Genomic DNA, 62,832 nt, shown 5'->3' with positions numbered 1-62,832 from the left:
GTCAGTGTGATAAGCCATAAAAAGAAAAAGAGAAAAAAGCCATTGCTGTCAAGTCAATTCCAACTCGTAGCAACCCTATGGAACAGGGTACAACTGTCCAACAGAGTTTCCAAGGAGCACCTGGTGGATTTGAACTGTCACTCTTTTGGTTAGCAGTCGTAACACTTAACCACTGTGCCACCACGGTTTCCAAATAGGTAGTGAAAAACCAGGGACATACGGTACTTGTACTAAAAGGACCTAAACTGAGAGATTGGACAGCATGAAAAGGAAAATTATTGGAGTGAAGATTAAAAAAAATTAGTTTTATTTGCTTACATGCATGATTGTGTAGGGCTTATAGCATGTTTTACGGGTGGGGGTGGAAAGAGTATTTCAGCTGGGAAAAATGAGTGTTGAAATTCCTGAGGCAACAGAGAACCCAGTATCCATTCGTTGATGAAAGTCGGAGATGATTGAAGCAGAGAAAACAAGGTGGTTGGACATGGGAGTAAACGAAGTGACAGCAGGCTGTTTTGAAGCCAGCTGACTACTTTGGGCTCTTTGTAGGCAAAGGCGCAGCCACTGACTGGCACTCAGCAGTTCCTGTGCTACAAGTAGGATTTGAAGTGACAACCATGATTGAGTGACTCAGGAGGAGCTTGTTATGAACAAGTTAGGGAAGACAGAGGAGGCCTAGACATGAAGATGGGTTGTGGATCAGGAAGATGATAAAAAAAAAAAACCATTGCTGTCAAGTCCATTTCGACTCCTAGTGACCCTGTAAGACAGGTTATAACTGCCCACAGGGTTTCCAAGGTATGCCTGGTGGGTTCAAACTGCCCACCTTCTGGTTAGCAGTGATAGCTCTTAACTACTGTGACACCAGGGTTTCCATCAGGAAGATAGTGTGGTGATGTAATGTAGATGTAGATGGTTCACAGGGTGTCCGATGTTGGACTGCTCATCCTTGACTTACAGGCTATAGATCAGTTAGTGACTTGAATGTCTATGTGTGTTATGGATTGAATTGTGGCCCCCAGAAATCAACTTGTCTAAGCTCTGATTCCCAGTATTGTGTGTTTGGCCACCATTTTGTCATCTGAAGTGGTTTTCCTATGTGTTGTAAGTCTTACCTTTTTTATGTTAATAAAGGAGAATTAGAGGCAATTAGGAAACCCTGGTGGCTTAGTGGTTAACTGCTACGGCTGCTAATCAAAGGGTTGGCAGTTCGAATCCGCCAGGCACTCCTTGGAAACTCTACGGGGCAGTTCTACTCTGCCCTATATGGTTGGAATCGACTTGAGGGCACTGGGTTTGTTTTTTTGTTCAGAGGCAGTTATGTTAACTAGGCAGAACTCAATCTACAAGGTTAGGTTATATCTTGAGTCAGTCTCTCTAGGGATGTAAAAGAAGCCAGCAGAGAGACAGAGAGACCTCATACCACCAAGAAAGAAGCATCAGGAGCACAGCATGTCCTTTGGATCTGGGGTCCCCGCACTGAGAAGCTCGTAGAGTAGGGGAAGATGGATGATAAGAACGTTCCCCGTACTGATAGAGAGAAAGCCTTCCCCTGAAGGTGGTGCTGTGAATTTGGTCTCCTAGCCTTCTAGACTGTGAGAAAATCAATTTGTTTGTTACAGGCATCTGCTTGTAGTGTTTCTGTTATAGGAGCACTAGATAATTAAAACAGTGTGGGTAACTCTGGGGATGTTGCTAAAAAGTGGATTTTGATTCAGCAGTTCTGGTGTGGGATGCAAGAGTCTACAAACTCAACAATCTTATAGTCTGTGCTGGGTATAAGGCTATGAATAAGGATGTGAATTAAAATTAGTGCTGTTAGAGGAAATAATAAAAGTAAGGATCATGCTTAAAGGGGAGACACTGGCATAAAGATCATGTGAGAGAGAGAACGTTGACTCTGAGACCAAGAAACGAAAGAATAGCAGTCAGCTGGGCGGGGAGCAAGGTGGAAAGCAATGGGAACAGAGACAGGGGAGGGCTCCATAGAGAAAACTCAGTGATTTTCTGATTTGCTGATTGATTTAGTATAAGGTTGAAAGACAAATATTTAGCAACCTTCCCTGATTTCTCAGATGTTTAGGGACTGGTGGTGTCATGGTTTGACAATGAAGGAGAGGGGGAAAAAACTCAAGGGGAAGAAAGAAATGTTCATTGCAAAGCAACGGGAAAACTACCTATTACATGTTAGAGTGCTGTAAACGAAAAAAAGATTTCAAAGCATAATAAAAGAGTGTTAACTGCACATAATTAATAATGAATGAACTTAGATAAGTTCATTGACCACAGCTGAAAACTTCATCCTGAGAGTTCACCCACATTGGTACGAAATGACGGTGCCTGTGTTGATCTGTAAGGGACAGAGGTACATAGGTGACCTCACAACTTCAACATTGGAGCCCTAACTCCCTGGAGGAAATCAGGTTCAAGTTTTGCAGCCTGGCCAGGCCTGGTTGCTCCTCATGCTCCGGGAGAGGTAAATTCCTCCATGTGTGATCTTGTTGCAGAAAGGAGAGGCCCATGGAGCTGCCTGAAGAATGCAGGTGTGTGTTTGGGGGGCTGGAGCCTGTTCTGCCTTCAGTGTAAAGGCCCTCAGGGTGGAGCATTGCCCTGAGCCTGGGAGGAGGCCAAAGGCCTGTCACTCCCTGCTTCCTCCACACTGTTTCCTCCCTATCCTTCCATTTCAGGCCTCAGGTGTGGTGCAGGGAGAACTAGTCCAGTCCAGGCAGCTGGGGACCTCAGGTGACTATCTTGCACATTCCTCAATCACAGGGAAGGATTTCAAGTGCTCAGACTGGTGTGTGGGCCAAGCATTATTCATCTGCCTCCAAATTGCCCAGGCCTCTGCTTCCCGTCCTGTCCCTCTTCCTGGAAGTGGCTTCTTGGGCTCAGAGACGACATTCCCTTAGACTTGCAGAAACTGGAGAAGGAAATGGTGAGTTCTGTGGAGAACTGGGTTATCCTTAGCATAAGTGGGTGAGGCTGGATCTGAATTGTTGGGGGAGCAGCTGTGTGCTGCGGGGCTGTGGTTCCTCAATGAAGAAAAAAGGTAGCAGAGGAGGCTGAGGGACTGAGGCCCAGGAGGCACCCTGAGGCCCTGCTTCTCTGTCACTGGGCCCTTCCCCTATACACATGTGGCTTTTCAGGATTTAGATGCCTGCAGTCACCTTCCTTATGTGACTCTCAGAGCTGCCACCCTGGAGTGTTAACATCTCCACCCCGGGACTTTGTGCTCTGTGTTGAATGACAAAGTCTCCTGACCAGAGCCTGAAGACGGAGCATCTCTGGCTGTGGAGGCTGGGCCCCGCCATCCAGAGCCATCCTTGTCCCGTCTCTCTGACCAATGTTCTTGACTCCCCCCAGGCACTGGAACATTTTCAGTGCCGTTCTGAAACTACACCTGCAGCTGTGACACTGTTTTATGGGTTAGAAAAGGAGAGGAGAGTTCGTAGGGAAGGCCCTGACTGTTTATGGGGTCCTGGGTGTTGGTGGTGCTCTCCTGATGTCACAAAAAGGCATGAAGCTGGGGACAATGAGTCCAGCTGGATCCTGTCTGCGTTCTCCAAGCCCATTTTTACCTCCACTGGGGAAGGCTTTTGCCTTGAGGCTTTCAGGTATGTGGAAAGCATGACTCCGCAGTCTTGGTCCTCGTCCTCCCACCTGTGACTAGAGCTGTGTGTAATCCCTATGATTGTTGATGTTCTCCCTAGTCTTAAATTAGAATCTAAAATAAAGTATTCTCTAAGCAGAAGAGATGTGTGTGTTTAAATTCTTGGATTTACAGTTTCCAGTGGATGAAAATTTCTAGACCACTAGTTGTGTTTCTACTGAGAATTTTTCAATTTAATGGATGTAAACTTCTCAAGCACAGAGGAATGCTTATTTTCAACTTACGTAAACGTTTCTCTAAAGCTTACTTAAATCTTGAGAAAGTTCTCATTTCTTGCCTATAGATTGTTATCATCTATTTTTATAAGTTTATGACCATTGCTGATATTATTCCCAGTATCATAGCTTCACCACCCAGGTCTGAATCCGTAAACTCTGTGTTGTTTAGTTTTGCCTCTTTTGAGCTTTCTGTTATTACTGTGTCTGGGTTCTTCAGTGACTTGTAATCTGTTCTGAAGGTTATAGTCTGATCTTCATCAGAAAATGCTTCAACTTCTCTTCTCAGTTTCAGTAAGCAAGATTGTGTTATCTGCATTGCCCAGGTGGTTTTTCAGTCTTCCTCTAATCCTGATGCTGTGTTCTGTTTCATATCGTCCAGATTCTCTGGTTATTTGCTCAGCATACAGTTGGGTAAGTATGGTGAAAAGATAGAACCCTGACACACACCTTTCCTGACTTTAAAACATGCGGTATTCCCTTGTTCTGTCTGAACGACTGCCTCTTGGTCTGTGTGCGGTTTCTACGGGAGCACAGTTAAGTGTTCTGGAATTCCCATTCTTCGTAATGTTATCCATCATTTTTATGATCCATATAGTCGAATGCTTTTGCATAGTCAGTGAAACACAGGTAAACATCTTTCTGGTATTCTCCGCTTTCAGACACCAGCTGTGATATCTCTTGTTCCATGTCCTCTTCTGAATCTGGCTTACATTTCTGGCAGTTCCTTGTTGAAGTACTGCTGCAACTGCTTTTGAATGATCTTCAGGAAAATTTTCTTGCATGTGGTATGAAGGATGTTGTTCGATAATTTCCACATTCTGTTTTATCACCTGTCTTTGGAATAGGCCTGAATAGGGATCTCTTCCAGTTGCTTGGTCAGGTAACGGTCTTCCAAACTTCTTGGCATAGACGAGTGAGCGCTTCCGGCACTGCATCTGTTGGTTGAAACATCTCAATGGGTATTCCATCAATTTCTGGATGGCTGTATTTCGCCAGTTCTTTCGGTGCAGCTTGGACTTCTTCCTTCGGTACCATTGGTTCTTGATCCTATGCTACCTCCTGAAATGATTGAATGTTGACCAGTTCTTTTTGGTAGACTTACCGTGTTTTCCTTTCATCTTCTTTTGATGCTTCCTGCATGATTCGATATTTTCCCTGTAGGGTCCTTCAGTATTGCAGCTCGAGGCTTGAATTTTTTCTTCAGTTCTTTCAGCTTGAGAACTGTCAAGCATGCCCTTCCCTTTTCGTTTTCTAACTCCAGGTCTTTGGACATTCGTTGTAATACTTTGTGTTCTGGAGCTGCCCACTGAAATCTTCTGTTGCGCTCTTTTCTTTCATCATTTCTTCCATTTGCTTTAACTATTGTTTGTTCAAGAGTAAGTTTCAGAGTCTCTTCTGACATCCGTTTTGGTCTTTTCTATCTTTTCAATGATCTCTTGCTTTCTTTGTGTATGATGTTCTTGATGTCATTCACAGCTCGTCTGGTCTGTGGTCATTAATGCTCAGTGTATTGAGTATATTCTTGAGATGGTCTCTAAATTCAGGTGGAATTTACTCAAGGTCATACTTTGGCTCTCATGGAGTCGTCCTAATATTTTTCAGCTACATCTTGGCTTGCATATGAGCAGTTGTTGAAGTGTCCCATAGTCGGCTCCTGGCCTTGTTCTGACTGATGGTGTTGAGCTTTACCATATAGGTATAGGGTTAGGCTGTGCGATGCATATATTTTTCTTGGGGGTCAGGGAGGGACACAGTTCAGTCCATGACACCATCCTTCTGGTTTTCAAAGGAAAAAATCTTGGACTCATCTTTGTCCTCTATTTCTCTTACACTTTAATGTTCAGTGCGTCAGGAAATTCTCTTACGTCTACGTTGGAAGTCTAGGGCCATCCCTTGCACTTGCCATTTTTCCAGCCACAGCTGCAGTCTCAGGCATCATCATTTCTTATCTGTTCATGCCCGTAACATTATAGCATATCTTTTTATTATATTAGTCCCCTACACACCAGTTCTTTATAAGCCATTCTATTGGTTTCCTCTTCCACTCAGGATTGTTAAATCACTCTGCATTTCCATCAGATTAAAAAGCCCTAGTCTTTTCAGTTGCCAACAGGTTCCCTAGAATGTGATAGGTCCCTTGACCTCAGTCCGTTGTCCCGTTTCCTCTAACATTACTCTCATTCTGCTCCAAACTTGGTGGCGTTTCGGTCTTAAAACATACAGATACCTTCCCACCTTCTGGCCTGTGCTCTGGCTGTTCTTTCTTTCTGGAACAATGTCTTCTCAGATTTCTTGGATCGTTGCTTCCTATCCCTTGAGTCTTAGCTCAGGTGTTTCTTTTCAGTGAAGCCCAGTCTGAACCGCCTCCTTAGTGCCGCTGCTTGCATTGTCAGGGCTGCCGGTACTCTGGATCCTGCTCTACCTTTCATTTTTCCACTGGACTCATCACCTTTACATGTTCGTGTGATGTAACGTCCTATTGTTGATGGCTGAGTCTCTAACCTTTAGAATAGGGAGGTCTTGAGTTTTTCAGTTATATATCCCAATTACAGAGAAGACCGTCTGACAAATTTTAGCTTATCTAATTTTCTGTTATTCATTTTTGTTTTCTAATGAATAGATTTTCTTTTTTAGAGCCGATTTAGATTAACAGAAGAAACAAGTGGAAAATACAAAGTTCCCATGTACCTCTACTTCCTCCTGTCCCTCCACTTCAGTTTTCCATATTACAGCGTCTAGTATTAGTATGCGAAATTTGTTACAATTGCTGAAGCAACATGGGTACCGTATAATCAGCAAAAAAACATAGTTTACATTAGGGTACCCTCTTTGTATTGTACGCTATATGGGATTTGACAAATGCGTAATATCAATGGATCCACCATTCTGATATCACGTGGAATATTTTCTCTTCCTTAAAAGTCCCTTATGCTCCACTTTTACGCATCTCTTCCCCTCTACCCTTTAACCTGGCAGCCGCTTGTCTTTTTACTGTCTGTATCCTTTTCCCTTTTCTAAAATCTTACAGAGTTGGAATGTTACAGTATGTAGTTTTTTCAGAGTAGTCTCTTTTACCGAGCAATATTCGTTTAAGGTTCTGCTCTGTCTTTACAGGATTTTTTTTTCTTGTGATTTAGGTGAAAGTTTACAGAGCAAATTAGTTTCTTATTCAAAAATGTATACACAGATTTTTTCATGGTGTTGGCTGCAATCCCACATTGTGTCAGCATTCTCTCCCTTTCCCTTTCCACACCAGGGCCACCGTGTCCATTCGTCCAGCTTTCCTGTCCCCTCCCACCTTCTTGTCTTTGTTTCTTGGCAGGTGTTGCCTATTTGATCTCGTATGTTTGATGGATTTAAGAAGCATTTTCCTCATGTGTGTTATTGTTCATGTTATAAGCCTGCCTGATCTTTGGCTGAAGGTAAACTTTGGGAATGGCTTCAAGTGTGAGTTAAAAGGGTGTTTGGGGGCCATAGTCTCAGGTTCCTCCAGTCTCTGTCGGTCCGGTAAGTCAGGTCTTTTTTGTGAATTTGACCAGTTGTTCTACATTTTTCTCCCACTCTGTTGTAATCCCAGTCAGAACTGTCCGTAGGGGTAGCCCGGCACCATCTAGCTCTCTGGTCTCCGAGGCATGTGGTCTGTGGTTCATGAGGTCCATTAGCCCTTTGGACTAATTGTTCCCTTGGGTCTTTTGTTTTTTCCCCTCTCCTTTGCTGCTGACTGGAAGAGACCGATAGTTGTCTTTTTTAGATTGCCACCGAAAAGCCTTTAAGATGCCAAACGCTACTCACCAAATCTTTACATGAGTTTTGATAGCTCACTTCATTTTCTTGCTGAGTAATATTCTGGGGTGTAGTTGCACCACACTTTGCTTATCTATTTATTCACCCACTGAAGGGCCTCTTGATTGCCTCCAGCTTTTGACAAGGATGAATGAAACTGTTAGAAATATTCGTTGCAGATTTTTCTCTGGACAAAGGTTTTCAGCTCATTTGGATAAGTATGAAGGAGTGAAATTGCTGGATCATGTGGTAAGGGGATATTCAATTTTGTAAGAAACTGCCAAACGGGGTGTACCGTTTTGCATTCGAACCAGCAGTGACTTAGAGTTCCTGTTGCCCCGCATCCTGGTGTTGTCACTGGTGGGGAGTTTAGCCATTCTAATCAATATGTAGTGGTATTTTTTTGTTGTAGGTTGCAGTTTGTTACTGATACATAATGCTGAACATCTTTTCATACACCTGTTTGGCAGCTATTTGTTCAGATCTTTTGCTCATTTTCTAATTTGTTTTCTTTTTGGGGGTGGTTCTTGTTAAGTTTTAAGAGTTCTTTATATATTTTGAATTAAAGAAAAAAAAGGAAAACCAAACCCTTTGCCATTGAATCAATTCCAAGTAATGTCCACTCTGTGGATTACAGGGCAGGACTTTCTTGCCTGTAATTTTTAGAGAAGTAGATCACCATGACTTTATATCATGGTTCCGGTGGGTAGGTTTGAACTGTAAACCTTTGCGCTAGCAACTGAGCATGAACTGTTTGCCCTACTCAGGATCCTTTTTTGAATATCAATCCTTTATCATATATGTGTTTGGGAAAGATTATCTCCTAGGTTTTGGCGTGTCTTCATTCTCTTAACACTGTGTTTTGCAGAGCAGAAGTTTTTCCTTTTTTTAAAAACCATTTTGTTGTAAATACGTAGGTAATAAAACATTTTTTAATTTTAACCAAGTCCAATTTATGTGTTTCCATCATGGCTAGTACTTTATGTTGTGTCTAAAAAATCGTCCCGAAACCCGGAGATCACCTAGGTTTTCTTTTATGTTGTCTTCTTGGAGTTTTATAGTTTTACATTGGCGTTTAGGTTTTTGATCCATTTTGAGTTGATGTTTGTAAAAGGTGTAAGATCTCCATCTGGATTCCCTTTTTTTTACTAGAGGATGTACAAGTGTTGTAGCACATTTATTGAAAAGGCTAGTCTTCCTCCTTTCAATTGCTTTTGGTACTTATTCAAAGATCAGAAGACTCTATTTGTGTCTATTTCTGAGCTCTGTCTTCTGTTCCATTTATCTATTTGCCTTTTCTTTTGCCAATGCCACACTGTCTTGCAAAATTTAATCATGCCACCTCCGGCATTGTTTCTGTCACCAAGGCCATATTTTCCAACTACCGATTCTTCTTTGTTTCCAACTTTCTCATTCTAATCAACCAGTAATTATCAATGCATCCTGACTGCACGTTTGATCAAGTTGAGAATACAGAAATCGATAAAAATCTTCAATTTCTTCACCTTCGTGGTTGGTGCATAAATTTGAATTATAGAATCAGTCTCTGAAGAAGGACATCCTGCTTGGTGAAGTAGAGGGTCAGCAAAAAAGAGGAAGACCCTCAACGAGATGGATTGACAGAGCTGCTATAACAATGGGATCAAGCATAACGATGACTGTGGGGGTGACACAGGACCAGGCAGTGTTTTGTCCTTTTGTACGTAGGGTTGCTAGGAGTTGGAAATGACTCAGTGGCCCCTGGCAACACCTTATAACATTAGACTCTATTTATGTTGGAATGTATGAATTTGTTGAGGGGAGCAGGCACTAATAATTGATGTACAGTTACATCAGGTCTCAACATTTGAGAATTGTGTGGCGATCTGGATTCTTCTGTTTCCTGTCTCATTTGATCTCTTTTATTACCTTTTCCTGTTTCTAAAAAGGACAGGTGACAGACAGAACACCTGAGTTTTTGAAAACTAGGTGACTGACTTGTAAAAATTCATAATTCTCCAAAATCATTCTTTTTTCTGTAGGTGAACCTGTGACCTTCTGATCTCCTAGAGTTCAAGAACATATGAGCAGCTCAGGGTGTTGGTTTGCCAGTTTGTTTGTTCAGGCCTTAGTGGTCCCATGGCTGTGAAGGGCAAAATGAAAAACCGCCATTCTGCACTGTTTCCCACTTGTTAATACTTCAACCCTGCCTTCACCCTTTGCTTTATGTTTTGTTGAATGTTCTGGTGGGTCTTATGGGAGGAAGTGTAATTGTTTTATCACAAGGAAGTGATGGTCTGCATTAGAGTATTTCTCTAAATTCTGCTATGTTTTCTGTTTTAGACCATAAAGAGGAATGAGACTGCAGTGGGCTGCAGTCAAACTGTGGAGAGATTATTTCTGTTTCTTGAATGTATGTGAAACAGGATGTAATCAGTGAGGAAGTGAATGTAGTTAGTGAAGGGAAGAGACTGATGACGACCCAAAGATAAACCTTGGTAAAATGCAGAGCTTTGTGTCAAATCTCTTTGAATTCTTAGTTCCCCTGGGCTGTGAGCCCTACCCTTCATTCTTGTACACAGTGAAGTCCATGGAACCTTGGTGATTCATAATGTATGGAATGTTTTAGGACTCAGTGGTCCTTGAGGACGTGGCTGTGGCCTTTAGCCAGGAAGAGTGGGCATTGCTGGATGTTGCTGAGAGGAAACTCTACAGAGATGTGATGATGGAAACCTTCAGAAACCTGACCTCAGTAGGTAAGAAGGGCATCTTTTCTTCTTTTATTTCTTTCTTTAGCAAATAAAAATATTTGACTCATTGACTTTACTCCAGAATTTGGGCTGAGGAATGGGAATAAATTGTTAACTAAATCACATGTGGTCCCTTGGTCTATGGACCCAACATAATCCTGAATTTCCTGTAAAGCTCTTTATGTACTAAGGTGAGTTTTCATTTCTCCTGTGATTAAAAGCCCTGAGGCTTTCTAAGTGTTGTAAGTGTAAGCATTGGCTTCAGGGTCACTATGGGACATTGAGATGTAGGTGGTTTGGGACCTTGTAGAGAGTTTTACAGTATTTATTACAAGTTCAACATGATTATTTTGCTGTATATAAAGTCACGCCCATCTTTCGTCAGAGATCCTGAAGAGGAAAGTATCGTCTCAGTGTCGAGGAAATGTTCATTGCTCTTCACTGTCTTCCCTTATGATGTGCATTTCTCCATTAGCACCATGTGAGCTATACCCATTTGATTTCTCAGAGAAAAAAAGGACAGATCTGAGTACAGTGAGGATAGGCCCGATCCAGGGCCCCTGTGTCAGGAAGCACCAGGAAAGCAAGAATTTTTGGAAAGACCAGCCCTGTATGAATGGAATTACATTTCAATTAGTCAGCCAGAAAAATTCTCTTTTGGTTTGTGGACACTACTTCACAGATACCCGAACTTACTTCTCTGACTTTAGCAGTCCTGTCAGAACTATGGTCACGGAGAGACTTTTCTTCTTTAATGTTACATTGCGCATTGTGTCCAATATTTTTGTTTTCAGCTCTCGTAACTGCACCTATTTATGTCACCATCACTCTCAATCCTCATGGAATTATTCCCTAGTAAATTGTTCTTTAACCATTGCGAACATGCTCAAACAGTGAAATGTGGCTAAGTCTTTCTTTGCTCATGGCAGCCTTTTTCCCCACTGACTCCTTTCTTTTTTCTTTCATATTGTGAACCTCAACTTGAACATTTGGGTTAGTCTCCCAAAACCTTATCGGTGGAGAAAAGTTATCCATATCCAGTGAATGTACAATGATGCGGTACATTAAGAATAATCCCCGGATGTCCACGTTAGGAGAAATCTGCACGTGGCATGGCAATATAGGTCACTCTGACAACCAGGGGAGACATTTGAGGTGAGTGTTATTCAAACAAGAGAAAACAGTGCCTCAGGAGAAAGACCAAAAGTGTCCTGACATTAACGTATAGACATACATGTTTATGCAGGTGCATTAGCACTTTCAGCCGGTTTGTGAATGTTCAGTACTCGCCAGCGTAAATGAGGGGCAGCGTATGCGTTGCATAGAAACCAGATCTATTCCCTGTCAGATTTTGACTGGAGTAGGAAACAGTGAGCGGTGCCCTGCTTAAGGATGGAGGCTATTTGCGCTACTTTGAATATGTGTCACTCTCCACAGTCTTGCCAATAATCCAATTTCCTGCATCAGGCCCCTGAGACTTTTGGGATCCATGTGGGAGAGTGGATTATTGGCGGGACATTGGAAAGTGATACACATTCAAAGTGACACACTTGGCTGCCATCTCGAAGTTGGGTACTGCTGTTTTTCTCCTACTCATGTGAAAATTGAACAGGCAACTGATTTTGTTTCTGTGCAAAGTATATGGTGCCTTTGTTTATGTAGGCAATTCCTAAACTGTTACGAACCATTTTGAAATCTTGAAATGTACTAATATGTACACATTCTCCTCAGTTTTGACTGTCTCTTTACCCAGCATTTTGCATATTTGACAACGGTAGAAAAGTCTACTATCCGACTGTTTTGAGCTTTGAAGATGGACATTTGGCAGTAATGAATGCTGAGATGCAAGGCATAAGTATTGCTGGCTGTGATGGTTAAGATTATGTGTCAGAGTGACTGGACCACGATTCTCACTGGTCTGTTAGCTATGTAATGATGTAATTTGGCAATTACATAATGATGTTGTCATCCTTTACTTTCTCATCTAACGTCATCTGCCATTTTCACGTAATGCCAAAATTGCATAACAACCTGGTCTTTTGAACCTAGTCATGTTGATAAATGAGAAGAAATTGTACACATAGAGGTGTCTATGTATATGAACATAGATGGAAAAGTATGCATTTTGGGAGTTTTCATAATACAGCATATTCAAATAGATGAGTGAGATACAGGGTATTTGAAACATATTTCACTTGGACACAATTATCAGAAAGCCTCTTTTTTTTCATATTTTAGAAATTCAGTGACAGTAATGGTCGTGTCTCTGCTAGATGATTTAACCTAGGAAACCTGAGATAAGTCAGGCAAAAACCAAGCACCTTCACTATGTTTGGTAACGGTGAAATGGGAACACATTATTTCCAACACCGTGCACCCTATTTTTAACAGCAGTCGTACAGTAGAGAACCTCCATGAAAGTAATGAGGGCACTCAGTCTTGGAAAATCTTCAGCTGGATTCTAGATCTTACTGTGCTCCAAAGAAACCCTCCAGAAGTAAACGCTTTTGAATACTCTGAGTGTGGAAAGATCTTCATGGATCACTCACCATATAACCATCATATCAGATCTTCCACCAGATGCAGTGCCTCTCAGTGTAAGGAATGTGGAGAATCCTGCAGCTGTTCCTCTCACCTAACTACTCCTTTGAGAGTTCCTCATGGAAATAAACCCGATAAATGTAAGGTATGTGGGAAGGACTTAATTTGTATGCCAACCCTTAAGAGTCCTGTGACAACACTCACTGGTGAGAAATGTTATGAATGTAACAAATGTGGGAAAGGTTTCTGTGGTTTGTCATCACTTTGGACATGTGTGAGTGGTCATAAACATGCATGTAAAGAATATTGTGAAATCTATAATCCTTCATCCCTCATTTTACCTAAAAAATGTCCTGACAGAGATAAGCTTTATGAATGTGAGGAATGTGGGAAAGCCTGTAGCTCCTCAGAACTCAGTATAAAAAAAATACATATTAGAAATCACACCGTAGAGAGGCTTTATGAATGTGAAGAATGTGGGAAAGCCTTTATTCATTGCTCCCATCTCACTTCACATAGAAGAGCTCACAGTGGAGAGAGGCCTCATGAATGTAAGGAATGTGGGAAAGCCTTTATTCGTTCCTCCGACCTCACTTCACATAAAAGAACTCACAGTGGAGAGAAACCTTATAAATGTAAGGAATGTGGGAAAGCCTTTACTAGTTCCTCCAACCTCACTAAACATAAAAGAACGCACAGTGGAGAGAAACCTTATGAATGTACGGAATGTGGGAAAGCCTTTACTTGTCGGTCATCCCTTCGTAAACATAAAAGAGCTCACAGTGGAGGGAAACCTTACGAATGTAAGGAATGTGGGAAAGCCTTTCTTCGTTCCTTCAGCCTTACTTCACATAAAATAACTCACAGTGGAGAGAAACCTTATGAATGTACGGAATGTGGGAAAGCGTTTACTCGCCGCTCATCCCTTAATAAACATAAAAGAACTCACAGTGGAGAGAAACCTTATGAATGTAAGGAATGTGGGAAAGCCTTTATTTTTTCCTCCCAGCTCGCTTCACATAAAAGAACTCACAGTGGAGAGAAACCTTATGAATGTACGCAATGTGGGAAAGCATTTAATTGTTCCTCAGCCCTCACTAGGCATAAAAATGCTCACAATGGAGTGCGGCGTTATGAATGTACGGAATGTGGGAAAGCCTTTCGTTATTCCTCAGTCCTCAATGTACATAAAAGAACTCACAGTGGAGAGAGGCGTTACAAATGTAAGGACTGTGGGAAAGCCTTTGTTCATTGCTCCAATCTCACTTCACATAAGAGAACTCACAGTGGAGAGAAACCTTACGAATGTGCGCATTGTGGGAGAGCCTTTGTTCATTCCTCCCACCTCACTTCTCATAAGAGAACTCACAGTGGAGAGAAACCTTACGAATGTGCTCATTGTGGGAAAGCCTTTAGTTGTTATGCAACCCTCTATAAGCATAAAAGAACTCACAACGGAGTGAGGCCTTATGAATGTACAGAATGTGGGAAAGCCTTTATTCATTCCTCCAGCCTGACTTCACATAAAAGGACTCACAGTGGAGAGAAACCTTATGAATGTACTGAATGCGGGAAAGCCTTTACTATTCGTTCATCCCTTGGTAGACATAAAAGAATTCACAGTGGAGAGAAACCTTAGGAATGTATGGAATGTGGGAAAGCCTTTACTTGTCACTCATCCCTTAGTAAACATAAAAGAACTCACAGTGGAGAAAAACATTATGAATGTAAGGAATGTGGGAAAGACTTTATTCGTTCCTCCCAGCTCGCTTCACATAAAAGAACTCACAGTGGAGAGAAACCTTATGAATGTACGGAATGTGGGTAAGCCTTTATGCATTCCTCCAGCCTCACTTCGCCTATAAGAACTCACAGTGGAGCGAGGCCTTATGAGTGTAAGGAGTGTGGGAAAACCTTTTTTCAGAACTGGAACCTCACTAAGCATGTCAGAATTCACCATGGAGAAAGGCCCTATAAACATAAGCAATGTGGAAAGCCTTTAGTTGTTCCTCAGACCCCACTTTACATATAAGAACTCACAGAGAGTTGATTATTCTAATGTAAAAAGTGGGATGTTTTGTCCTTACTGTTATGATTTTGATAAATTTCTGAAAGTCAGCAATTAAAGACGAAAGTTTCTTGGTAAGTAAGAAATCAATACTAACTTAAAAGAACGGATCATTAAGAGTAATTTATGCCTTTGGGAGAAATGATAGTTTCATTGTAATTGTGGGACTGTCCTCATTGGTGTTTGTTACTTTCTTAGTCCAAGCTAAACTTCACCTTTCTGAAAGTCGTTGCTATTACAAATGAGGCTGCAGGGAATAATTGGCTTCATATTATTTAACGTTATTGTCGATGTTATTTTGCAAGCAATTAAATATGCTCATCTTGTATTTGGTTCAGACTGTTTTGTCATATTTGAAACGTTCTTTCCATTTTTTCCTATTGTAAAGTAAGCTATTTTATCTATTATAATTAATAACTCATAGTGGTACTTTGAGTCTGTGTAGATATTCTGTTTTTCGTTGTATTTTGGCCTACTAATTTTAGTATTCAAAGATAATTACATATCATTATTACTGTGGTGTTTACCAGATGATGTTTTTTGTCCCAATGTCCAAAAATACTATATCTATTAATTGGAATTCTGAAGGAAACAGCTTTTCCTTCTCCCCTATTTTATCATGTTTTTAAATGTTCGTAGTAGGATACGCAGTCCACAGATTATGAAGGAGTTCCTTCCCTAACTATGTGTTTAAGTTGAATTTTCATGTTGGAACAGTTAGGTATAATTGTAAATATGTAACATCGTTTAGTCGACTGTTTTCCTTAGAATATACTATATGACGTACCTTTCTGTGCTTAAAAAGGTTTTAAAGAAACACTTCTGGTTACAATAAAACATTGTTAACATAATAGTACAGTAACAACAGTAATGACGTTCTGATGCACATTACAACGTTGTAACCCTATGTTATTACGAAACTCTGCCACTTCATTGGGTTCTCTTTTGATACGCTTCTCTCACCTCTGACTTGGGGAGGCAAGGAGGCTGCCCTCCTAGGCACTGCACATGTGACTCCCCTCCATAGGGTAGTGGGGGAGGGAAGTACAGAGCACGGACCCCACCCCTGCACGATTCCTTATCTGACCTTACAGGGGACTTCGGCCTGTGCCCAGTTCCAAACAGTAAGAACAAGCAACACGGTGACACCGCATCACCACTGGGCAAGGGATGCAGGACTTGAGTTCCTGCAGGAGAGGATCTTCATTTCTAATAGGATGAGCCAGATTGGAAAGTCATGAGTCAGTCCAGTAAATGACTGGGAGGTGGGCATACAACAGGTAAAGATGGAGAGAAGCTGGTATAGATAAAAGACAGTAAAAGAAACAAGGGATTTTACATGGGAGTCGAAGAAGATCAACCCCGAAACAGTACTAAGGATTGAGACTAATGCTGACTTCACTGCTGGAATCAGAGGTACAAAGGGTGAGAGATAAAATTGAAAGCATTGAATTGATTTTTTAAAATCCAGAAGGAACTTGGAGAAGATACTTTTTCACAAAAAAATAGTGTCCACAAACAAGATCACTGGGAATTATAGGGAAAAAGGTTTACCCTCTTTAACCCATCTCTGTTTTCCTTACCCTGAGTTCTTTATCCTCTTTTTCTTTCCATTCCATCAGTCTTTTCCAACTTTTATAGCTCTGCTTTATTCTGTTTATTTTTGTATGTATCTTTAAGTTCATGTTATTTGGTTCCACAATCAACACCCATGGAAGGAGCAGTCAAGAAATCAAAAGACACATTGCATTGGGTAAATCTCCTGCAAGAGACCTCTTGAAAGTGTTAAAAAGCAAAGATGTCACCCTGAGAACTAAGGGACACATGACCCAAGCCAGGGTGTTTTGAATTGCCTAATTTGCATTTGAAAGCTGGGCAGTGAATAAAAAAGACAGAAGAATTGAGGCCTTTGAATTGTGGTGTTGGGAAAGAGTATGGAACATACCATGGACTGCCAAAAGAACGAACAAATCTGTCTTGGAAGAAGCACAACGAGAATGCTCCCTGGAAGGAAGAATGGAGAGACTGTGTCTCACATACTTTGGACGTGTCGTCTGGAGGGATCAGTCCCTGGAGAAGGGCATCACGCTTGGTAAAGCAGAGGGTCAGTGAAAAAGAGGAAGAGCCTCAATGAAATGGATTTACAGAGGCTGCAGTAGTCGGTTCAAGCTTAGCAGATATTGTGAGGATGGTGCAGCACCTGACAGTGTTTTGTTCTGTTGTACATGAGGTCACAATGAGTCGGAATCGACTCAGTGGCATGTAACAACAACTGTCTTTAAGTTCATGAAACCTATCTCCTGGTGTGTATCGAATGATATGAAACCTATCTACCCCCTTTAATTTTGCAATTATATGTTTAAATACAGAATTTGTGACTAGGTTTGGTGTTTTATATCTGTTTGTATGTTTCTGTTGTCTATGCTCGTTCATTCCCAGTGTGTCTGATAATTTGTTGTTCTTTGATAGACTTTATATTCTTTAGCTTTTCTTTTTATTTTGAACCATGTTTAAAATATAGGAAATAAAAGGAAGACTTGTTTATATATTTGTTGTAAAGTCTCATCAGCTGTCAATATGTTAGATGTTTCAATTAAAGAGACAATTGAAGATATAATTTTTCTTCCAAAGGAATTTTTTTTTTTTTTTTTTTAGTGGCTGGAGTTACTATTACGAATCTCAGAAATCTTAGAACGTTCAGAGCTCAGTATTTCCTTTTGGATGACTCTCGGCCAGGCCATGTAGTCCCTGTGATACATGGATATGGCTCCCACTTTTGGGAAGCCTGAACTCCAACTTCTGCCCGTACATCTGAACCTCATTTCCATAGTTTTCTAACTGAGCCACCCTCCTGTTGGTTAAGTTCATGTGAAATGCTTGACTGCTCTCTCTCGTTCCATATTCGCCTAAATTGTGCCCAGCAACTTCTCAAGATTTTATTTTTTTATAATTTTAGAAAGATGTATTTTATTTCATCCAGTGTGTTTTTTTATTGTGCTTTAAGTGAAAGTTCACTAATCAAGTCAGTCTCTCACATAAAAACTTATATACACCTTGCTACACACTCCCAATTACTCTCCCCCTAATGAGACAGCCCACTCTCTCCCTCCACTGTCTCTTTTTGTGTCCATTTCGCCAGCTTCTAACCCCCTCTACCCTCTCATCTCCGCTCCAGGGAGGAGATGCCAGCATAGTCTCAAGTGTCCACCTGATCCAACAAGCTCACTCCTCACCAGCATGCCTCTCTAACCCATTTTCCAGTCCAAGCCATGTCTGAAGATTTGGCTTCAGGAATGGTTCCTGTCCTGGGCTAACAAAAGCTCTGGGGGCCATGACTACCGAGGTCCTTCCAGTCTCAGTCAGACCATTAAGTCTGGTGTTTTTATGAGAATTTGGGGTCTGCATCCCAGTGCTCTCCTGCTCCCTCAGGGGTTCTCTGTTGTGTTCCCTGTCAGAGCAGTCATCGGTTGTAGCTGGGCACCATCTAGTTCTTGTGGTCTCAGGAGGATGTAGTCTCTGGTTCATGTGGCCCTTTCTGTCTCTTTGGCTCGTAATTACCTTGGGACCTTGGTGTTCTTCATTCTCCTTTGCTTCAGGTGGGTTGAGACCAATTCATGCATCTTAGATGGCTGTTTAATAGCATTTAAGACCCCAGACGCCACTCTTCAAAGTGGGATGCAGAATGTTTCCTTAATAGATTTTATTAATGCCAATTGACTTCTATGTCGCCTGAAATCATGGTCCCCAAACCTCTTCCCTTGCTGCACTGTCCTTCGAAGCATTCAGTTTATTCAGGAAACTGCTTCTTCTCAGTTTAAACTATTTCTCAAGTTCTTATAATAGTCGTCTTATACAATATTTGTCCTTTTGCAACTGACTAATTTCACTCAGCATAATGCCTTCCAGGTTCCTCCATGGTATGAAATGTTTCACAGATTCCTCACTGTTCTTTATCGATGCCTAGCATTCCATTGTGTGTGAATATACCATAATTTATCCATTCATCTGTTGATGGACACCTCGGTTGTTTCCATGTTTTTGCTATTGTACACAGTGCTGCAGTAAACATGGGTGTGCATATATCTGTTCTTGTAAAGGCTCTTATTTCTCTAGGATATATTCCGAGGAGTGGGATTGGTGGATCGTATGGTAGTTCTATTTCTAGCTTTTAAAAAAGAAAAATTAAGGAAGCACCAAAACGATTTCCAAAGTGGTTTTACCATTTGACATTCCCACCAGCAGTGTATAAGTGTTCCAATCTCTCCACGGCCTCTCCAACATTTATTATTTTGTGTTTTTTGTATTAAGGCCAACCTTGAGGGAGTGAGATGAAATCTCATCGTAGTTTTGATCTGCATTTCTCTAATGGCTAATGATGGTGAACGTTTCCTCATGTATCTGTTAGCTACCTGAATGTCTTTAGTGAAGTGTCTATTCATATGTCTTACCCATTTTTTAATAGGGTTGTTTGTCTCTTTGCAGTTGAGTTTTTGCAGTATCATGTAGATTTTAGAGATCAGACACTGATCAGAAATGTCATAGCTAAAACCTTTTTCTCAGTCTGTAGGTGGTCTTTTTATTCTTTTGGTGAAGTCTTTGGATGAGCATAGGTGTTTGATTTTTAGGAGCTCCCAGTTATCTAGTTTTTCTTCTGAATTCTTAATAATGTTTTGTATACTGTATATGCCTTGTATTAGGGCTCCTAACATTGTCCCTATTTTTTCGTCCATGATCTTTATCATTTTAGGTTTGATATTTAGGTCTTTGATCCATTTTGAGTTAGTTTTTGTGCATGGAGTGAGGTATGGGTCTTGGTTCTTTTTTTTTTTTGTAGATGGATATCCAGTTTTGCCAGCACCATTTGTTAACAAGACTCTTTCCCCCATTTAACTGTTTTGGGGCCTTTGTCAAATATCAACTACTCATATGTGAATGGATTTATGTCTGGATTCTCAATTCTGTTCCATTGGTCTGTGTATCTGTTGTTGTACCAGTACCAGGCTGTTTTGACTACTGTGGCGGTAGAGTAGATTCTAAAATCAGGTAAAGTAAGGCCTCCCACTTTGTTCTTCTTTTTCAGTCATTCTTATTTATCCGGGGCCTCTTTCCCTTGCATATGAAGTTGGTGGTTTGTTTCTCCATCTCATTAAAGAATGTTGTTGGGATTTGGATTGGAATTGCATTAAATGTATAGATCGCTTTTGGTAGAATAGACATTTTATAATGTTAAGTCTTCCTATCCATGGGCAAGGTGTGTTCTTCCACTTATATGGCCTTATGGTCTGAGAAGATGCTTTGGAATATTTCGATGTTTTGGATTCTGCAAAGGTTTGTTTTATGACCTAATATGTGGTCTATTCTAGAGACTGTTCCATGTGCGCTACAAAAAAAAGTATACTTTGCAGGTGTTGGGTGGAGTGTTCTGTCTGAGTCAATAAGATCAAGGTCGTTGATTGTAGCAATTAGGTTTTCCCTGTCTCTGTTGAGCTTCTTACTGGATGTCCTGTCCTTCTCCGAAAGTGGAGTGTGGAAGTCTCCTACTATAATTGTGGAGGTGTCTATCTCACTTTTCCGTTTTGTTAAAGTTTGCTTTATGTATCTTGCAGCCCTGTCATTGGGTGCATAAATATTTAATATGGTTATATCTTCCTGGTCAATTGTCCCTTTAATCATTATGTAGTGTCCTTCTTTATCCTTTGTGGTGGATTTAACTTTAAAGTCTATTTTGTCAGAAATTAATATTGCTATTCCTGCTCTTTTTTGCTTATTGTTTGCTTGATATATTTTTTTCCATCCTTTGAGTTTTAGTTTGTTTGTGTCTCTTGTAGGCAGCATATAGTCGGATCGTGTTTCTTTATCCAGTCTGAGACTCTCTGTCTTTTTATTGGTGGGGTTAGTGTATTTACATTCAGCGTAATTATAGATAAGTATGTGTTTAGTGCTGTCATTTTGATGCCTTTTTATGTGTGTTGTTGAGAATTTCATTTTTCCACTGACTTTTTTGTGGTGAGACGTTTTTCTTTGTAAATTGTGTGTTCCTCATTTTCATAGTAGTTGAATTTATGTTTGCTGAGTCGTTACGTTTTTCTTGGTTTTTATTTTGAGTTATGGAGTTGTTATACCTCTTTGTGGTTACCTTAGTATTTACCCCTATTTTTCTAAGTAAAAATCTAACTTGTATTGTCCATATCGCCTTGTATCCCTTTCCATATGGCAGTTGTATGCCACCTGTATTTAGTCTCTCTTTTTGATTATTGTAATATTTTACGTAATGACTTCAATGATTCCCTGTTTTGAGTGTTTTTTTCTTTTTAAAATTAATCTTAATTTGTTTTTGTGATTTCCCTAGTTGAATTGATATCAGGATGTTCTGCTCTGTGACCTTGTATTGTGCTGGTATGTGATATTATTGTTTTTTTGACCAATTTCCTTTAGTATTTCTTGTAGGCTTGGTTTGGTTTTTGCAAATTCTCTAAGCTTGTGTTTATCTGTAAATGTTTTAATTCACCTTCATATTTGACAGAGAGTTTTGCTGGATATAAGATCCTTGGCTGGCAGGTTTTCTCCTTCAGTGCTCTGTATATGTCATCCCATTGCCTTCTTGACTGCATGGTTTCTGCTGAGTAGTCTGAACTTATTCTTATTGATTCTCCTTTGTAGGAGACCTTTCTTTTATCGCTGGCTGCTTTTAATACTTTCTCTTTATCTTTGGTTTTGGCACGTTTGATGATAATATGTCTTGGTGATTTTCTTTTTGGATCAATCTTAAATGGGGTTCGATGAGCATCTTGCATAGACATCTGATTTTTTTTCAGCTATTTTCGTGTCAATTCCCTGGTCCTCCAGATTTCCCACTCTGCATTCCAACTGCTCGAGTCTACTCCTCTGACTTCCTATTACGTTGTCTTATTCTGTAATTTTATTAATCTTTTGGATTTCTGAATGCAGTCTCTGTGGATTCTTGCAGCTTATTAATTTTTCCACTACGTTCTTGAATAATCTTTTTGACTTCTTCCACTGCATTATCAGTGTTCCTTGGCTTTTTCTGTAGATTGCCTTATTTCATTTCTGAAGTCATCCCTGATGTCTTGAAGCATGCTGTAAATGAGTTTTTTATATTCTGCATCTGGCAATTCCAGGATTGTATCTTCATTGGGGAAGATTTTGTTTCTTTGGTTTGGGGAGTTGTAGAAGCAATCATGGTCTGCTTCTTCATGTGGTTTGATATCGACTGCCGTCTTCGAGCCATCACTAAGATATTGTAGTGATTTATTCTATATTTGCTAACTGAGTCTTGTTTTCTTTCAATATACGTAGATGGGCTACTAGATTGTGCTGTCTTGATTGTTGTAGCCCTTGAATCACTTATGTCCTCTTACCAGCTGGTTTGGGCTGTTATGAGATATACAAGCCTAAGAGTCCATTCAGTATTCTTGAGTAGAATCTGATTTTGTGTCACCAAGTGTGTGGTGCAGACTGTCACCTATCCACCTAGAGAAGTAGTGGTGATAGTTGTGTGCACCAGATTCTAGTAACAGTAGGGGTTCACACTCCAGGGGGGTCAAGATGCTGACAGGCTTCCCCCAAGTGCTAGTGAGGTAGGTGTGTCTCTATTCCTAAAGCACTTTGGTGGGTGGGCTCTGCAGCTCTACCTTAGGCCCCCAATGCAAGTACCTCTACAGATTGGTAAGTGTCACCGTCCTTCAACCCCTAAGGCTGGAGGCTAGGAGGTCTGAGGGAGCTTCAGCCCTCAGTTCCCTGTTGTGGGTCAGTGAGGGCTCTGTTGAATACGCAGAGATATCAGACCTTGGAAACTTGTCTTTCCAGTAATCAGCTAAAACAATTACAGTCATATCTCTATCAGAAATGTCTTTTCGTTATAATAGCCACCTTCTTCCCTGTAGGGATGAAAACCCAAGACTGTGGATCACATATGGTTGGCTGGAGCTGGTTGTGTGTTTTTAGTCCAATTAGGGAAGGATTTTTGGTCCCTGGGTTTTTTGTAGCTACTTCTCTCAGGCCAGGAGAATGGGTTAGGAAAAGACCAAAAGAAAAAAAGAAAGGAAAGGAAAGAAAAAAAAATCGCAGCCCAGTTCTCTGTCAGGCAGGCTCAGGAAATTCCAATGTTAATGAAGCTGCCTGGGAAGGGGATGGGAGGGTGCAGATAAATAGGAGAGAGTAGCACCCCAGAATATAGACAAAGTTACTTATCTTGCTTGGGATGACTATTTTATCTGAGATTCCCGAGGGGCATGTCGACTGTGCGCTGGCTGGGTAGAGATTGCCCCCGAGGGTCAGGCCCCTGTCCTGTGCTTGCACTGTCTCAGAAGCCACGGTTATTTCCTCAGCTCCCAGTCCAAAGCCCAGCGCGAAGGTTCCCTGTTTGGGACGCCGCACTCCTGGCTGCAAAACCAGTTGCTGCCCCCTGGTGACTTCTCCACCTGTCAGCCGCGTTGCTGCGCTGTCTGTGTGCACTGGTTGGGCTTCTCCCGAGGTCAATTCTGGGGGGTAGGGCAGCGTCCCGTGTTTGTGCCGTCACAGGATGCCCTGTTCAGCTCCCCTGAGCCCAGTCCAAAGCCCGGCGCCAAGGTTTCCTGACTGGGACGCTGCTTCCAGGCTTCGAAAACAGTCTCTGCTTCCCCGTGGTTGTTCGTTCTCAGTCTCTGTCACTGACATCAACTCTTCAGATCTGTGTTTGATGGTCAGGGTTCGTAGATTGTCATGTATGTGATCGAATCACTTGTTTTTCTGAATCTTTGTTGCAAGAGGGATCCGAGGTAGCTTCTACCTAGTCAGCCATCTTGGCCCCGCCTCCTAACATCCTTGTATTACTAGCTGGTAACCTTGCAGTCTCCGTGACTGTCATGTCTCTTCAATGATTTTAAAGCCCCTCTTCCTTCCAATTCATGAATGTCTCTCATCTATTTGCATTTCGAATACCCCTCCCTGACAGCAGAACTTTCTGATATCCTGGAAGAAAGGTTAAAAACTGTCCCATGCACATCTTGGCATTTGGTAATCCCAGACTGGAGACCCTTATAAATATGTTATGGAAAGCAGCTTAATCAAAGGACAATAAAAGAAAGAAGTGTATACGTATGGAGGTTTATTTACCTCAGCTGTTGCGAAGGGTGAATCTCGTCCAAGGTCATCATTTTCACAGTGATAACATATGTGTGAGAGACAATGGGGTGGTGAGGGGGTTCACCTTGCTTCTGCTTACTGGTGTCCGGGGTGGACATGAGCTTACCCACCAAGAAAACATTTGTGTACTGTGTATTCCAGCAGTATCACAAAAATGTCTCCTTCATTAGAAAATAACTGAATGGTAATGATTCTAACCACCAACTAATACCTCACTGTTCCACGTGTGCTCCATGGAACAGCAGCACTAGCCCCATATGGGACCTTTTCAGAAACAAAGTTTTTGGGGCCCCACCTGAGGCCTACAGAAATAGAATCTGCATTTTAACAAGACCCACAGGTGATGTGTTTTGTGAGAAAGTTTGAGAACCACTGGTCTAACTGAAGGAAGAGTAAATAGGATCAGAATTACCTTGAGGTAGTGGAGAGTAAAAGTAAGAATAGAGTTTGGGGGGCCATAATTAAGCTGAATATTACAATGAATTTTGGCCCCCTAAAGTTTATTATACATAAACTGATAATAGTATATCTGGGGTATTCATTTTCATAGGCGATTAGAGGACAAAAACGTCTAAAACATCTCCTTTATGGCAATAAAGAGAAGTTTAAAAACAACGTCCTAGGGGTATGGAGGTATGGAAGGCTTTGGTGAACAGTGACACTACATTGAGTTGATGAATATTGAGTATAATTGATAATCTTGGTATATTCTTGGTATACCATATTTTTAACCAAATAATACACACCTTGTACTTTGGTTTGCCAACTGTGCCCTCCCCTCACAAGGTATTTTTTAAGTGCCACCATCCCGAATTTTTTAAAATGTTGCTGTACAAAAATAGTTGGCATAGCACGCTTACAAAAATACCTTGTGGGGGGAGGTCGTGGTTGCCAAATAAATGTAGAAGGCGTGCATTATTACACATCAAGATTTCTATCTATTATATCCAAAGCACTTTGAAAATAAAGTTAATCATTGTTAGAGGCATTTTGTGATAATTTTTTTTGTAGTGGTTTTATTTAACTTTGCATTACTTTTGTAATTCCCTATATCCGACGTATAAAAAAAGCTGATAGTTTGAATGTGGATACCGCTAGACTGAATCAAGTTTTCCAGAGCTCATGCATAGAGAATGATTGGTTTACATACTGCTGCTGATCCTGAATTGCAAAGAATTGAATTAACTACATGGGACCGAATGGACTAAAAGTTCACTATGGTTACAAATACTCCATCAGAGTCAAGCTCTCAGAACAAAATGGGACAAAAAATACATAAACTAACCCGTCTGTTGAGTCCAGGTGAAAAGCCAGGCCTATACTCTTAAACAACATAACAAAATTGAAAGCAAATAAAGAACCCAGGGCCTTAAAACGTGTACATCAATTCCTTGGTAAGACTGACTCATTTCTACAGAAAACCAGGTTCTAATATCAGATGGGTAGATATCAGACCCTGTGAGAAAACCCGAATTCCTCAAAGAGGAAAGAAAAGATAAATGGGAACTCATTTTCCCAATGTGGAAGAAGTTGCAGGTGGGAACTCATTTTCCCAAAGTGAGCCCTGAAATTCCAAATTGCTTCTAATATATTTAGTTTCTAGTGTTTTTCGATATGAAACCCAAAGCAGCATCCCAGTAGGTGGAGTTTGAGGCTCCCTTGTCAAGGATCTTATTCCCAGGGGCTGAAACTCTGCTCTCCCCAAGTCCAATAAAATTCCTAGCAGGGTTTGGTCACTGTTTCGTTTTGCAGTGTACATCCACTGCATGAGAGTTCCCTGATGAGAAGCCTGATGCTGTGGCCCATCTCATGTCCCAGCTTATTCCAACATAAGTGTCTCTCTATTGGTAGTTTCCTGGAGACAGGCCTCCTCTCAGCTCCCTCAGGACAGGCTCCTCTTGGCGTCCCGAGGACAGGCTCCTGTGGCCCTGCTGTCTATCACCAGTGACTGCCAGTGGGCTTCAAAGGTTTGCTACTTTTTGTCCAGGTTCACTGACATTTCCTGGGTAAGCTGTAAACAACTTGTAGCTTGATACTTTTTCTCTGGTTGTGGGCTTTTCCCACACTAAAGCAGTAGAAACTTTTAAACCGATCAATAAATTCCTAGCACATGTCAACTCCAACACTTAGATCCTCTTACCTGCCATACTTAATGCCCTGTCATACAGTTCCAACATGTTGTTGCTTTGTCCCTGGGTGTAATCACCTGTGTGGCCCTGTATCCAAGTGTGCTGTAGGATCCTCTGGCTCCTGTGAGTACTTAATTCTGGCCTTCTTAATGTTAGTGTGTTTTTCTTTCCGCGGTTGACAGAGCATTGTGCAACACCCACAGACCCCCTTTGGGGGGAGATTATCACATGTATTCTATGGCCGAGAGATTTTTTTTTTTTTCTTTAATTAACCTTGAAGAACTTTAGATCCTACTCTTTCAGCCTCTTTTATACATGCCTCAGGTCATAAAACATCTCTGGATGTGTGCACAGTAAAATGGGAAAACTGCTTCCCTTTTTCAGGGCTGTGTGGACAAGGTCACAGTAACTAATTATTCCTTCGTCTTTTACTCAAACTTACCCTCCTTTCTTTTCTCCATTTCTAGAAAGGTATTACCATTTACCCTGTTGGTTATGTCAGAAAGGTGGAAATCAGGCGTGTTACTTCTGTTTACCTCAGTCACTGCCCATGAAATCAGTCTTCAAGTTCTGCTACTTGGACCTCCAAAACATAGTATTGTCTACTTCTGTGACAGATGTTCATCTCCCTCAATATTTGTTGTCACCTTGGACTTTCATCATAGAATTCCTGAGTTTCCGTTCTAAATCTGGTCGCCTAGGACCACCATTTTATATCCCAGTAGTCCTTGCTACCAGGTGGGACCATGTGACTGAGTTCTCTTCAATGAGCTCTAACTAAAAGTGTCATATGTAATGTCTAACAAATGTCCTTAAAGGTAGACAACTTACCTCTCTAAGTATATTTGATTCCTGAATTCCGCATTTCAGTTTATATTCGCACTTAAGACAACCCAGGCTTTTCTCTGTGGAGGAAATAAAGGACAGCCATGGCTAGATCCCAAACATCAGGGGGAGCCACTGAACCACAGGCCCCGACTTAGAGGGCTTTAGGTTCTGGTAGGGAAGCCACCTCCTGAGCAGTGAGCATCCCGGAAACTGGAAGTGGAAGTGAGCGTTCTGGGTGGGCAGCCACGGACGTGGCAGTCGTGTTGTGGTGTGAGGGCTCTGTTCCTCAATGGCCTGAGGTTACCTGTAGTCTGCTCCCCCTACGCCCCTCTGTTCTCTTTTTATTTGCAGTCCAATCTGGGCCAGACCCTTTGGCCTGGTCTACCACTGGTCGCTTACACACACGCACAGGCTCGCACACTAACTGGTGTCGGGGTGGACATCAGATCACACACCAAGAAGACATTTGTGCACCGTGTATTCCAGTGCCGTTAGGAAAATGCCTCTGAGGCCTCCGTGGGGATTTCCTCCCATTCCGTCGCGGTTCCCCTCCCGGCTAGCAGCCGCCAAGCCAGGGATTATAATTTCGTTTTGGCTGGAGCACACTGCACGGCTCTAAGCACAATTTGTATTTGGTGCCGGTACTTTGGGCATGCGCAGGACCTGAAGACCTGTGTCCTCAGTTTGTCCTTGGACATGGACTTCACGACATGATTCAACATCTGGACCTCCAGATGTGGACATGGGAGAGCTAAGGGGAGAGAGTTCTGGGCACCAAAACCAACTCCAGAGGCCATCGGGATTAAAAGCATCCCCAACCCCCTCAGAGAGGGAGCACATAGCCTCATGTTTGTGGAATCCTGCTTTGCTCCTTTTGTGCGCAGACAATAAATTTCCATTTTGTTTCTCTTGTAACTGGTGGTGTGGCGTCCATCTTATTTCAGCTGGCTAATAGGACGCAACAATAGCCCTCCTTCGGTTATATCTCCTCCATAAATAAAATAATGGGAATAAATATAATCACCATCCAATGTCTCTTGATTCCAAGTGTGGCTCAGCATCGCCAACACTACTTGATAGTTCTAGGGTCCTACCGCAGACGTGCGTAATCAGAATCTGCATTTTTGCAAAATTCACATGTGATGTGTGTGTGCAATCAAGTTTAGGAGCCACTGGTGTAACTGAAGAGTAAATAAGGCCGTAATTATCCTGACGCAATGAAATGGTGCAGCAGAAATAGGGTTTAGGAGCTTAAAATTTCCTGGATATTACAATCAATTGAGGCCTTCAAAAGACAATGATTACAAAAACCGATACAGAGTATGTCTGAGGTATCAATTTTAATGGGTAATTTGGGAGAAAAAAATGTCTAAAACTGCTCTTTCGGGCTAAAATAAAGAGGAAATAAGGACGACTGGGACAGATCCCTAATACAACAGGGAACTACTAAACCCAGCGGTCCCGAGTTGGATCGTTGTGGGTTCCCGTATGGAAGCCCTTCTCTGCGTCACCAGCATCCCCGGAAGCGGAAGTGGGCGTCCACGGTCGCTAGTCCTAGTGGGTGTCCGTAGCGCTCCGCTGCCTGGCGAGAGCAGGTCGTGTCCCGGGTCTGAGGGCGCCGCCCCAGCTCCCCGCGCCCTCCTGGTCCCTCTGCTCCCAGAGCCTCGGGCCTCCCTGGAGCCGGGGAGCCGCCGCCGCTTGTCCGCTTGTTTCGTGCGCGCCCCCGGCCCCGCGGCCGCAGCTGCTTCGTGGAGGCCGCGGAGGTGGGACCTGCATCTGTCGGTGCGTGGACCTGTGGTGCTCAGGGAGCGGGGAGACATTCTGGGTGCCGGGCCTCCCGGGCGCCGGGGTAACTCCCTGTGTGTGTCGGTGCGTGGACAGGTGAGGTGATGGGAGCCGCGCAGACCTGTGGTGCTCAGGGAGCGGGGAGACATGCAGGGTCCTGGGCCTCCCGTGCGCCGGGGTCGCTCCCTGTGTGTGTCCGTGCGTGGACAGGTGAGGTGGGAGCTGTGGGAGCCGCGCAGACCTGTGGTGCTCAGGGAGCGGGGAGACATGCAGGGTCCCGGGCCTCCGTGTTGGTGTGCCCATTTAGTCCTGTACACATGTGTTGTTGAAAATGGTGTTGGGCAAAATGAACCATCGATCCAATTTGGAATTCATGACTTCCTGGGTTTTCTGTGCTCGAGTGTTTTGTTTTTATAATTTTGACCAAGATTACAGAAAAGGGAACATATTACGTGTTCTTCATCTTGGTAACTTTCCCTAAAGGGCAGTGAGGCAAGTTATACATATAAAATGTTTAACACAACCCCTGAGGGAGAATAAGTGCTCAGTAAGTAATATCTGCGCTTATTATTATGGAAACCCTGGTTGCGTAGTGGTTAAGAGCCACATCTACTAACCAAAAGGTGGACAGTTCACATCTACCAGGCGGTCCTTGGAAACTCTATGGGGCAATTCTACTCTGTTCTATAGGGTCACTAATCGACTCAACGACAATGGGTTTATTATTAATATGGGCGAGTCAAATGGATTTGGATTTTCTGCGACATCCAATGGGAAGATAGGAACAATTTACCATCTGAAAACCATTGTGAGAACTTTGGAGTTCTATTAAACCTTTTTCTTTGAGGACACTAAAGCAGGCAGTCCTGAAACGGTTATTAAGGGTTATTCACCATCCTATAATCGTTGTTTTTCAGAAAAGTCTACTCTGGCTGCGTTTTTGTTACAACTTTATAGCACTTCACCATGATCGGTTGAATCCCCAGGTTCCTTGTCCTCTCGTGGCAGGAGGCTGAGGCGCAGGTGCACAGATTTCAAATTGACCCGTTATATGACCTTCCTGGGGTGATAATAGAGCGCCAGGGCCATTTTTTTAGGGCTGTGTGCAGTATTTTTCGAGCCGTGCACAAAAGCCCACTCACTAAAATTATGCGGACTGCGCACGCACCACCAAACTAAAGATCCTGCCCTCGCTATTGATGCATATGTATGTCACTCCGTATAAAAAGAGCAAATCTCCAGAGATTTAGCTCCACATGGTTAACGATGACTGAACTTTGATACGTTCATTGGCCAAAGTTGAAAACTGTTTTCTTCCTGACAATTCACATTGATACGAGGTAACTGCGTGTGTTGATCTGTAAGGGATGGAGTTACACAGGTGAGCCCACAACTTCAATATTGTACCCCTAACTCCCTGGAGGAAATCAGGTTCAAGTTTTGCAGCCTGGCCAGGTCTGGTTGCTCCTCCTGCTCCCGGAGAGGTAAATTCCTCCATCTGTGGTCTTGCTGCAGAAAGGAGAGGCCCATGGAGCTGCCTGAAGAATGCAGGTGTGTGCTGTGGGGGCTGGAGCCTGTTCTGCGTTCAGTGTAAAGGCCCTCAGGGTGGAGCATTGCCCTGAGCCTGGGAGGAGGACATAGGCCTGTGACTCCCTGCTTCCTCCGCACTGTTTCCTCCCTATCCTTCTTCCATTTCAGGTCTCAGGTGTGGTGCAGAGAGAACTAGTCCAGTCCAGGCAGGTGAGGACCTAGGGTGACCATCTTGCGCATGCGTTAATCACAGGGAAGGATTTCAACTGCTCTGGCTGGTGTGTGGGCCAAGCATTATTCATCTGCCTCCAAACTGCCCAGGCCTCTGCTCACACTCCTATTCCTCTTCCTGAAGTAACTTCTTAGGCTGAGAGACGACATTCCCTTAGAATTCTAGAAGTTGGAAAAGGAAATGGTGAGTTCTACGGAGAACTGGCTTGTCCTTAGCAAAGTGGGTGAGGCTGGATCTGAATTGTTGGGGGAGCAACTGTGTGCTGCGGAGGTGTGGTTCCTCAATGAAGAAAAAAGGTAGCAGAGGAGGCCAAGGGACTGAGGCCTAGGAGGCACCCTGGGGCCCTCTCCCACTGCCATTGGGCCCTTCCCCTATACACAGGTGGCTTGTCAGGATTTAGATGCCTGGGTTCACCTTCCTTATGTGACTCTCAGAGCTGGCACCGTGGGGCATTACCATCCCCACCGTGGGCCTTGGTGCTCTGTGTTGAATAACAGTCTCCTGAGCAGAATCTAGAGACAGAGCAGCTCTGGATGTGCAGACTGAGCCCCGCCTTCCAGAGCCATCCTTGTCCCATCTCTCTGAACAATGTTCTTGACTCCTTCTAGGCAGTGAAGCATTTCTTGTGCTGTTCTAAAACCACAGCTCCCTGTTCACACTGTGATATGGGTTAGAAAAGGGGGTGGATAGTTTGTAGGGGAAGGCCCTGAATGTTTACTGGGTCCTGGATCATGGTAGTGCTCTCCTGATGTCAACAAAATTATGAAACTTGGAACGGTGCATCCAGCTGGGTCCTGTGTGCGCTCCACAGACCTGTTTTTCCTCCATTTGGGAATTTTTTTTTACCTCGAGCTTTCAGGTGTGTGGAAAGCATGGCTCCCCAGTGTCGGTCCTTGTCCTCCCACCTATACCTAGAGCTGGTGTTTCATCTGTACAATTGTAGATGTTCTCCATAGCTTTAAATCAGGATCTAAAATTAAAGGGTTCTCTGATCCTATGAGATTTGTGTATTCACGTTCTCGGATTTACAGATTACACTAGATGAAAATTCTAAGTTCCTAGTTGTGTTTCTAGTGAAAAATTTTCAACTCAATATAAACTTCTCAGACACAGAGGAATGCTTACTTTAACTTATCTAAAAGTTACGCTGGAGCTTACTTAAATCTTGAGGAAGTTCTCATCTCTTTCCTGGAGATTGTTGGTAACTGTATTTAAAAGTTTATGATTACTACCAATATTATTGGTAATATTATAGCTTTGTCACCCAAGTCTTAATCCATAAACTCTGTGTTGTTTAGCTTTGCCTCTTTTGTGCTTAGTGTAACTTCGTTATTACTCTGGGTTCTTGAGTGACTTATAATCCATACTGAATGTTGTAGTCTTTGATTGTCATGAATAAGTTCTTCAGGTTCTCTTCCCTTTCAGTAAGCTAGGTTGTGTCATCTGCCTAATGCAGGTTGTTAACAAGTCTTTCCCCAATCCAGATGCTGAATTCTTTCTCATATAGTGTAGCTTCTCTGATTATTTGCCGAGCATACAGATTGAATAGGTTTGGTGAAAGGATACAACCCAGACACACACCTTCCCTGACTTTAAGCTATGCAGTATCCCCTTGTTCTGTCTGAAGGACTACTACTTGGTGTATATGCAGGTATCGCATAGTCAGTGAAACACAGGAAAAGGTCTTTGTGGTGTTCTCTGTTTTAAGACATCAGCTGTGATATCCCTCATTCCATGTCCTCTTCTGAATCCAGCTTAAATTTCTGGCTGATCCTTGTTGACGTACTGCTACAACTGTTCTGAGTGATCCTTAGCAAAATTTTACTTGCATGTGATGTTAATGATATTGTTTGATGATTTCCACATTCTGTTTGATCACCTTTCTTTAGAATAGTCATAAACACGGATCTCTTCAGTCAGTTGGCCAGATAGCTGTCTTCCAAATTTCTTGGCATCGACAGTGAGCACTTGTAGTGCTGCATCCGCTTGGTGAAACATCTGAATTGGTATTGCGTCAATTTCTAGAGCCTTGTTTTTCACCAGTGTCTTCAGTGTTGCTTGGCCTTCATCCTTCATTACCATCGGTTCTTTTTTTTTTAATTGTGCTTTCAGTGAAAGTTTACAAATCAAGTCAATCTCTCATATAAAAAATTACATATACTTTGCTATATACTCCTAATTCCCCCCCCCCCCCCCAGTGAGACAGCACACTGCTTCTCTCTATTCTCTCTTTTTGTGTCCATTCGGCCAGCTTGTGACCCTCTCTGCCCTCTCATCTCCCCTCCAGACAGGAGATGCCAACATAGTCTTGTGTGTCTACTTGATCCAAGAAGCTCATTCTTCACCAGTATCATTTTCTATCCCATTGACCAGTCCAATCCGTGTCTGAAGTGTTGGCTTTGGTACTGGTTCCTGCCTTGGGCTAACGGAAGGTCTGGGGACCATGACCACCTGGGTACTTCTAGTCTCAGTCAGACCATTAAGTCTGGTCTTTTTAAAAGAATTTGGGGTGTGCATCCTAGTGCTCTCCTGCTCCCTCAGGGGCTCTGTGTTGTGTTCCCTGTCAGCGCAGTCATCGGTTGTAGCCGGGCACCATCTAGTTCTTCCGGTCTCAGGCTGATGTAGTCTCTGGTTTATGTGGCCCTTTCTGTCTCTTGGGCTCATAATTACCTTGTGTCTTTGGTGTTCTTCATTCTCCTTTGCCCCAGGTGGGTTGAGACCAATTGATGCATCTTAGATGGCCACTTGCTAGCATTTAAGACCCCAGACGCCACTCTCCAAAGTGGGGTGCAGAATGTTTTCTGAATAGATTTTATTATGCCAGTTGACTTAGGTGTCCCCCGAAACCCCTGCCCCTGCTATGCTGGCCTTTAAAGCGTTCTGTTTATTCAGGAAACTTCTTCGCTTCTGGTTTAGTCCAGTTGTGCTGACCTCGCCTGTAGTGTGTTGTCTTTCCCTTCACCTAAAATAGTTCTTATCGACTAATTAGTAAATACCTCTCTCCCTCCCTCTCTTCCTCCCTCCCCACCTCATAACTATCAAAGAATATTTTCTTCCCTGTTTAAACTATTTCTTGAGTTCTTATACTAGTGGTATTATACAATATTTGTCCTTTTGCAGCTCAGTTCACTCAGCATAATACCTTCCAGATTCCTCCATGTTATGAAATGTTTCACGGATTCATCATTTTTCCTTATTGATGTGTAGTATTCCATTGTGTGAATATACCATAATTTATTTATCCATTTATTACCATCGGTTCTTGAGTATCGGGTACCATCTGAAATGACTGAATGTTGACCAGTTTGTTTTGGTACAGTGACCGTGTGTGTTCCTTCCATCTTCTTTTGATGATTCCTTCATTGTTCAATTTTTTGCCCATAGAATCTTTCAGTATTGCAACTTGAGACTTGAATTTTTTCTCCAGTTCTTTCAGCTTCAGAAATGTTGAGCATGTTCTTCCCTTTTGGTTTTCTAACTCCAGGTCTTTGCACATGTCATAATACTTGGTCTTCTCAAGCTGTCATTTGAAATCTACTATAAATATAAAACAACATAAATATTTATAAATGTAATATAACTTTATTGATAAAGGAAATGAATAGAAGTCTTAACATTACATATGACGTGTTGGGACAGACCCCAGTGCCTTTTTCCTTAGAACGTATTGGGTAATCTTGGGCATTTGCCCTTTGAAATACTTTTTCAACGCAGTTTTTTGTGAAGTCCTAAAAAATAATGACATTGCTTGGAATTTTATGGAAGTGCATTGGAAATAACAATTTATCTGGGGAGAATCATTATCAGGGTACATCGTACCATTTTATTTACTGCTGTCTATTTGGATGTCATTTATAATGTTTTACCACTTTTTCATTGGGAACTTTAATCTACTTAATTATACTCCTTTTAGGTGTTGTTTATTTTAACTAAAATGCATGTTGTCTTTTAAAAGTTCAGTGCTCAACTTATTGGTACTAGTGTTTGTAAATGAAACCTTTCCACCTTTGATATTTATTTTGTAATCTGAATGTGCAAAATCTCTTTAATCCCATAATCGTCTACACCGTCTTTTGGAGTTTTACATGTACTGTTCTTTAATCTGTAAAATGATATGGGGAGCTCCGAATTTGACATTCTTATTTCTTTACTTTTTTTCTTTAATTTTCTTTGTTGTCATGTACCAGATACAACCCTTTGGATGATGTTGAATCGGAATGGAATAATGGGTATCAGTTTTATATCTGCTTTTACTATCAAAATGTGGACTACCTAAGTGTGTATATTGTTTAGGTGTATATGTTTTGTCTTTGGCCCTTTTTGGATTATCCATGTTCCTTTCCAACTCTACACTGGAAAAGTATTTTTTAAAATTTCTCTTCAGGTGCAAGTTTACAGAGGAAATTAGTTTCTCATTCAAAAATTTATACACAGATTCTTTGTGACGTTGGTTGCAATCTCCACAGAGCATCAGCACTCTGCCCTTTTTGCTTTCCACCCTGGGGTCTCGGTATCCGTTCATACAGTTGTCCTGTCCCTTCCTACCTTCATGTCCTTGCTTTTGGGCAGGTGTTGCCCATTTGGTCTCGCATACTTGATTGAACTAAGAAGCACTTTGGTCACGTGTGTTACTGCTTTTTTTAATAGGCCTGTCTAATCTTTGGTTGAAAGGTGGACTTTGGGAGTGGCTTTAGTTCTGAGTTAGAAGAGTGTCTGGGGGCCATCATCTCGGGGATTCTTCCAGTCTCTGTTAGACCACTAAATCTGTCCCCTTTTTTTGAATTTGAATTTTGTTCTACGTTTTTCTCCTGCTCTGTCTGGGACACCTAGGTGACAACTTAAGAACAACGATAATGTAGCAAAGTTGTTTAAGTTCATTTGTTTTGCAACTTTTGCCACTATTTTTTTCTTCCTTACTGCACCACCAGTAGTAGAATCTCAGTGCCCTCTCTGCAGTGAACCACCTTTTCCCTTCTTTCCCATCCCTGCTGATCACTAATAAATTTGTTCACTCTGTATTTGCCTGTTTCCTAGATGTTAGATCCTGTGGTATTTGTTCTTTTTTGACTGAATTAATTTCACTCAACATAACATTTTAAAAGTTCATCTGTATTGTAGCATCTATCAGGACTTATTTCTCTTTGTAGCTAATCAGTATTCCGTTGCGTGGATAGACTCTTACTCTGTTCATCCATTCATCTGTTGATGGGCATTTAGGTTGCTTCCGTATTTTAGCTCCTGTGAATACTCCTGCAAGGAATATTGGCGTACAGATTTCTGTCTTTAATTCTTCTGTTTATTTGCACAGGAGTGGGATTACTGGGTCATATCGTAGCTGTGGGGTGAACTTTTTGAGGAACTGCCAAACTTCCACAGGAGGTGTGCCGTTTTCCATTCCCAAGAGCAATAGATGATGGTTCCAGTTTCTCCACATCCTTGCCAACGCTTGTTATTTTCTATGTTCCTCCTTCCCTTTAAAGGCTAGTTTTGCTAGGTACAGAATTCTAGTGTAGTCTTTTTTTTCTCTCTCTCTCAACAAAATGCTAAATGTTTCATTCTCCTTGTTTGCATGATTTCTTAAGACAAATATACTCTAATTCTAACCGTTCTTTTCAGTAAAAAGTTGATTTTTTTTCTCCTCTGGCTGTTTTTCGTATTTTCTTTTTGATTTTGAGCATTTTGAATGTGACATCACCAGGTATAGTTTTTTGCTATTTGTTCTCCTTGGTATTCTCTGAGCTTCCTGAATCTTTGGTTTGGTGTGTGTCTTAGCTTTTCTAAGTTTCTCAGTCATTATTACCTGAACTATTTCTTTTTGTTTCTATTTTCTTTCCTTTCTGGCATCCTCAATATGTGGATAACCCTCTTCTAGTAATTGTCTGACAGTTTTTGCATATTCTGTTCCATCTTTTTCATTTCAGTTTTGAGTTCATTAACATATTTTCAAGCTCACTAATCTCTTCTTGGCTTTCTCCTGTCATTGGAGGAATTAGTTAAAGGTGTTTTTCATTGTTGTTACTAGGAATGGATTTGTGCCATTTCCTTTGGTTTCCTTGTTACGGTTTCCTTCTCTGCTAACTTTACCATGTGTTGTTACATGTTCTGTCCTTTATTATTAGCATTTTTAGTGTTAGAATAACTCAAAGTGTGTTAGTCGAAATTTTTGGTCTGGTGATTACAAAATGTTGGCTATCTTGATGCTTGCACTGTCTCTTCAAGCTGTGGTTTTGTCTTTAGTATGCCTGGTAGATTTTTGTTGAAAGACAGGGATTATGTATTAAGTAAAAGAAATGAGGTAAATAAATAGGCCTTTCTTAGGAGATTTATTTTTCCCTGGCTAGTCATTAGGCTGTGTATAGTGTAGTTCTCAGTTGCTCTGATGTGCTTGTTTTTTTCTTACCTATTGTGTCTGGGCTTCTTTAGATACTTCTTAAATCAGGCCTGAGGCTTGCAATTCTGTTGGAATCCTCTTATTACGTAGGAGCCCTATAGATGAGGTTGTAAGGTAGGGACAAAAGGAAGGCCTGAGACAGCCCAGTGATTAAGTCTCAGTCTTAGTGAGCCTGTGCCCTGGGCAGTGACCCTATAGGTGCTCCTCTGCTCCCCCTCACCCACTTTGGTGAGACAGGAAGCCTAGATGAGGCTGCAGTTGGACGTTTTACTATTGCAGCTCAGTTACACTCTGGTAAAATAGGTTCCCTTGAGGGAGGCTTTATCAGGTAGAACGAAACCCTGTGGGAAATTTTTGAAATGGCTGCTTTTCCTCTTCCCCCTACTATAAGGAATCATACGAGTTTTCCCTGATGGTCTCGCTGAGGACCTGATAGAGTTCCTGTAGGTAAAACTCAGAAAACTCTGGATTCACCTAAGTTTGGCCCCCTTGCATTTTTAACTTGGAAGTTGGTCCACATCCACTCTCCAGCAATTCATCGACTGTATTTTAAGTTTTCCTTCCCTGATACTGATCCTAGAGGAGGTTTTTGCTCTGGTATGAGTCTCCATAGCTGCTTATGTGTCCCTCCAGTTTTAGGACACCCGTTTGCCCATGTTACGTCAATTTTCTGAGTTCAGGATATTTAGTTTTTTCTTGTGAGGATGGAAGTGACAGCTTTCAAGCTCCTTCTATATCAGACCAGAACCTGGAAGCCTTCATTTGTGTTTTGTGTCATTATCGTGGTCTTTATTTTCTTGTTACTTTGTTCATAATATTCCTTTATTCTGCTTTTGTTTTTCCCATTTCCTAACTTTACATGTTTGACCTACTGCTAATGACTTTTTTTTTCCCTGGGTTTAAGCAGTGTGTCTTTCCTTTACTGGGCATGAAGGTTAGTGGAGCCCTTTGGCTCCTGCACTTCTACTCTGGGACTTGCTGACATCAAAAAGCATGTTAAACATATATGAGTGTTTGCAGAATGTTTACAGTCTGCTTCTAATTTTTTAGAACTGAAAGTGCTATCCTTTTTTCTCTTGCCAAGCCAAGTTTCGCTAGTTAATGTTTTGTGAAATAATCATTTTGCTCCCTTCACTAATTTACTAAAGGGAAATATACTTCTGTTACTTGGCTGCTTATCCCCTTACTGGCCTGCATTTTATGTAGAATGTATCGCCACTCCAATATGTTGTCGTGATCTCGTCATACCAGGATTGATTAGAAATGACATAGACTGCTCATTTCACCCCTTCCCTAAGATGAGGAGTCTCTTTACTCTAAAGCTGCACTGGTTTAGGAGCCTTTTCTTTCCTCATGACAGGAGGAAGACAATGGATTGGTGTTCTTTCACAGAGGTCACTCTTACAGACCCAGGGATTCCAGTGGTCAGGGTTCAGGTAGTCGTGGTTGTGTGCCTTCCAGGGGCTGCAAATGGGAGAGAATTTTGGAGCGGAGTCTCTAGAGGGCTGGTGTGTAACTGTTTCCTAGGGTTCACAGGCAATTTAACAGATAAACTGCACTTCACCTTACTTAAAAAATGGTGTCTATTGTTGCAGATATTACATATACCGTAATATTCGCCAATTCAACAAAGTTTACCGTGTATGATTTGATGACATTGATTACGTTCCTCACATTGTGCCATCATTACGAAATGGAAATCATAACCTCTTCTCGGTCGGCAAACGCAAGGGTGTGCCGTTCTTGTGTCTGCGGAGGTTGTGCTCTTTGGTATGGGATAACATTAGATTCTTTTTATTTGAGGATGTATGAATTCATGTTTGTTGAGGGGAACAGTCACTAATAATTAATGTACAGTTACATCACATCTTGAAATGTGAGGATTGTGTGGCAGTCTGGATTCTCCTGTTTCCTGTCTTATCTAAGCTCTTAAAATTGTATTCCCTTTGCATGTTTCTGAAAAGGGCAGAAGATGACAGAAGAACTGAGTTTTTGAGGAATAGGTGATTGACTTGTAAAAATTCCTAATTCTCCAAAAGAATTCAGCAGGTGAATCTGTCACCTTCTGATGTCTTCGAGTTCGAGTATATATGATCAGCTCAGGGTCCTGGTTTGCCAGTTTGTGTAGGACCTTGGTCCTGCCATGGCTGTGAGGGGCAAAAGGAAACACTGTCCTTCTGCAGTGTTTTCCACTTGGTAATACCTCAGCCTGCCTTTACCCTTTGCTTTTTGTTTTGTTGAGTGTTCTGGTGGGTCCTATGGAAGGAAGTGGAATTGTTTTTTAACAAGGAAGTGATAGTCTGGATGAGAGTATTTCTCTAATTTCTGCTATGTGGGTCTGAGTCAAACTGTGGAAAGCTTATTTGTGCTTGTTGAAAGTGTATGAGACAGGATGCAATCGATGAGGCAGTGAATGTAGTTAGTGAAGGGAAGAGACTGATGACTAGCCAAAGGTAAACCTTGGTAAAATGCAGAACTTTGTGTCAAATCCCTTTGAATTCTTAGTTCCCCTGGGCTCTGAGCCCTACCCTTCATTCTTGTAGACACTGAAGTCCATGGAACCTTGCTGATTCATAATGTATGGAATGTTTTAGGACTCAGTGGTCCTTGAGGACGTGGCTGTGGCCTTTAGCCAGGAAGAGTGGGCATTGCTGGATGTTGCTGAGAGGAAACTCTACAGAGATGTGATGATGGAAACGTTCAGAAACCTGACCTCAGTAGGGAAGAAGGGCATCTTTTCTTTTTTTACTTCTTTCTTTAGCAAACAAAAATATTTGACTCATTGACTTTACTCCAGAATTTGGGCTGAGGAATGGGAATAAATTGTTAACTAAATCAGGTGTGGTCCCTTGGTCCATGGAGCTGACATATCCTGGATTCTGGATGAGCATAAAGCTCTTCTTATATTAAAGTGAGTTTTCATTTCTCCTGTGATGAAAAGCCCTGAGGCTTTCTAAGTGGTGTAAGTGTAAGCATTGGCTTCAGGGTCACTATGGGCCATTGAGATGTAGGTGGTCTGGGACCTTGTAGAGAGTTTTACAGTATTTATTACAAGTTCAACATGATTATTTTGCTGTATATAAAGTCACACCTGTCTATCATCAGAGATCCTGAAGAGGAAACTATTGGCTCACTGTCAAGAAAATGTTCATTGCTCTTCACTGTCTTCTCTCATGATGTGCATTTCTCCAATAGGACCATGTGAGCTCTACCTATTTGATTTCTCAGAGAAAAAAGGAAAGATTTGAGTACAGTGAGGATAGGACCCCTCCAGGACCCCTGTGTCAGGAAGCAGCAGGAAAGCAGGAATTTTTGGAAGGGCAAGCCCTGTGTGAATGGAATTATATTTCAATTAGTCAGCTAAAAAAACTCCCTTTTGGGTTGTGGAAACTACGTCACAGATACCTGAACTTACTTTTCTGACTTTAGCAGTGTTGTCAAAACCGTGGTCACGGAGAGGAGAGCCTTTTCTTCTTTAATGTTATATTGTGTATCGTGTCCAATATTTTTCTTCTTTATTCTCCCAACTACACTTATTTATGTCACCATCACTCTCAGTCCTTATGGAATTATTTCATAGTAAATTGCTTTTGAACCGTTGTGAATGTGCTCAATGAAATGTGGTTAAGTCTTTCTTTGTTCACAGCAGCCTTTTTCCCAATAACTCCTTTGTTTTTTGTTTCGTATTGTGAACCTCAACTTGAATATTTGGGTCAGTCTCCCAGAACCTTATTGATGGAGAAAAGTTATCCGGTGAAGATACAATGCTACAATACATAAAGAATAACCCCCAGTTGTCCATGTTAGGAGAAATCTGCAGATGGCATGGCAATGTAGATCACTCTGAAACCCAGGGGAAATATTTGAGGTGAGTGTCATTCAAAGAAGAAAACAGTGCCTCAGGAGGAAGACCAAAAGTGTCCTGACATTAATGTACACACACGTTCAGCCAGTATTGTAAATGTTTAGTACTTGCCAAGGTAAACGAGGGCAGTGTATGCATTGCATAGAAAACAAATCTGTTCCCTGTCAGGTTTGGACCCACGTAGGAAATAGTCAGTGGTGCCCTGCTCAAGAATGGCAACTATTTGTGCTACTTTGAGTATGTGTCACTCTCTGCAGTCCTGCCCGTAATCCAATTTCCTGCATCAGGCTCCTGAGACTTTCGGTGTCCGTGTGGGAGAGTAGATTATTGACAGGACCCTGAAGAACGACATACATTCAAATTGACAGAATGACACACATTCAAATTGACACACACTTGACTGCTATCTTTGAGCGGGGCACAGCTGTATTTTACCTACTGACGTCAAAATTGAATGGGCAAAATATTTAGTTTCTATGCAAAGTATTTGCTGCCCTTGTTTCTGTAGGCAGTTCCTGAACCGTTACGAACCATTTTGAAATCTTGATACCTACAAACATGTATACGTTCTCACTTTTGACTGTCTCTGTATCTATTTTGCATGTATGATTATGGTAAAGAAAAGTCTAGTATCTGACTATTTTCAGCATTAATGATGGATGTTTGTTGGTAATGAATGTTTGGATGAAAACTAAGTAATGCTGGCTGTGATGGTTAAGATTGTGTCAACATGGCTGGGCCACGATTCTCACTGGTTTATCACTTATGTAATGATATAACTTGGTGATTATGGAATCATGTTGTCATCCTTTATTTTCTGATCTAATGTCATCCTCCATTTTCACATAATGCTAAAATTGCATAACGAGCTGGTCTTTGGAACTTAACCATGTTGATAAATGAGGAGAAGGTGTACACAACACACACACATAGACATCTATGTATATGAACATAGATGGAAAAGTATGCGTTTTGGAAATTTGTATATTACAGCATATTCAAATAGATGAGTGAGATACAGAGTATTTGAAACGTATTTCACCTGGACGCGGTTATCAGAAAGCCTCTTATTTTAAGGATACTCTGTGAGAGTAATGGTCGTATCTGTACTAGGGTATTTAACCTAGGAAACATGGGACAAGTCAGGAAAAAACCAAGCATGTTCTGAATATTTGGTAATGGTGAAATGGGAACACATTAATTTCCAACACCATGTTCCCTATTTTTCACAGCAGTCATACAGTAGAGAACTTCCATGAAAGTAATGAGGGCACTCAGTCTTGGAAAACCTTCAGCTGGATTCCAGATCTTACTGCGCTCAAAAGAAACCCTCCAGGAGTAAACTCTTTTGAATACTCTGATTGTGGAAAGGTCTTCATGGATCACTCAGCATATAACCATCATATCAGATCTTCCACCAGATGCAGTGCCTTTCAGGGTAAGGAATGTGGAGAATCCTGCAGCTGTTCCTCTCACCTAACCACGCCTTTGAGAGTTCTTCATGGAAATAAATGCCGTAAATGTAAGGTGTCTGGGAAGGATATGATTTGTATGTCAACCCTTAAGAATCCTGTGACAACACTCACTGGTGAGAAATGCTGCAAATGCAACAAATGTGGGAAAGGATTTTGTAGTTTGTCATCCCTTTGTACAGACGTGAGTGGTCATAAGCATGCATGTAAAGAATGTTGTAAAATCTGTAGTCCTTCATCCCTCATTTTACCTAAAAAATGTCCTAACAGAGATAAGCCTTATGAATGTGTGGAATGTGGGAAAGCCTTTTGTTATTCCTCAGCCCTTAGTATCCATAAAAGAACTCACAGTGGACAGAAACCTTTTGAATGTAATCAGTGTGGGAAATCCTTTAGTAGTTCTTCAGCCCTCAGTGTGCATAAAAGGACTCACAGTGGAGAAAGGCCTTATGAATGTAAACAGTGTGGGAAAGCCTTTATTTGTCCCTCCTGCCTCAATTCACATATAAGAACTCACAGTGGAGAGAGGCCTCATGAATGTAAGGAATGTGGGAAAGCCTTTATTTGTTTCTCCCACCTCACTTCACATAAAAGAACTCACAGTGGAGAGAAACCTTGTGAATGTATACCATGTGGGAAAGCCTTTAGTTGTTCCACAGCCCTCATTAGGCATAAAAAAACACACAATGGAGTGAGGCCTTGTGAATGTACAGAATGTGGGAAAGCCTTCATATATTCCTCATGCCTTACTATGCATAAAAGAGCTCACAGTGGAGAGAAACCTTATGAATGTAAACAATGTGGGAAAGCCTTTATTCCTCCCACCTCACTTCACATATAAGAAGTCACAGTGGAGAGAGGCCTCATGTATGTAAGGAATGTGGGAAAACCTTTATTCGTTCCTCCCACCTCACTTCACATAAAAAAACTCACAGTGGAGAGAAACCTTATGAATGTACACAATGTGGGAAAACCTTCAGTTCCCCAGCCCTCAGTAGACATAAAACTCACAATGGAGTAAGGCCTTATGAATGTACAGAATGTGGAAAAGCTTTTATTTATTCCTCAGCCCTTACTATGCATAAAAGAACTCACAGTGAAGAGAAACCTTATCAGTGTAAGCAATGTGGGAAGGCCTTTATTTGTTCCTCGCACCTCACTTCACATATAAGAACTCACAGCGAGTTGATTGATTACTCTTAGGTCAAAAGTGAGATATTTCATCCTTACAGTTATGCTTTTGAACAGCAAATTTCTGAAAGTTTATAAATAAAGAACAAAGACTTTTAGTAAGAAATTAATACTAACTCAGAGGATCCTCAAACATAATTTATGCCTTTGGGAGAAATGCCAGTTTCATTGTAACTGGGACTGTCCTCATAAGTGTTTGTTACTTTCTCAGTCTAAGCTAAATTTTAGCTTTGTTAAAGTCTTTGCTATTACCAGTGAGGCTGCAGGGAATAGCATTGAGCAAATGTGGTTTTATATTATTTAATGTTATATCCTTGATGTTATTTTGCAAACAATAAAATACACTCATCTTATATTTGGATCAGACTGTTTTCATATTTGAAACATTCCTTCCATTCTTATCGTAAACTGTTTTGTCTGTTATAATTAATAACTGTCATATAGTGATAGTTTGAGACTGTGTAAATACTCTGGTTTTCATTGTACTTTGGCCTACCTATGTTAGTATTTGCATATAAATACGTATTATTATTACTGTGGTCTTTACTGGATGATATTTTTTGTTCCAATACCCAATAAAATATATCTATTAATTGGCATTCTGAAAGAAATAGATTTCTTTCACTCTGATATTTGTTTTTGATTATTCATAATAGTATAGGCAGTGCGCAGATTATGATGGAGTTCCATTCCTAAGTGCGTTTGTTAGTTGAATTTGCACGCCGGAACGCTTAGGTACGATTATTTGTATGTAATGTCGTTTAGTCGGATGTTTTCCTTAGAATATACTGTACAGTGTACCTTTCTATGCATAAAAAAGGTCCAAGGAAACACTTGTAGTTTCAATAAAATATTTTGAACATGATAGTACAGTGATAACAGTAATGACATTTTGATGTGCATTACAAAGTTGTAACCGTGTGTTATTACGAACCTCTGCCACTTCATTGGATTCTGTCTTGGTACGTTTCTCTCACAGCTCTGAGTTTGGGAGGCTAGGAGGCTGCCCTCCTAGGCACCGCACATGTGAGCCCCCTTTATCAGGTGGTGGGGGAGGGAAATGCAGAACATGGACCCTGCCCCTGCACAACTCCTTACCTGAACTTACAGGGGATGTTGGCCTCTGCCCAGCTGCAAACAGTAAGAACGAGCAACACGGAAACACTGTATCACTAGTGGGCAAGGGATCCAGGACTTGAGTTCCTGCAAGGGGGGATCTTTGTAATAGGATGAGCCAGATTCAAAAGTCATGCGTCCGTCCACTAAATGACTGGGATATGGGCATACAACAGTGAAGATAGAGAGAAGCTGGTATAGATAAAAGGCAGTAAAAGGACAAGGGATTTTACATGAGAGTGGAAGAAGATCAACTCCCAAGTGGTACTAGGGATTGAGACTGATTCTGACCTTACTCCTGGAATCAGAGGTACAAGGGGTATGAGATAAAATTGAAAGCATTGAATTGATTTTTAAAAACCCAGAAGAAATCTCGAGAAAAGAGGCTTTTTCACAAAAAGCAGAATATCCACAAACAAGATCTCTGGGTATTACAGGAAGAATGGTTTGCCCACTTTAACCTACCTCTACTTTCCTTATCATGAGTTTTTTTTGTCCTCTTTTTCCTTCCATTCCATCAGTGTTTTCCAACTTTTATAGCTCTACTTTATTCTGTTTATTTTTGTACCTATCTTTAAGTTCACTTTATTTGGTTCCACAATCAACACCTATGAAAGCAGTAGTGAGGAAATCAAAAGACACATTATTTGGGCAAACGGGCTTCAAGAGATCTCCTTAACGTGTTGAAAAGCAAAGATGTCACCCTGAGGACTTAGGTGCACCTGACTCAAGCCAGGCTGTTTTCAATTGCCTAATTTGCATTTTAAAGCTGAGCAGTGGATAAAGAAGAGTGAAGAATTGAGGCCTTTAAATTATGGTGCTGGGGGAAGAATATTGACTATACCACGGATTACCGAAGGAACGAACAAATCTGTCTTGGAGGAAGTGCAACCAGAATGCTCCTTGGAAGCAAGAATGGCAAGACTGCGTCTCACATACTTTGGTCGTGTAGTCAGGAGGAATCAGTCCCTGGAGAAGGACATCACGCTTGGTAAAGCAGAGGTTCACAAAAAAGAGGAAGACCTTCAAAGAGATGGATTTACACAGAAGTTCTAACAGTTGGCCCAAGCATAGCAAGTATTGTTGGGATGGCGTAGGACCTAAAAATGTTCTGTTGTACATGGGATCGCAGTGATTCGGAATTGACGCAATTGCATGTAACAACAACAATCTTTAAGTTCACGAAACCTACTTCCTGCTGTGTATGTAATGATATGAAACCTATCTACGTCTTCTAATTTTGTAATCATGTGTTTCAGTACAGAATTTATGACTAGGTTCAGTTTCTCGTATCTGTTCCTGTTGTCCATATTGGTTCATTTCCTGTGTGTCTGATAATTTTGTGGTTCTGTGATGTCATATTTTTTAGATTTTTTTATTATTTGGAATCATGTTTAAGGTATACTAAAAGAATAAGAGTTGTTCATATATTTGTTATCAAGGCTTAATGGCTGTCAATATGTTAGATATTTCAACTAAGGACATAATCGAAGATATAATTTTTCTTTTTCCAAAGAGCTTTTTTTTTTTTTTTGCCAAGACAGGTGTTTGGAGTTACTATTACCAATCTCAGAAACCTTAGATCATTCAGAGCTCAGTATTCCCTTTTGGATGAATCACAGCCAGGCCATGTAGTCTCTGTGATATAATGATATGGCTCCCACTATTGGGAGGCCTGACCTCCAACTTCTGCCAAATCTGTGCCACCATCTTGATCCTCCTGCTACTTATTTCTGTTTTGAATCTTGCAGTTTCTAGAAGAACTGGAAGGGCAGGGGAAAGCACGGCTTATTTTTGACAAAGTGTTTTTATGGTACATGTTCCCTCTGATCCCGTCATTTGATGGGTGTAGCTTGGGTACACATTCACATATTTCAAGTGATGTGACAGGTTTTAAGTTACATACACGGGTAGGGTGTTCATTTCCTTTCTAATAAGAAAGTTTACTTTGAAAGTGAAATGTGTTCTGTACCATGACTTAGAGCAGGGTCCAGCAAGCACTTTTGTAAAGGACTACATAGTAAACACTTTAGAGTTTGCAGCCCAGATATTTAGCTTTGCAAAGCCTTGGCTCTGTCAGTGTATCTTGAAAGCAGCTATAGGCAGTATTTCCATGAATTGTTGTGGCCATGTTCCAAGGAAATGCTATTTATAAATGCAGTTGTTGGAGCAGAATTGGCCTGGGGTTGTGTAGTGTGTTGAGCCCTGACTTACACAGTAGATTGAGATATAGGGACCAGGGAACTCAAAGAAGACAGTGTAAAATTCATAGACCAAATCACGTGCAGCTGCTTTTGTGCTAGTGGGACTCACCTAGTAGAAAGCCCAGGATGATTATGTCATCAGGCTCTGCCCTTATCCCTGGCCAATGCTGATGTGATTGTCAGGTCCTGAATCACCCAGACTTTCCCCTCTACCGACCAATGTACCTAAAAAAAGTTGCTTTCCAGTCAACTCAGACTTTTGGCAGGCATTGAGTTTCTCTTGTTTATAGTGATGGAAAATTTGACGGCAGATACTGGTGATGGTTGCACAACATGATTAATGTAATTGAAGTTACTAAATTATGTATATGAAAAATCGTTAAGTTGCTATGGCTGTGTAAAAACTCAGGGAGTTAGAAAAAGAAGCTGTTCTTTTTGGGTCCACATAACAGGTTTCTATTCCTGGCAGGCCCTTGGATGCCTTTGCATCAGCTGTGGGTCAGAAAGGCAGCTGCTAATCCAGGCTGGATTTTCCCCCAAGCTCGGGCTTAACTGGATGCTGGCTGGCCTAGGATAGGCCGTGGTTGGTTAACAAATGTGTAGAAGGTGTGCATTATTTCAGCAAAAATGTGGTATTCTCACTATACATTATTGCATCTCAAGATTACTATCTATTATATGTGAGGCACTTGAAAAGAAAGTCATTGTTAGAGATATGTTTGGGTTATATATATAAAAAAAAACTCATACAAAAATTTATGTACACCTTGCTATGCACCCCTAATTGCTTTCCTTCTGATGAGATAGCACAGTACTTCCCTCCACTCTCTCTCCTTGTGTCCATTCGGGTAGCTTCTGGCCCCCTCTGCCCTCTCATCTCCCCTCCAGACAGAAAATGCCCATATAGTCTTATGTGACCACTTGCTCCAAGAAGCTCCCTCTTCACCAGTATCATTTTTTATTCCATAGTCCAGTCCAATCCTTGTCTGAAGAGTTGGCTTTGGGAATGGTTCTTGCCCTGGGGTAACGGAAGGTCTGGGGTCTATGGCCTCCGGGGTCCCTCCAGTCCCAGACTGACCGTTAAGTCTGGCCTTTCTATGAGAATTTGGGGTCTGCATCCCACTGCTCTTCTGCTCCCTCAGTTGGATTATGTTTTTGTATTGATTTTATTTAACTTTGCATTACTTTTGTAATTCCATCTCTCAGCCTTATAAAAAAGACTATTATAGTTTGAATGTGGATACCACTAGACTGAGTTAAGATTTCTAGAACTCTTGTGTAGAAAACAACCAGTTACATAGTGCTGCTGGTCCAGAATTGCAGTGAACCAAAATTAACTACATGGGACTGAATGGACTAAAAGATTACTACGGTTACAATTACTACATCACAGTCAAGCTTTCAGAGCAAAATGTGACAGAAAAACAACATAAACTCATCAGTCTATTGAGTTCAGATGAAAAGTCAGGCCTGTACTCCTAAACAATGTAACAGAATAGAAAGCAAATAGGGAACCCAGGGTCTTAAAATGTATACATGAATTCCTTGGTAAGATTGACTCAATTCTGCAGAAAAACAGGTCCTAAAGAAAACTTATTAACTTGCCAGAATATCAGATGTATAGGTATTTGACCCTGTGAGAAAATTTGAACGCCCAATAAGTATTCCTCAAAGAGGAAAGAAAAGACAACGCAAATGGGAACTCATTTTCCCAAAGTGGAAGGAGAAAGAGGAGGGATCTCATTTTTCCAAAGTGATCCCTGAAATTACAAATTGCTTCTAGGATATTCAGCTTTTAGTGCTTTCCAACGTAGAGCTCCAGGCTCTCTGGTCATGGATCCTATTCCCCAGGGCTGGAACTTTGCCCTCTGCAAGTCAGATAAAATTCCTAGGAGGTAGTCTGCATTAGGATTTGGGTCAGTGTTTCGATTTACAGTGTATGTGCATTGCATAAGAGTTCCCTTTGTGCCTGATGCGCAGCTTAATGCTGTGGCCCATCATATGTCCCAGCTTATCCCAACACCGGCATCTCTATTGGTAGCCTCCTGAAGACAGGCCTCCTCTCAGCTCCTTCAGGAGAGGCTTCTCTTGGCCTCCTTAGGACCGGCTCCTCTTGTCCCCCTCAGGACATGCTCCTGTGTCCGTGCTGTCTGTCACCAGTGACTGCCAGTGGGCTTGGAAGGTTTGCTACTTTTTGTCCATGTTGGTTGACATTTCCTAGGTAAGCTGTAAACAACTTGTGGCTTGATACTTGTTCTCTGGTCCTGGGCTTTTCCCACACTAAGGCAGTAGAAACTTTTAAACTGGTCAGTAAGTTCTTAGCACATCCCAACTCCAAGATGTAGACCCTCTTGCCATATTTAAGCCCTCTCCTATAGTTCCAACGTGTTGTTGCTTTGTCCCTGGGTGTAATCACCTGTGTGGCCATGTATCCAAGCGTGCTGTAGCATCCTCTGGCTCCTATGAGTGCTTATATCTGGCCTTCTTACGTGAGTGCGTTTTTCTTTCTGCGGTTGACAGAGTATTCCAGAACACCCACAGACCCCCTTTGGGGGGAAATTAACACATGCATTCAATGGCCCACACCGTATTTTTGTAAAAATAAATTAACCTTAAAGAACTTCAGTTAGATCCTCGTCTTTGTGCCTCTTACAGTTACACATCTCAGGTCATAAAACATCTTTGAGTATGTGCACAGGAAAATGGGAAGATTGCTTCCGTTCTTCAGGGCTGTGTGGACAAGGTCATAGTAACTAATGAATCCTGTGTTTTTGCCTCAAGTTTCTCCGCCTTTGATTTCTCCATTTCTAGAAAGGCACTGCCATTTGTCCTGTTGGTTAGGTCAGAAAAGTGGAAATTACGAGTTTTCTGTCTGCTTTCATCAGTCACTGCCCATTAAAGCAGTCCTCAAGTTCTGCTATTTGTACCCCCAACACGTATGTCAAAATTGCCCACTTTTGGTAACAGATGTTGGTCTCCTTCAATATTTGTTGTTCTTTTGGACTTTAGTCATAGAATTCCTGAGTTTCAGTTCTAACTGTGGTCACCTAGGAATAGCGTTTTATTTCCTAGCAGTCCTTGCTACCAGATGGTACCATGTGACTAAGCTTTCTCAGTGAGCTGTAGCTAAAAGTGTCTCATGTCATTTCTAAGAAATGTCATTAAATGTAGAGAACATACCCCTCTTCAGTATATTAGGTTGCTGAATTCTGCATTTCAGTTCATATACGCATTTAAGAAAACCCAGGCGTTTCTCTGTAGAGGAAATGAAGGGCAGCCATGGCCAGATCCCACACACCAGGGAGAACCACTGAGCCCCTAGGTCCCCAGATAGAGAGCACTCTAGGTTCCTGCACGGAAGCCCTCTACTGAGCATCTAGTGTCCCGGAAACCGGAAGCAGAAGTGAGCGTTCTGGGGGAGCAGCTGTGGACTGGGCAGTCCTGTCCAGGTGTGAGGTCTCTGTCCTAAATGTCCTGCCCCCACCTGCACTCCGCGGCCCCCGCGCCCCTTTGTTCTCTCTCTGTTTTTTTTTTTTTTTACAGTCCCATCTGGGCCAGACTCTTCGGCCTCGTCCACCACTGTTCGCTTACACACATGCACACACTCGTGCACTAACTGGTATCCAGCATGGACACCAGTTTATACACCAAGAAGACATTTGCTCACCGTGTATTGCAGTGCCTTCAGGAAAATGTCTCTGAAAGTTAACGATTTATGCTTATCCAGATATATTTCTGTTTTGTCGTAAAGCTGTATCTGCTTTGTCAACATGAAGTAGACTGTGTGTCAATGTGACCTAAATCAATTTTAATAAGTGAACATAAGCACAGTTAAGGACCTGAAGGACAAAGTCTTGTCTGAGATACAGGGCTTTACCAGGAGAAGCATCTCCGGGTTGTGTGAATTGAATAGGACGTTTCCTTTGTCTCGTCTCCCTAGTATCCAGCAGGGCCCTAGATCATCCATGGTACTTTTGGAGAATAACAGCCAGGATTAAGAACAAAACTGTAGCATATGAGCAGAAACGGGGTTGTCAGAAATTGAGACATCAAAGACAAATGGACCTGCCTCCTGACCCTGGCACGTCAGCATTCTGGCTGGCAGCGTCGAGCATGTGGTCAATCGATTGTCTCTAACTTTACTCAACTGTGAGATGTTTGAAATGATATCCGTGTAGGAGAGCCATGAGATGTAAATAAGCTAGTGTGTTGAAAACTTTTGGAAAACCTTTCATAAACCGTAGTTGCTCAATACGTGGAATATTTTATCATTATTCTATCGTATAATGAACGTTAGGGTTTTTGATGTCTTTAAAACATGCACCTGGTCCACTGCAGTGGAGGGGACTATTGGATGTTGCTTCTAGCTCAAAATTTGTTGTGACCCGTCATACCAGGACTGATTAGAGAGGACATAGTCAGCACATTTCACCACTTCTCTGACAAGAGGAGCCTTCTTCCTCTAAAGCCGCTCTGACTTAGCACCCTCTGGCTATGTGAGGAAGCCGACGGATCGGTGCTATGTCACAGAGGTCACTCTTACAGACCAGGGGATTCCACATGTCAGGGTTCCGGTAGTCATGGATGTATGCCTCCAGGGACTGCAAATATTAGAGAAGTTTGGAGTGGAGCCTCTGGAGGGTTGGTGGTAATCCTCTCTCCTAGGCTTCACAGGCAATTTTAGAGTTAATCCGTCTGCATTTCAGCTTACTTACAAAATTATGTTTTTGTTGTAAAAATTAGAACTAATGAACCGTTTGCAAATTCAACAGTGTTTACACGTGTAACTTGGTGTCATTGATTATGCTTATCGTGTTGGGTGGTCCTTACAAAATGGAAGTTGTAACTTCTCAGCAGACACAAGGGTATGCTGTTGTCCTTTCTGCAGAGGTAGCCGTCTGTCATCTTATCGCAGGAGAGCGTGTGCGCGTGAGGGCATATGCGTTGATGTTTGCTGAGGGGGCAGTCACTAATATGTAATTGGCGTACATCCAGTTGCGTGGGGTCTTGGAATTTGAAAATTGTGGGGAGATCTGGGTTCTCATGTTCCCTGTCTCATCTGAGCTCGTTTTAATTTTTATTATCTTTGCCTGCCTCTGGAAGGGACAGAAAGTATGACAGAACAAGTGAGTTTTTGAAAAATAGTTGACTGACACATAAAAATCCATAATTCTCTGAAAGAATTTTTTTTTTTTTTTTTAGCTGATGAACCTGTCACCACTTGATCTGCTAGAGTTCAAGAAAATATAACCAGCCCAGGGCTTTGGGTTTCTAATTTGTGCGGGCGCTTGTTCCTCTCATGGCTGTGAAGGTCAGAAGGAAAAACTGCCATTCTGAAGTGTTATCCAGTTGTTAATCCTCACCGTGTGCTTTGTGTTTTGTTGAATGTTCTGGTGGGTCTTAATGGAAGGAGATACAGGCGGTGATCTGAGTGAGAGCATTTTTCAAATGTCTGCAATGTTTTCTAACTATCCTAGACCATGAAGAGAGAAGAATAAGACTGCAGTTGGCAGCTTTCAAACTGTGGTGATGTTATTTCAGTGCGTTAGAAGGCCACAAGACAGGACGCAGTCAGTGAGGAGGAAGTGAATATAGTTAGTGAAGGGACATGGCTGATGGCTGTACTCTCGAGTAGACCTTAGAGCACAGAACTTTGTGTCAAATCCCCTTCAATTCTCAGTTCGCCGTGACCGTCAGCCTCAGCCTTTGTCCTTGGACACCGTGGAATACATGGTACCCTCCTGATCCGAATGTATGGGATATTTTAGGACTTGGTGATCGCCGAGGATGTCGCTGTGGTCTTTAGCCAGGAAGAGTGGCCTTTGCTGACTCTTGCTCAGAGAACTCTCTACAGAGATGTGATGATGGAAACTTTCAGAAACCTGGCCTCATCCCTCATTAAACATACAAGAACTCAGAGTGGAGGCCTTATGAATGTATGGAATGTGGGGAAGCCTTTTGGTGGTCCTCATGCTTCAATAGACATATGAGAAGTCACAGTGGAGTGAAATCTTAGGAATGTGGGAAAGCCTTTAGTCAAGCCTCACACCTCACTAAACACACGACAACTCACAGCGGATTGACATGTTAGGAAGGTAAGGAATGTGGGAAAGCTTTTCGTTCTTACACCTCACTATACACATAAGATCTCACAGTAGAGAAAGCCTTTATGAACATAAAGATTGGGAGAAAGTCTTTAGACATACCTTATCCCTCATTAAATAGAATTCACAGTGGAGGGAGGCCTTATGAATGTAAGGAGTTTGGGAAAGCCTTTTGTGATTCCTCAGCCCTCACTATGCATAAATGAACTCACAGTGGACAGAAACCTTATGAATGTGCCAAATGTTTTCTATTTCAATCATTTCTCCTACTTTTATTAATTGGAAATTCGGAAGAAATATCTTTACCTTCTCTCACCTTTATTTTTTAAATTGTTTATAGCAGTACAGGCAGTCCCCCAAATTATGAACGAGTTCTGTTCGTAAGTCTGTCCTTAAGTCAAATTTGTGCGTCAGTCAGAACCTTTAGGTGCAGTTCGTATCTAACATTAGTTAGTGAAGTGTTTGCCTTATTATGTAATATATAGTAGACTTTTCTATACGTAAAACATTAAAGGGAAGCTTGATACACTGAAACATGTTTAAGAAGATAATACTACAGTATTAACGTTTTGATCACTTTGCAAAGTAGCACCCGTTTGTTATTAGGAACCTTTGCCACTTCCTTGGATTACCTCTTGGTACGCCCTCCTCACCTCTGACTTGGTGAGGCCAAGAGGCCGCCTGTGTGGGCACTGCCCATTTTTGCTATGGCAGGTGTGTGGACTTGCTGCTAACGTCAGAGACCTTCGGACGTTTGGAACATGAGATTCCCATTTGGGTGACTCACGACCAGGGCACCAAGCCCTTGTGTTGTGTTCCTATGGCTCCCACTTTTGGGATGCTTGGGCGCCTATTTATGCCCCTGCATATGAACCTCGTTTCCATATTTTTCTAACTGAATCAGCCCCCTCTTGATAAAGTTCAGCCAAAATGCTTGACTTCCCTCTCTCTTATTCCATATTTTTCTGAATTTTGTCTGGCAGTTCCTCAGTATCTTGTTTAATACTTTAATGAAGATGTATTTTACTTTGGTGTCTGGCATATTTTACTCAGAATGTCTTCAAGGTTCATCCATGTCATAGCATGTACCAGAATTTCCTTTCTCTTGAGGGTTGAACAATAATATTCCATTGTATGTATATATCACATTTTGTTCATTACTGGTTTGATGGGTACTTGGGTGGTTTTCACCTTTTGTCTACTGTGAATAATATTTCTATGAATATTTTTAGAATGTTTGAGTCCCTGTTTTCCATTCTTTTGGGTCTATACCTAGTGGAGTGGAATTACTGTGTCATAGGTAATTCTCATCTATGGGGTTGCTATGAATCAGAATCAACGTCAATGGGTTTCATTTTTTTGTTTTTTGGATTTTTTGGTGGGGGTTAGGGTCATTCTGTGTAACTTTGTTATTTGTTGTTTTGTGCTCAGGGTTCCAGTCGCCTGAGGATTAATTCTCTTACTAACATTCCTGGTAATAGCCATTTAGGGCTACCACAATATCTTGTGGTGCAAGGATTTAAATGGCGGCGGCACTCTCCACCCATGCATAATTGGAGCAGCCTAGGCTATTCACATGGCAGAATTGGGTGCTCAGAGTAAGAGGAGACATTCAGGCCCCTGGAGTCCTAGGCTGAGACCTGGCACATGCTAGTTTTTATTATTACCCAAAGCAAGTTGCCAAGAAAAGTAGTCGCTCATCAAGTCAGTGCCAACTTATGGGGACCCCGTGTCTGTCAGAGTAGAAACGTGTTCCGTACGGTTTTCTATGCTATGACATCTTAGGTCTTTTGGGCAGTCTGGCAGTTCTTATTCTAGGCATTTTCTTACGAGGTCTTCTGAGGCACATGTGGGCAGGTGAAAACGGGTTTCTGGTCTTGGTTGGCTCCCACATGCACCTGCATTAGCTGAGGGTCCAGGAGGCAGCTGCATCTCCAGGCTGGGTTCTCTCACGAACTTGGGCTTGGCTGGATGCTGGGTGATCTAGGATGGCCCTGGATGGGATGACTGGGCTCTGCTCCATGAGGTGTCTCTTCGTCCAACAGGCAGCCCAGGCTGTTCCCGTGATGGAGGTGGGAGCCCAGAGTGAGAGGGAGCATGCGGCATTTCTTGAGGCGACAGAAGCAGACAGAAGCCGTCGTGGATAGAAGGAAGTTGTCTAGCCCTACAAACAGCATAAAAAGCCCATCTGAGGCAGCCGTCATAACCAAGGACTCTGCTGTGTCTGGATGTTCAGTAGCATCTTTAAGGTGGTGGTGGAGGTGTAACCGATGTCCACAGAGGACAGCCTGGAGAGGGACAGTACGTGCAGCTGGAGATGGGAGTCTGAGATGATGCCTGGGTTGATGGTCAGGTCCCGCATGAAGGTGACCACCTACATGGACAGGAAGGCCCGGACAGGAAGGGTTGCAATTCTGGTTCCTCTGAAAATCCCAAAAGAAGAAAATTGGAAGTTCACACATCGTATTTTGTCTCCATGCGTTCATATTGAGTACGAGGAATAGTTTAAGGAAAAAAAGGACTGATTTTCACGCAGACATTACGAACCTAGGAGTAATAGAAGAGTTTCTATTCTGAGGTAGATAGATGATGGTAGATGGTATCCTCTATTTTGTTTATGGGTCTGCTCCTCTCTAGGGAATACCTAGTGTCATTTCTGAGTAGCGAATTCTTGCGCCCCCACCCAGCCATTGCCCGAAGCACTCATGTGTTCTATGGTCTCTAGGAGAAATTTATCTGAGGAATATATGTTGAGCGCTAACTATGTGCCAGGCACTGTCTAGACAATGGGTATACAGTGCTGAAAAGCAGAAGTCTTTACAATCTAATGGTGGAGGCGGTGTGCAATCAAATAACAACATAGTATTGTAACATCAGATTGTTGACAAGTATTCTGGAGGAAAAGAAAGCAGGTGAAAAGTCGAAATTGAATAGGGGTAGCTGTTTTTTTGCTGGATGTTTAGGCAAGATCAGCAGACAAGGCAACGTGTAAACAGAGGCCTCAAGGATGAGCGTGCAGGAGACATGAAGATACCTGGGAAGTGTGTGCCACAGAGGGTGCAGACAGAGCAAAGTCCCCGAGAAAGGGGTTTGTTTAAGATGTTCAAGGCCGGAAGGCAGGCAGTGTGGTGAGAATGTGTTTAAGACGGAGATACGAGATGGTGAAGAACAAGGTGGCCTTGCAGCTACTGAGACTTCAAGAACACAGGTTGTCCCTCACCCACTAACTGGACCTCTTGTACTATTAATTAGGTTGAGTTGGGTCCTCTCTTTCCATTTGGTTATTATTTGAGTTTCTGTGTTCTAGGAGACATCTTTTTGGATATATGAGCACAGGTTCCCTTTCTCTGAAGGCCACTCATGCTGAGTGTAGTGCTCACACACACCCAGTACACCATGGCTTCCCGAGGCTCTGTGAGTGCCATGCTCCTCCCACCCCCAGCCACACAGATTAGGTCAGGATTGGACACATCACAAGCTGACAACATCAGATTGTCTTTCCCCTAAAGATTGTAGAAATGGTATCCAGATAGTCCAGTCGGGAAGCCTCGCATGGACCTGCAAACTTGGGCTCGTTTTGCCGTGGTCATTTTCTACCCTTGATTTAAAGAATTCTGAAAATGGCTCAGTAAACAGAGAGCAATGTAATGGACATGGAGTCAAATACATAAGGTTAGGTAGTCTCTGAGAGTCTGCGATGAAGAGAAGGATTCCAATCCTGCAGGATTCCAATCCTGGTTACATTCCCAGAAAAACTACAAGAAGAGCAAAAATAAACTTATCCATATAAGACAAAAGGAGTGCTATCTTTACAGTATCAAGACACCTTAAAGACTGAACACCCCTGGAGAAAAGGAGCAAAAAGCAGTAAGCCGGCTCTTCACAAAAGATAAAGTGTGAAGTACAACCAAAGTGAGGAATTGTTAAATGAAATGTTAGAAGACTTCCCATATGATACTGAACACCCGACTTTCGGAATCACACAAACCTGGATCTGTATCTCATATCTAAAACATATTAGGTGTTTGCTGCTATGCCCCCTTTTTTTTTTTTTTTAAAGGTTGCGGCATTATTTTCATAAAAATACAGTAATCCTACTAAAACCAGTTGCCGTTTGAGTCGATTACGACTCATGGCGACCCCATGTTGTGTCAGAGTAGAACTGTGCTCCACAGGGTCTTCAGTGGGCCATTTCCCAGAAGTAGATTGCCAGGCCTTTCTTACAAGGCACTTGTGGGTGACTCGAACCTCCAAACTTTTGGTGAGCAGCCAAGTGCTTACCGATTTGTGCTACCGAGGGACTCTTGTCCAGAATCATTTAGGGTAAGCCCCTGAGTGCTTCTAAACCAGTCAGTAAATTTAGACGAGATTACATCACCACCATGCCTGTTAAAATCATCCTTCCAGATTTCTCTGGCATTTCCCAAGTTGAGTTCCCATCAAAGGCACCGGGAATCCTGAAAGATTTCAGAGCTGAGAGGACAGCCACCATGGTGGTTCACAGACATGCTTCACCGCGACTAAATGAGCGTCAGTCAAAGAGGATGTCTGGATGCTAACTTAGCCCTAAAGGAGCAGACGTTTTATTCCCTGCGGTTTTCAACATACGGAATACATGGACAAGTGTCAGTAGCTTAGGGGCAGAAGGAAATTTGCAGGGAAATGTTTAAGTACACATAAAAAAAAAAAATGTTGCCATGAAGTCATCTCTGACTCACGGCGCCCCCATGAGTGTCAAGGTAGAACTGTGCTCCATGGAGTTTACAGAAGTGGACTGCCGGGCCTTCCTTCCAGACACCTCTGCGTCGGTTCAAACCTCCAACCTTTCAGTTAGGAGTCAAGCACTTCATCATTTGTGCCACCCAGGGAAGCCCTGCCGGGACTCTCCTAGAAGCTCACTCCTGCTCACTCTGCCCACAAGGTGAAAAGACAGACTCGGCCTTTCCGGAAAGCCTGGAGGTTGTTTGTCACTCGGATCAGCAGTGGGCTGGGTTTTTTATTTCCGATGTGATTTTCCTAGGTACTCAAGTTGGTCAACCATAAGTAGAGGCACGTGGTTTAACAGTGTTTCCCTTTAGGACAGGAGATGTCCGAGTAACAGAACCATGGCAACGAGATAATCTCTGACCACACACACACACACATAAACACACACCTGCACAGATCACTGCAGAAAGCGGTCCAGCTTCTCCTGAATTCAAGCGAAGGCATCCACAAACACACACACACACACACACACAGCTGCACAAATCACTGCAGAAAGCAGTCCAACTTCTCCTGAATTCGAGCGAAGGCATCCCTGCCCAGGTAGTCAATACGTCCCTCTTCCCATTTCTTCCGCTCTTCCTCCGGACTCAGTTCTCTGACCTTTTCCCGGATGGAGATCTCGGAGACAGAAATGGCCAGGTCGACCTGCAGAAGAGAAGCCAACAGAAGAGGGGCGTTGGCACTGTCCACCCCTGAATGAAAGGTGTCTACAGCATCCGTCTGCTCAGTAATCGATTCCATGAACAGTGATGTCACGAGGGGGGTGTGCGGGGAGTGCACTACACCGGGTGACGCTATCAGAGGGGGTAACACCAAAATGACTGCTTCTAAAACTTCTGTGCGGTGCTACAGCAGACATTATTTTTTATAAATAGAGGGTCCTGCACAGAGCTGGAGAAAAATGTAAAACAAAATTCTAACAACAGCAACAAAAGACCAGACTTACATGCCTGACAGAGACTGGAGAAACCCCGAGAGTATGGCCCCCAGACACCCTTTTAGCTCAGTACTGAAGTCACTCCTGAGGTTCACCCTTCAGCCAAAGATTAAACAGGCCCATGTAATAAAACAAGACTAAAGGGGCACAGCAGCCCAGGGGCAAGGACTAGAAGGCAGGAGGGGACAGGAAAGCTGGTAATAGGGAAGCCAAGGTCAAGAAAGGGAGAGTGTTGAGACATTGTGGGGTTGGCAAGTAACGTCACAAAGCACTATGTGTCTTAATTGTTTAATAAGAACTAATTTGCTCTGTAAACCTTCATCTAAAGTAAAATAAGTGGACCACAACTACCACGGCCTCCACCAGACTGAGTCCAGCACAACTAGATGGTGCCTGGCTACCACCACTGACTGCTCTGACAGGGATCACAATAGAACGTCCTGGACAAAGCTGGAGAAAAATGTAGAACAAAATTCTAACTCAAAAAAAGTGACCAGACTTGCTGGCCTGACAGAGACTGGAGAAACCCTGAGAATATGGCCCCAAGACACCCTTTTAGCTGAGTACTGAAGTCAGTCCTGAGGTTCACCCTTCAGCCAAAGATTGAACAGGCCCATAAAACAAAAATGAGACTAAAGGGGCACAGCAGCCCAGGGGCAAGGACTATTACAGGAAAGCTGGTAATAGGGAGCCCACGGTTGAGAAGGGAGAGCGTTTACACATTATGGGGTTGACAACCAATGTCACAAAACAATATATGTATTAATGGTTTAATGAGAAGCTTGTTTGTTGTGTAAACCTTCATCTAAAGTACAATTGAAAAAAAAATCTCTGCAGTTAGTTGTAACAACAAAAACATTTTTGGTAAGCCCAGCTTACATGTATCAATATACCTACAAAACTAAAACTCTATGCTAATGTACTTTGGTGAACTTCTAATGCCCTCTGGTCAGAACTGTCACTTTACCCAATTACAATGACGCTTCGTCTGCACACGCTACAGGCACGCGCTGTTTTTGTCGCTCATGTTTTATAGTCGCTGATTTTGTCAAATTTTCTGGTGTTTTAGCTACGATACTGTGGTAATTAGTATTTGTGAACCTAAATCAACAACTTTTTTGAGAACGAAGTAGTAATTAAAGGAAAACAAGGAGTGATATACGGGAATTAAGATTCACGAGTAACATCAGTACGAAAAACATGAGTAAGGATTCTGTATGGCCTGGTATGGGAGGAGGTCCATGGGGGGGTGACCCCAACCCTAGAGATGCCGGTGGCCATAAAGGACGGTCAGTTCTCAGAGAGAGCCTACAACCAGCAGCACTTTTTCTTGAACAAATACATACTGAACCCAGTGTAAGATGCTTTTTGCGCACGTTCTTTGAAATTTTATAAAATATATTCATTGTACATATGTTCACATTTCTCCTGAGAATTGCTGTTTAATTTCTAATGTGAGCTGCCTGAGTCAGTCTCCAACTTACAGCGACCCCATGCATGACAGAACGAAACACTGCCTGGTCCTGTACCATCCCCATGATGGATCCCGGATCAAACCACTGTGCTCCACAGGGTTTATGCTGGGTAGATTTCAGCAGTACATCTCCAGACCTTTCTTCCTAGTCAGTTTTGGATCAGACTGTTGTGATCCGTAGGGTGTTCATGGGCTCATTTTTGGAAGCAGAGTGCCAGGCCTTTCTTCCTAGTCTTAGTCTGAAAGCTCCACTGAAACCTGTCCAGCATCACAGCAACAGGCAAGCCTCCACTGACAGACGGGTGGGGGCTGCACATGAGGTGCACTGGCTGGGAATCAAACCCGGGTCTCCCACATGGAAGGCAAGAATTCTACCAGTGATCCGCCGCTGACCCACCTCCTGATTTCTGTGGGATTAACCATTTTGTGCACGCACACAGACACAGACACAGACACAATTGATTTAATATTTCCACTCACCAAAACCTTAATTTTGTATCACGGTAAATAATCAAGCTATGTTAAAGGAAGAAAAATGTTCACCTCGTGTAAATTAAACCTATAATGTTTGGAATTGGATGGCAAAAAAAACCCCAAACTCATTGCTGTCAAGTTGATTCCAACTCATAGGGACCCTATAGGACAGAGTAGAACTGCCCCATTGAGTTTCCAAGGAGCGCCTGGTGGATTTGAACTGCTGACCTTTTGGTTAGCAGTCATAGCACTTAACCACTATGCCACCAGGGCTTTCGGGACAGCAAGATAAGCTAAATAATTTCCTCTTTCAATGGCCAGGCTTCTGTATTCTTAAGTGATAAAAACTTATTGCCGTCAAGTCAATTCTGACTCATAGCACCCTACAGGACAGAGTAAAACTGTCCCATAGGGTTTCCAAGGAGCGGTTGGTGGATTTGCACTGCCAACCTTTTGGTTAGCAGCCGAGCTCTTAACCACTATGCCAGCAGGGCTCCAGATATGATATATAAATATGCAGGTGTTGAAGCACACACACACCTTACTTCTGTTTAGTATTCAAGAGAGTCCACAAAAATTAACACATTTGCTTTAAAAACTTCTTACTAAGCATTAGAAGAAGACTTTCAAAAATACATATTGACAGTAATAACAGACTCACACAGACACACGTTTGACACTAAAATTGAGAAGGCTTTCCCCAGATGGTCAGTGCTGGACACTTAGTTGTTTTCTGCTGTTGAGTCCACTCTGACTCATGACGACCCCAGGTGACGTGGTAGAATTGCCCCATAGGGTGTTCTACACTGTCATCTTTATGGGAGCAGATCGCCAGGTCTCTCTCCTGCAGTCGCTGGTGGGTTCAAACCGCTGACCTTTCGATTAGCAGCCGAGTGCTTAACTATCGCACCACCAGGACTCCTTACAAAATGACTGTCGTTAGGTGCTGTCAAATCAGTTCTGACTAGCAACCCCATGTAACAAAGTAAAACTGCCCCCATAGGGTTTTCTAGGCCTTTCTCCCACGGAGCCTCTGGGTGGGTTTGAACCGCTGACTTTTCAGTTAGCAGCCGATCGAGTAACCCATGATGGACACTAGCTACGTGAATTACAGTTCACGGGTGGAGTAGTGGTTAAGAGCTATGGCTGCTAACCAAAAGATCACCAGTGTGAGTCCACCAGGTGCTCCTTGGAAACCCTATGGGGCAGTTCTACTCTGTCCTATCGGGTTGCTATGAGTGGGAATCCACTCGAAGGCAGTGGATTTTTTTTTGGATACCACTGGGCACACACTCGTTTTTCCACTTATTTTTTGCTCCGGTGTTTTCACAGTTAAGATTCTGCCTTCTACACAGACCATCATACATTCTATCTAAATATAGCCATCCCATTGATTAAGGAAATAGCAAGAGTTAAAAAAAAAAAAAAAACTCTATTTCAGGTTAGCATCACATTTCTCCCCCCATAAGAAGTGTGGAAAAACCCGTTGCCGTCAAGTCGATTTCAACTCATAACGACCCTACAGGACAGAGTAGAGCTGCCCTATAGGGTTTCCAAGGAGCACCTGGTGGATTCGAACTGTTGACTTTTTGGTTAACAGCCAAGCTCTTAACCACTGTGCTTATGATAAACAGAGAAAAGATTGAAGTTGTCAAGGATTTCATTTTACTTGGATCCACAATCAGCACCCATGGAAGCAGCAGTCAAGAAATCAAATGACACATGGCATTGGGCAAATCGGTTGCAAAAGACCTCATTAAAGTGTTGAAAAGCAAAGATGTCAACTTGAAGAGTAAGGTGGACCTGACCCAAGCCATGGTATTTTCAATCGCATCATATGCACGTGAAAGCTGGACAATGAATAAGGAAGACCGAAGAAGAGTTGACGCCTTTGAATTGTGGTGTTGGCGAAGACTATTGAATATACCATGGACTCCCAAAAGGATGAACAGATCTGTCTTAGAAGAAGTACAACCAGAATGCTCCCTAGAAGCACGTTTGGTGAGACTGCGTCTTACACACTTTGGACATGTTGTCAGGAGGGATCAGTCCCTGGAGAAGGACATCATGTTTGGTAGAGTACAGGGTCAGTGGAAAAGAGGAAGACCCTCAATGAGGTAGATTGACACCGTGGCTGCAACAATGAGCTGAAGCATAACAACGATTGTCAGGATGGCTCA

General features: G+C 42.2%; 1 protein-coding gene across 1 annotated transcript; it reads left to right on the top strand.

The window, feature by feature from the left end:
• The first annotated feature begins 10,467 nt into the window (after positions 1 to 10,467).
• On the top strand, positions 10,468 to 32,820 carry LOC100665187 (zinc finger protein 883-like). Its single transcript, XM_064277893.1, has 2 exons — positions 10,468 to 11,555; positions 12,792 to 32,820. Exons 1-2 carry the CDS (start codon positions 11,452 to 11,454, stop codon positions 14,578 to 14,580), a joined length of 1,893 nt encoding a protein of 630 aa, XP_064133963.1. The 5' UTR covers positions 10,468 to 11,451; the 3' UTR covers positions 14,581 to 32,820.
• The last annotated feature ends 30,012 nt before the right edge of the window (positions 32,821 to 62,832 follow it).

This window comes from Loxodonta africana, chromosome X (genome assembly GCF_030014295.1).
Source record: "Loxodonta africana isolate mLoxAfr1 chromosome X, mLoxAfr1.hap2, whole genome shotgun sequence".
NCBI lineage: Eukaryota > Metazoa > Chordata > Mammalia > Proboscidea > Elephantidae > Loxodonta > Loxodonta africana.
The sequence above is the reverse complement of the archived record's forward strand: the minus strand, read 5'-3'. Positions and strand labels throughout refer to the sequence as shown.

Excerpts from the sequence above, each read along its gene's own strand:
- LOC100665187 (XM_064277893.1), top strand. The coding sequence starts at position 11,452 with ATGATGCGGTACATTAAGAATAATCCCCGGATGTCCACGTTAGGAGAA. Across the intron at positions 11,556-12,791 it reads AACCAGGGGAGACATTTGAG|CAGTCGTACAGTAGAGAACC; the intron begins GTGAGTGTTATT and ends TATTTTTAACAG.